Source organism: Camellia sinensis, chromosome 1 (assembly GCF_055761805.1).
Source record: "Camellia sinensis isolate YWXY chromosome 1, ASM5576180v1, whole genome shotgun sequence".
Taxonomy (NCBI): domain Eukaryota; kingdom Viridiplantae; phylum Streptophyta; class Magnoliopsida; order Ericales; family Theaceae; genus Camellia; species Camellia sinensis.
Window position 1 is genome coordinate 251,323,116 of NC_138961.1, and position 70,315 is coordinate 251,393,430.

At 39.1% G+C, this 70,315-nt stretch overlaps 5 protein-coding genes and 1 long non-coding RNA gene across 17 annotated transcripts in view; 4 read left to right on the plus strand and 2 right to left on the minus strand.

The window, feature by feature from the left end:
- The first annotated feature begins 10,452 nt into the window (after positions 1-10,452).
- On the plus strand, positions 10,453-29,282 carry LOC114256493 (S-adenosyl-L-methionine-dependent methyltransferases superfamily protein). Of its 8 annotated transcripts, XR_014348881.1 has the most exons (17): positions 10,463-10,683; positions 10,837-11,103; positions 11,195-11,309; positions 11,389-11,500; positions 11,594-11,638; positions 11,770-11,837; positions 11,952-12,006; positions 12,104-12,183; positions 12,289-12,372; positions 13,551-13,664; positions 13,974-14,092; positions 14,174-14,291; positions 14,689-14,819; positions 14,965-15,118; positions 15,253-15,332; positions 25,126-26,441; positions 28,769-29,113. XR_014348881.1 is itself a non-coding variant. In XM_082902270.1 (16 exons), exons 2-16 carry the CDS (start codon positions 10,955-10,957, stop codon positions 28,854-28,856), a joined length of 1,512 nt encoding a protein of 503 aa, XP_082758396.1. In that variant the 5' UTR covers positions 10,466-10,683; positions 10,837-10,954; the 3' UTR covers positions 28,857-29,282. The 8 variants fall into 8 exon arrangements, 5 of the variants coding, with proteins under 5 accessions (XP_082758393.1, XP_028051990.2, XP_028051966.2 ...); XR_014348892.1 differs by lacking the exon at positions 25,126-26,441 and adding an exon at positions 29,138-29,282 and having other exon boundaries at positions 10,453-11,103; positions 28,769-29,023; XR_014348880.1 differs by having other exon boundaries at positions 10,453-11,103.
- CLC-B (chloride channel B) lies at positions 29,022-32,976 on the minus strand. Of its 4 annotated transcripts, XM_028196121.2 has the most exons (7): positions 32,709-32,902; positions 32,421-32,621; positions 32,262-32,327; positions 32,084-32,169; positions 30,925-31,543; positions 29,546-30,695; positions 29,022-29,281 (listed from the first exon to the last, which is right to left on the minus strand). In XM_028196121.2, exons 1-7 carry the CDS (start codon positions 32,900-32,902, stop codon positions 29,174-29,176), a joined length of 2,424 nt encoding a protein of 807 aa, XP_028051922.2. In that variant the 3' UTR covers positions 29,022-29,173. The 4 variants fall into 4 exon arrangements, with proteins under 4 accessions (XP_028051922.2, XP_028051933.2, XP_028051938.2 ...); XM_028196132.2 differs by lacking the exon at positions 32,262-32,327 and having other exon boundaries at positions 30,925-31,457; positions 32,084-32,261; positions 32,709-32,976; XM_028196137.2 differs by lacking the exon at positions 32,262-32,327.
- Positions 31,363-33,364, plus strand: LOC114256527 (uncharacterized). The gene is made up of 3 exons (XR_003627228.2): positions 31,363-31,500; positions 32,164-32,316; positions 32,439-33,364. It is a non-coding gene; the product is annotated as an uncharacterized LOC114256527 (long non-coding RNA).
- Positions 33,365-36,793: 3,429 nt separating this feature from the next.
- LOC114256444 (uncharacterized protein At4g15970) lies at positions 36,794-38,847 on the plus strand. The gene is made up of 3 exons (XM_028196092.2): positions 36,794-36,944; positions 37,023-37,388; positions 38,010-38,847. Exons 1-3 carry the CDS (start codon positions 36,807-36,809, stop codon positions 38,490-38,492), a joined length of 987 nt encoding a protein of 328 aa, XP_028051893.1. The 5' UTR covers positions 36,794-36,806; the 3' UTR covers positions 38,493-38,847.
- Positions 38,848-39,591: 744 nt separating this feature from the next.
- Positions 39,592-42,442, minus strand: GHS1 (Ribosomal protein S21 family protein). The gene is made up of 2 exons (XM_028196102.2): positions 41,172-42,442; positions 39,592-39,860 (listed from the first exon to the last, which is right to left on the minus strand). Exons 1-2 carry the CDS (start codon positions 41,591-41,593, stop codon positions 39,746-39,748), a joined length of 537 nt encoding a protein of 178 aa, XP_028051903.1. The 5' UTR covers positions 41,594-42,442; the 3' UTR covers positions 39,592-39,745.
- A 26,263-nt stretch (positions 42,443-68,705) lies between these two features.
- The window catches only part of LOC114256425 (F-box/kelch-repeat protein At3g27150), a 3,160-nt gene continuing 1,550 nt past the window's right edge, over positions 68,706-70,315 (plus strand). Inside the window, exon 1 of one of the 2 annotated variants that reach the window (XM_028196078.2) lies at positions 68,706-69,514. The gene's annotated coding sequence lies outside the window, so the exon portion shown is untranslated. Of the gene's footprint in view, positions 69,709-70,315 lie in introns of both variants that reach the window. The other variant, XM_028196084.2, reaches the window with a different exon arrangement.

Below are 70,315 nucleotides of genomic sequence, written 5' to 3' on the forward strand. Positions count from 1 at the left end.
TCCGGCAAATCGTTTTGAGAAACTGATTTTTGAAAAAGTAGTGCCAATCATGGACTGCTTTGCCAGATACAGAGTCGCCACCTAAATATTTTATTTTGGGAAATTTAGGAAACCCTGACTCGGTGCCAAAAGGCCACGTGTCCGTCATCACCAAAGTTGCCTCGGCTCGGGAACTTGGGTACGATTGGGGAAGGTCACTTCGTGAGCACCCCCGCTCGCCCGGTCATAGACCGGCCTCTACTAATCATGATATCAATTTTTGAGAACATTGTGAATTCTTATTCCGGTTATTAGCCTAGGTTACTATGTGATGCTCACAGCATACAAATATAGACTGAGTCGCCTGAATTGGAACAAAACATTTCATGCTTGTTTTTGAAAATGGTTTGCTACCCGCAGGTAGGCTTTAAAACATTTGATGATTTATTCCAATTCAGATAACCCAACCTTCACCCACAGGCATTCAGGCAGATATATCAGATAAGCACATAGCCTCATGGTAAGCATGCTATCATGACATTCACTCACACGCATGCAAGGATGCTAAAGCATAAAACTTACCGAGTACTCCAAGCCAAAAATAGAAACTACATTAGAAATCATGCATGAATCCTAAGTATACAAAAATGCCTAATGCAACACATGCAAAATGTAACTATAGCAGGCTCGGCTATTCTAAGATGGCATATGGAATGTTACAACTAACATGTATTCAATTTGGAATTGAAAGTACAATGCAATTAGTATGATGCGCCGAGCCCGGTGCATGCAAAACTGATGAATGAATGCAAACATGCTGTCATACTGTATGCTAATTGAAATATGCCCTAATCTAACCATCAAAAGCGGATAAATAAAAGGGAGAAAGACGTGGGGTTGGAAGACATACATCACACTCACGCACACTTATTACAGTTGTGCCCTCACTCGGAGGGTCCGAATAAATAATACAGTCCCAATATTACAGTCCCAAATAAAAGAATATTACAGTCCAAACTATTACAAAATTCTAATTGATTAAAGAATTAACTAAGAAAGCAAATAAAACTGGCGTGCAGGCCAGGGACTGCCTTGCTTCTGATGGATGATGCATGTCCGGATTGTCTTGCGCAGAAATCCACCGGAATGCCCCAATTAGCCTCTGTTTACACCTGTTCTTGAAATGCATGCCAAGCCCCAAAAAGTAGCTGATTTCTGATTTTGCTGCAACAGAGAGCAGGAAAGGGGCATAGCAATGTATTTGCACAGATATATGCATGTCTCGATCCTCGTGCCACCAATCACGCATACCGAGGCATGATGGCCGAGGAGTCGAAATGCACAACTCAATATAGGATGAATGCACATGAAACTACAGCTAAAACCTAACTCCATCATGGATAATCCGGAGTGTCGGTGACTGGGGAATTGAGACACATTCCGTCACTCGGAGTACGAAATGCACCTCGTTTCCCGTGCCCGAGCTAACTCTTATTCCGGACATGATGCAATATGCATGATATGCGTGAAATGCAACTAAGATACAATCCTAACATATACAATGCTATGGAAATAAAATGCCTCGAAATGTATGCACACAGGCACGCAAACCCAGATGTCTCGAAATGCGTGCACACGGGCACGCAAACCGAGATGATACATGAATGCAATGAAAATGAGATGCCTTGAAATGCGTGCACACGGGCACGCAAACCGAGGCAATGGTAAATGCAATGAAAATGAGATGCCTCGAAATGCGTGCACACGGGCACGCAAACCGAGGCAACGGTAAATGCAATGAAAATGAGATGCCTCGAAATGCGTGCACACGGGCACGCAAACCGAGGCAACGGTAAATGCAATGAAAATGAGATGCCTCGAAATGCGTGCACACGGGCACGCAAACCGAGGCAACGGTAAATGCAATAAAAATGAGATGCCTCGAAATGCGTGCACACGGGCACGCAAACCGAGGCAATGGTAAATGTAATGAAAATGATTAAAATGGCATGGAAAACATAACATGGACTTATACTAACATGAGGGAACCTCAGCCACACTCACATAAGAAGCCGGTTGATGAAAATAAAGTGCCTCGAAATGCGTGCACACGGGCATGCAAACCGAGGCAATGGCATACGTAATGCAAATGACATGGAAACATGATATGGGCTTATACTAACATGAGTGAGCCTCAGCCACACTCACATAGGATGCCGTCGGATAAAAATGAAGTGCCTCGAAATGCGCGCACACGGGCACGCAAACCGAGGCGATGGCAAAATGTGATGAAATGATATGAAAACATGATATGGGCTTATACCAACATGAGTGAGCCTCAGCCACACCCACATAGGATGCCGGTAGATAAAAATGAAGTGCCTCGAAATACGTGCACACGGGCACGCAAACCGAGGCGATGGCGGAATGCAATGAAATGACATGGAAATGACAAATGGGCTTATACCAACATGAGTGAGCCTCAGCCACACTCACATAGGATGCCGGCAGATAAAAATGAAGTGCCTCGAAATGCGTGCACACGGGCACGCAAACCGAGGCGATGGCGGAATGCAATGAAATGACATGGAAATGAATGGCGATCATTCTAACAGAATTTCAGCAACAAAATATGGGGGAAAACAGTCCCGAAATGAGGCGAAATGACATGAAATGCATGGAATTGTCCCGAAATGCAACATTAGGCACCCGAAATGGCCTATTGCTATGCCAAACATGCACAATATGGACATGCAATGCAAAGACAGAAGCTAGACAGTCCCAAAAAAGGCACTTTCACAGTTATAAACATGGCCAAACAGCAAGCATAGGTATGATAAAAATAGCATGCAAGAATAGGGGCCAAAAGAGGGGTAATGAAGCAAGTGATACAAGAAAAACCCAAACTGAAAATTTTCCTTCTACAACACTGAAGAGGGACTAAAAATATGAATATTTACAGTTTATGGCAGCCTTAAAATCAGTATACAAACATGCTAAAAGTGTGATGCAAAATTAGGCTCAAAAGTGGCTACAACATGAAGTATACAAGATAATCACCAAACAGCCAAAGACCCTTAATAAAACATGTAGAATGGACCAAAATAAGGACTTTTCCAGAACTGTAAAATGGCCAAAAACAAAAGCATGGTAGGCTAACTAAACATGCAAGAATGGGGAATAAAAGAAGGATATAACATGAAGTGACCTATGGAGGTCTCAAACCATGAAAGGACCTAAATGAAAAATGAAATATGGACCAAAATAAGCACTTTTTCAGAACTGTAAAATGGCCAAAAACAAAAGTATGATAGGCTGCCATTGCATGCTAGAATGGGGAAGAAAAGAGGAGTATAAAGGTAGGTATAACATGGAAGTCCCAAATGGTGTTGAGCCCTTCTTCAATGTTGAAGAGGGGCTCAAAATAAGCCTAATATCAGTTTACAACATGCTCGAAAACAGATTGCTCATGGGCCAAAAATAGCATGCAAAATTATGACATATAAGAGGATCAATGAAGCAAGTGTATCATGGAGGGCTCAAACAGGATTGAGCCCTTAATGAAAAGTGAAGATGAGCTCAAAAGAGGGCCATTTTCAGTTAGGGCCGGAACTTGAAACAAAAAGCAAGTGGGGCTTACAAATAAATCAAGAAAAAGGGTCAAAATGAAGAAAAGGTTACTCACCCTTGAAGACTCAAACTTTTGTTGCTTCTTGGATGAATTTGCAGCTTCTTTGGCCTTTGAGAAACCTTCCTTGTTGCTTGAAATGAGGTGGTGGTGGTAGAGCTTGGTGGTGTAGAAGAAATGGTGCTTAGGGACTTAGGGTTTTTCAAGGAAATGAGAAGGATAGAAATGGAGTTATGTATGGAAGCTTGAAGAAGAGTTTTTCTAACCCCCAAATGTGATGCCACCAGCTGGTTATATGGACAAAAAGAGGGTGTAAAGGTGGGGCAAAAAGGAGGTAAGTTTTCCCCCACAAAATATCTCCCGGATTGGGATATTTTCTGGGGGAAACAGCTGCACAGCTGTAAAGCACACAGAGAGAGGAACATGGCCGGCCAAGTACTTTTTCTGCAGGTAGCCGGCCAGCCACCCCCCCTAGCCGGCCAGCTAGGGGTCAAAAGGGTCAAGTACAATTAGTGGCCGGCCATAACATATTGGTGGCCTCCCAGGTCTCCTCTTCACAACCCCGTGGTTCGAATTTGGAAATTCTAAAACAGGAGAGAGAACAAGCCAATTTTAGGAGGGGTTCAAAAGGGTCAAATGGAATTAATGGCCGGCCATAAACTTTTAGGGTCCTCCCATGTGTGTACATCACAAATATATGGTTCAAAGTTCAAGAAAATGGCCCCAAGGTGTTCAACATTAGCCCGGAAGGAGGGGTTCAAAAGGGTCAAATTGAATTAATGGCCGGCCATGAACTTTTAGGGTCCTCTCATGTGTGTACATCACAACCATGTGGTTCAAAGTTCAAGAAAAAGGGTCCAAGGGGTTCAACATTAGCCCGGAAGTGCGAAAAACGGGCGCCGGAGGGCGTCGGAGGATGTATAACTGGTTGCTGCAACAATTGTTGGCCTCCCACCCTTCAGTGACCTCTCCGGTGATAAAACAGAGGTACCTGCCAAAAATGAACGAAAACCGTTGCAAAACGAATGCTCGGGGACCAAAACGCGCAGTTCGGGGTCCCGAAAATGGGCTGTTAAGCACCGAAAGTGGCGTTCGGCCACGAAGTGGGCTTCTCAGCCCCAGTGTCCCTCAAAAGGGAGCAAATAGGAAGTATGCCAAAAATTAGAGCAATAGGAGATGGTTAAGCGGTCCCGAACCGAGGCACACGGCCTGACGGCCCCGAAAAATTGGAAACCGGGCTCCGAAATGGGCAAAATGGCCTACGGCCACCAAATGTAGCCCACGGCTACTGAGAGATGGTCTACTGGACCTCTCCCTCCCCTCAGGAAAAGAAACAGAGAAAACCGAGCCTGGTTCGCAAACCGAGACAAGGCACAGAAGAGGGTTCGGAAGTCTGGAGGCAGGGCTCATGGCCGCGACTCTGAGACTTATGAACAAGCACGATATGTAGCATCACCAAGCGCTCAACTGGTGACGTCTAAGTCTTAAGGTCGGTCAAAAATGGGGTGTCTACATGTAGATTTTCAGATTGTGGATGTACATTCACTAAGATTCATGATCATTATGCACCAAACATTTTAGATTCAGAGCGTGCGTGTGTGTGTGTGTGTGAGAGAGAGAGAGAGAGAGAGAAGGAGAGCGAAGATTTTTTTTTTGATCTCAGGGAGAGTGAAGATAGACTTCACTTTTAGGTTAGATGATTCTAGATCATGAATCTCAACCGTTGGATCCGGGTACATGGATGGTGGTGATTTGGAAATGCAAAAGAGCCGTTGTGCTCGTGCTCTTTTGCCTGAAACCAAAAAAATAAAAATAAAAATAATACAAACAATTATTTTTGAGTATTTTGCAATGTATAATATTGACTATTTTTTAGTATAATTTTATATTAGTATGTTTTTCGGTGAGGTGAATTACATTTTTTTTTTTTTTCAATTTAAATATTTGTCTAGTCAGGAATAATGTAAATATATAATTTTTTTTAAAAACAATTAAAAAATGTCATAAAAAACAAAAAATAAACCCAAAAAATACTAAAAAACCTATATCCAAACAACACTTACAAAGTTAGAGAAAAAATTGATTGAAATTTGTCAAAATAACAAATGATCATTAGAGTACCATTGTTATAATTTGACAAAATAGCACTAGTTATTACCAAATTATAGCAATAGCATAGCAACAACCATTAGAGATGCTCTAATTAAAAGGGCACACTACGCGGATATTTTGATTGAAGTCCGGATCTTCGGTCGTACTTCCTTGCAGCCGTCCCTGCTGCCCTCCAAAACGACGTCATTTTGGATTTTTTTTTTTTTTTTCCTTTCTTATTCTGTTTTCCCCTTTTCATTTTTGAACCCTAGCCTCTGAGACAAACGAACAGAGAGGCCACGGAGGCAAGGCGATGAAGAGGCAACGGAGGCAAGGCGAGGAGAGGCGGTGGTGAGGCGACTGGAGTTGAATTGCTTGGTTTTGTTTTGAAGTCAGAAAACTCTTTTTTTCCCTCTTAGATTTTTGCTTCTCAAATGTCTCCATGGTTTTGTATTTTACTGGTGTTTGCAGTTAAGTTGCCTGAGTTGATGGCATATGTAAACATTGAAGATGAGACGTTGATCCGCTTGCAGCAGAAATTACTTGACTTTCTCAAGTATATACTCTATCGTTCACATTATACTGAATGCTCTTAAGAAAATTTAATGTTCTGAGTTCTGGATATTAATAATAATAATAATAATTTTGTTGCTCTGTTTTTTTCTATTGTTGATGATGCTGTTGTTTGTTGCCATGAATTATCTTGTTTCTTTAATCTAAAAGAATGCATTAAACATTATATATTAGGCAAAGTGACTTTGCTGCATCCAGAAGAAACTTCAGTATGAGAGCATTGTATACAAATTTGTCATTTACAATGCAATTCATAGGTTTTAAAGTGAACTTGATCTGAAAAGAGAGCTATGGAATTGAAGTTGGATAGCTAAAGTATGATTTTCAGTCTCATTCTATGTTCATAGGAAGATGATTAGTAAAACTATTCATTTAAGCTATGTTTGGATCTTGGATTTGTCAAGGAGAAGAAAATAAATGGGAAATGGAATTGCTTGAACATTTATTTTTTATGAGTAATTAAACCAAAAAAAAAAAGTATGATTTTTATTAGTAAGTCTAATATATACTCATTTTCCTCACCCAACCAGAAAATAGGGAGAATTTAGCTTCTTTGACTTGATTTTCTTTTCCATCTAAAAATCCAAGATCCAAACACAACATTAGTATTGCTCAAATTGATCATAAGTAGGCATTCTGCCTTGCACAGTTGTGTTTCTTTGTTTACAGCTTTTTAATCAAACCCCTTTATCTATTTCATGTTTACAGAATGAACCAATACCACAAGTTCCTGCCTTTTCCTAGTAATAGCCACTTGTAAATATTCATTGTTTTTGGGTTGACTGCTTGAAGATGTGAACTACTGTGCTTAATGAACTGAAAATTGAAGATGTTATTGGGTTAAATGGGCTTGAATTGTTTTCCTTATCTGTTACATCATGAAATGATTTTAATTTGTAAGAGAAAGAAACACTCATTCCTATTTTAACTTGATTTTTTTTTTCTTGTTTTAAGATGACAAACACAAACAGATGATTTCATTCCAAGGCCATTTAACAAAATTGTTTGTGTTTGTCATCTCAAAAAAAGAAAAGAAGAAGTCATTTCTATTTTCTTTAGTCTACAAATTGGTGAGTTTGACAGTAATGCATTTAAAGGAAAACTTATATTCATAATGTACATATGGAAGTGGGTAGTTTCATTTAAATATTTCATAATGCTTAACAAAGCTCTTTGCGATTATGCAGGTTTCTGCAGGGAATTAGGGCACGTTTTTCCTTTCTACTTATGACACCTCTAAAGTTTCCGAAGGGAGTGGCAAGGGGAAAGATAATTGAGCAGCAACTTCTGTTCCACTAACAATGCGATCATACTTGCTATTGTCTCAAGGCAAAAGCATTTTGTAGAATTGTTTGACGGTGCTGCTGGCTTGTCTAATTCCGTTTTGATGATCTAACAAGATAAATACTTCATTTGTTGTTGTAACATTATTGCTTTATAATTTGTTTTAGTTGACATTGATTCAACGCTTTGTAGAATGAAGAGAGCTACTTGGTGTATTAGCTAAGTGTTCTATACTTGTTTGTAAACATTTGGTGAGTTATTTGTTATGCGTCCAATACATCATGAAGAAAAATTATCCAAACAGAAGGTTAACAAAATGCTTCAACTTGCAATGTTTTGATTGTTGAAATTGAATCACAGAATCAACGTGAGATTGATTGGAGGTAGAATGCATGGATTGGAAGTATAATTTACCTTTTATTTAATTAAGTTGAGTTGAGTGATGATTTGTGATCCTGATGCAAGAAATGTGACGATTTGGGAGTGAGGCCTGCACCATCTGTAATTCTTATTCTTTATAATAGAATAAAATTAGAGATTTATTTTCTATATTATGTTCACAATGAGAGCGAGGACTGTTTCATAGAAAATGAAGTATTTGTATAGGACTGTTTATAATTTGGAAGAGTTCTTGCTAAGACGATAGACAAGCTACATTCTTTGTGTCTAATAATAGGTTATTTGTGTATTAAATATCAATAATCATATAATCAAATCATATGAAAACTTCAACTTATCGAACAGTTGATCCATTTCTATAATAAGGCCTCGTTTGGGAACCCTCCATTTTAGTCAAAAAGTTACTAAATTAGCCAAAAAGCCAATAACCCATACCAAAAAGTCAAAGATTCTCTTTTCTCTCTACTTTTTGCACATCTTTTCGTAAAAAGCCAAAAAGTCATTCCAAACATACTAGTTTTTTTTAGCTCATATTTTAGCTAAATAGCCAAAAAGTTACTAAATTAGCCTGTTCCCAAACGAGGCCTAAATCAATTAACTGTAACTTTAATAATTGATAAAATATTTTTTACTGCACAAACTCTCTTCAATACATGACCCAAAAAAGCATCATACTATTTCAACTCAATCTGAGTTGAGACATGGAACAACATAACCAAACCTTTCTTCATCAAGCAAAACTCAAAAAAAAAAAAAAAAACCATACTCAACTTACTTTTGCATTATTATTTCAGGTCTCATAACATAAAAAAAATCAAATAACCCCATAAGAACTAAGAGAGGGGAAAAAAAAGAGAGTAGAATTTATTCACATTTTCCTTTCTCCAAAGAGTGCCGGAAACTTTATTTTGTTGGCATTTACCAAAGCAAAAGTGAATAGAAAGTGTAAACCTACCGAGGTTTCGTGACCACAAAGTTTAACCTCCAAGCAAACATGAAAAATTTAGTGTCCAGATTAAATTACTCATTACCATGGACTTAGCTATTGAAACACAATCCTCAATTACCACACTGTTATATATTGAGCATCAAACTAAAATTTAAAAAAATTACACAAGATTAAGGACAGAAAATAAAAGCTAGTTTGCAAAATCACATGAATGCTCATTGATAGGGGGAAAAAAAAATTATGAGAGCAAAACATATTTTTTTTTAATGGAAAACAGATTTATAACATGCTGCAAAGCAACCAACATTTTACACGTACCATGATTCCATCTAGGGTTTTCGAAAGTTTTGATCATTTGATAACGCTTTATATCCTTTTCTGCTTTTCTATTACAAATCAAAACAAATTTTTGCTTCAAATTGACCAAACCAGAACATATTTTTGGAGACCATTTCATCATTCACTTGCTAAAATGCAAAGCTTTGAAGACCATTTTCAGGAGAGAAAAAAATCATAAAGACAAATTGAACTGGTAATAGAAAATTTGACCATCTATCTATACACAGTCGTGGTTGAATTATGGAGTCCAATGATAGTTTAGACTCCCCCTCATCCCTCCAAAAATAATCAATAGAAAAACTTTGGAATGAAAAAACATACTGAAAGCTCAAAAAAAATTATGAATTGGATTTAACAGTGACAATTGGCTAACTCAAAGGAGGATTAGGCCAGTTCAACATAATTGACAAACAAATCAAATGCAAAAATTATAAATCAGTTTATCATCAAACAAATCTAACCCAAGAATCAAACCATGGTAAGAAATCAAACAATAAATCAGTAAATTAGTTTATCATCAACAAATCTAATCCAATAATCATATATATATATATATATATATGATTATCATCAACACAAACCCATTTAACATAAATCAATTTATCATCAAACAAATCTAAAAATCAAGAATCAAACCATGGCAAGAAATCAAACAATAAATGAGATTATCATCAACAAATCTAACCCAATAATCATATATATATACAAAACAACAACAAATCTAACAAAAAATCAAACCCATTTTGTATATATTTTCTTCCATTTATCATCAAACCCATTTAAAAAATCAACAACAAATCTAGCCTAAGAATCACACACACACATACATATCTATCTATCTATCTATACTATTATAAAGTGAACACATAATATGGTGTCCTGAAGCTTGCTTTACTCTCCTCATGCCATGTGACAGTCTTCTTTTTTATTTTTTTAAAAAAAAGTTAAACAAAGAGATGGACAAGGCTCTCCTCATGCCATGTGACAGTCTTCTTTTTTATTTTTTTAAAAAAAAATTAAACAAAGAGATGGACAAGGCTTGAACCCATAACCATGGGTTTAAGTATGAAAACTCATACCACTTAAACTAAGTACACATTATAATATTAATTTCATTATTATTTTCTTTTATTCCTCTTTATTTAATTTGCACACACACCGTGTGTGCCCAACCGCTAGTATATATATATATATATATATAAATAACAGTAACAAATGACAATGATGACGAAATGGGCCTGGTCATCGCCGCAATCTCGCCTCGTCGCTGTCGCATCGCCGCCGGACTCAGCGTCGCATCGCCGCAATCATCCTCTGTCCTTCGCCGCCGCGTCCCTCCGCCATCCTTTGTCCTTCGTCGTCGCGTCTCTCTGCCATCTCTCTCAGTTCGTTTGTCTCTCCATCGTGTTCCTTCGTCGAGTTCGCCTCTCCGTCTCTATCAGTTCGTCTTGCATCTCTCTTCTCTTTTGTTAGGGCTAAACACAGATGATAGTGATAGAGAAAGAGAAGAAAGTGAAAAGGGGGAGGGGGTCTCAAATTTTGAAGAAAACAAAAAAAACTAATCAAAATGATCTCGTTTTGGCTAACGCTGCAGGAAGGGCCGCAGGAAATGACGGCCGAGGATCCTGACTCTTTTGATTGATCCGACCCGTTTACAAAGAAAGATAGTAATCTACTACGAGATTATCCATTCCCGCCACTGCCATACAGGAATGGCTCTTTCGTTCCTCTCAGTCTCAGGTCGGCCATCGGCCTCTCTCATCAGCTGCCTCGCCGCCCCTCCAGCTCCGCCGCCACCAAACCCTAACCCAACTGCCTTACCCTCCTTAACCTGCGCCCTTCAGTGCCCTCACTTCCAATCGTACGCACCACCACTTCCCTCTCTCTTTCTCTACACTTGTCGACTCTCTCGGCATCTCATTACAACGACGACTATCGCTTTGTTTTTGCAGGTGTTCTGGTTGCACTCAAGAGTACGATCTCCACCGTCCGATCATCCTCGACGAGGCCACCGACTTCTTCAACAAACATGGCGTATCTGACTTCACCTTCGATACTTGTAGACTCGTATGCCCTCCTCCTTGTTTACTTTCTCAATTGGGTTTTTTCGTAATTAGGGTTTTGATAACATTTTCGCCCTTTACAGTGGGGATGGAGGTGCCGCGCAAAACTCGCAGTTCGGGGCTCATACACCGACCCTCTCATTGGGCTCTATCAAGAGGGTACTCATAATGTAGTTGATATTCCTGATTGTAAAGGTCCGATACTCGAGTTTTTATGTGATTGTGTACTGAAATTTGTTGGGTTTGTCTTTGAATTATATTCTAAGGTTCGTGTTCTTGGTTGTACAGCTCACCATCCAAACATTAATGCTGCTGTTGAACTCCTAAAGCAAGGCTTGTTCTTTGTCCTAAATCTTTCATTTTAATCTAGAATCGATTTTAAAAATGCCACGGGCACATCATAATGGATGTATTTCTGTCTAAAATTTCTATTGATCGTTTTCGATTTAATTTTATTTTTTTAGGTATTGCCGAGTTAAAAGTAGAACCATATGATGAAGACCAGGGGACAGGTGAATTGCGTTATGTTCAGGTGAATAATTGCGTTAATGGCAATACAATTTTCCTGGAATTTTATTATAGATAAAGTTGAGTGGTTGTGATTTGCAATTGTTGCTTTTGTAATGGAAGATGATTTTGTATGCAGATGGCTGTGACCACATACAACACATCCCTTCCTTATGCTGAAAGATATAGAAATGGTCACTACCTGAGTACCTAAATTTAGAATGTGAAACTTTGTATTTGAACTGGTCTGTCCAGGCCTTTTAGATTGTGAAGTCTATTGTTTAATTTCAGGAAAAGTACAGGTTGCCTTGGTTTGGAATTCTAGAGATGAGAACTCCCCTTCCTCGAAAAAGTTAAATGCTTTGGCCAATGTGTGCCCATTCTCTCTCTCTCTCTCTCTCTCTCATTTTTATATTTTCTTTGGACATGATAGTTTATTTTAATTCATTGACTGATGTTCAAACTGTTGTTGGTAGTTCTTATGGAGATATGGTGGGGCAAACAGGAAAGTCCATTTAATTCATTCTGTTTGGGCAAACTTCCAGACTTCAAGTAACAATGTGAGTGTAAAGTGTGTGGGTTTTTGTGTCTGTGCACATGTGTTTACTTGTTGGCGTGGGCATCCATACACTAAGTATGTTTAGTATGAACTGCTTCGTTTGTTTGTTAAAGTGGATATAATTAGCTTGTAATTTTTTAGAATGTTGGTGTCATTGCTAAGATGGTGTTATTTTGATGATCGTTTGGAGGTGGTTGAGAAAGCAACTGAAACCTCTTTTATGAAATGCTCTTACCAAGAACACAATAATTCTACTTTCATAGAAACAAAAGAAAAACTCAGTTCAAAGCTTTCTTTCTCTGTTTGGGTAAAAAGCCTCCTTTCCAACCAAGTAACATAACCACTACCATCTTTAGGAACACTCAAGGCACCCAAAAAAGGGACAGATACACAGCTCAAATATTTCAGTCCATCCAACAGTATATAAGAAGATGATCCAGAGACAGACCCACCCTCTTTGCTCTTGCAACACCAATTAGGAATAGTTTTTCTGCTTTTGATCAGATTATCTACTACAAGAATTTTCACCTGGGATATCTCCCTGCAAAAAAGACCAACTGAGAAAGGCCCTTCAAATTTTCAAATCCCTTTCCAAGGAAAGTGAAGCGTGTCACCTTCCAACTTGTAATAAGACTTCACTTTTAATTTCCTCAATTTGGAGTACCAACCAATGTCATCTTCCCTCGAGCCTTGTACTAAGCTCCTTATACAACAGTTTCAAAAGAATTTGTATCCCCTGAACCTTCCTATCATGTAATGATCTTTGTAACCAACATTGCATGCCATCACCTCTCCCTCTTAGAAGGTTTTTCTTATATGCATAAATAAATATACATATCACGAAGGGAATTTTGAAAAAAGGTTGGGCTATATAGATTGATATTTTTTTCCTCATTAGTGGCCAGCTGGAGCAAAGTGAAATATTATGAGATGTGCATTGTGAGAGCAATTTGTAATGCAAAAATGAAAGTTCATTTTTCTTTTGTATGTTTATAATAGAACATATTACAATGGTGTAATATCCAGGTTCGCTACTAAAATCCTTAACTGACCTGACAAAGTGGCATTCACATTTCACGTAGTTTGCACGGTCATCTTTCCTCTTTTCTTTGTTAAATTATCACTTTATCTGTGTGATCTAGATGTTCAGGACTTTAAAATGTTGTATGAATAATGCAGATAATATTTGGGAATAGGTGGAGGCATCTTTTAGGGGAAAGAGACTTTTGGGAGCGTGTTGGAGGAATCGATGTTTCTTTGGCTCCATCCAGCTTTGGCCAAGCAAATAAAAGGGTAATTAAAGCTTCTAACCCAGAAAACTATTCTTTCTTATTTGATGGAAAATGCATGTATTTTGTTTACTTGATGAATCACTATGAGAAAATAAACTGGGGGATCAAAATGGCATTAAATCCAATCTTCTCCCTTATTTGAAAAGCACTTCACTAATGTTGTACAATTTTGCAATTGGAGTTGCTCTTATCTAAGGCATAAACATATATTTTCGCATTATGAAGGCACAGCTTCAAATTTACTGCCCCGGAGTAATATACTAATAATTAACACGTTCTTTTTTCCTTTTTTCCTTTTTTTTTTTTTTAGGCTTTTGATTCTTTACTGCAAAAGTTACAGAAGTATGTCCACTTTGGTGCATCAGTTGCTGATCTCTATGCAGGAGCTGGTGTCATTGGATTATCTTTAGCTGCCACAAGAAAATGCAGGCAGGAACTGTGATGTGTGAAGTGCTTTGGAGTTCAAGTTCTCATTCTTATACTAAAAGAATATTTTTTTCTTGTTTGCAGAGCAGTTAAATGCATTGAGATTAACAAAGAGTCAAAGCTCTCATTTGAGAAGACAGCTGAGCACTTACCGAACTCTGTAGACAGCAGTATCAGCTGGCACAATGCTGACACTTCAATTGTTAGTGTTTGTCACTTTACATATGTGGTCATATATGTGTCAATTTTCTAGTTTGAGCTCATAGAGATCTCAATGTTTCTTGTGTAATCGGTACGGTCTCAGAAAAAGAAAAAATATGCGCACCATTAGTTAATTTTCTAGTTTTGTTCTTGAAATTTTAAACTACGAGCAAAATTTACTAATTGTGTTTCTTGTTAAGTGTTTACAGTTGAATACTAAAAGCAAATTTCTTGGATTTATTCTTCAAATTTATTTCCTTTTCAGATACTTTAATAATACTGCGTAGCAACTTCTTGAAATTACTATTGCCAAAGTGGATATTGAACAGCTTTAGTTTTGGAAACAGCTGTGCAATAGTTCAGAAACTTGTTTTATGATTCGTTTGTAACTTGCTCAGGACCCTCTTTCTTGGCTGGTGGGATCAGATGTTGTTGTGGTTGATCCTCCTAGGAAAGGGCTGGACCCTTCCCTGCTTAATGCATTGCGAACTATACCATCAGTGGAGAGAAAATTCAAGCCATCTGAAAGGTAGGAATTTCTATGGTTCTTCCAAATTGAAATATAGGAAATAGTGATGATCGCTGCGATAAATCAGAAGCGTGCAGTGTATAATGAATTAGAGCACTCCATGTTATACGCACTGATTATTGTTACTTTTTTGGTGTCATTTCAGCCCTTTGTTAAAGGCCAAAGATGAAAAGAGACCATGGGTTCTACGTGCCAAAAAAGTTTCGGTCCAGATACAGAGCAAAACTACTCAGGAGGAAAGTCAATCACTGCCTCAAACTCTTATTTATATAAGCTGTGGATGGGAAAGTTTCAAAGAGGTACTTTTGGCCTTTATGATTTAATGTGCTTCTCACTAAGAACTGCTCTATAATTAGATCAAGTCCTGCTTTAATTCTCGAACTTGAATTATTGACTTTTTATTAAGCTTCTAATGCAGCAAATTATTTGACAGGATTGCATGTCATTGCTGTCTAGTAAGGCATGGCATTTGGACAAAGCCCATGGTTTTAATTTCTTCCCTGGCACCCAGAGGTATTTGCATTTTTGCGTGATATACCACCTTACATGTGCTTATCAATTTGAGTGTTCCTTGCAAATTTTAGTTTGAATCTTATTTCATGGTCATATGAATAGAAGGCCCTGGAGGTTTGTTAGGTGAACATATGATGTCGAACAGATTAGGAAACTAGGGCTTAAGACTTCCTACAACAGGAATTGTGATGGATTTTGGTTATGGAAAGCTTTTAAGGTTATAGCTGTAAAAGGTAGAAGAAGAGAGAAAATTCTAGGAATCCCACTTAGAAAAAAAAGTTAAAAACACTTTTTCTAGCTGCATTCTAATATATAAAATACAATGAAGACTCTTGTTAACCCTAAACATGTTCATATAAAGCCCAAAGAGTGCCCCATTTGATGTGTTCATAGCAAGGTTGATAAAATCGGGATCTGACGTTGGATCGTAGAATTGGATCGAGGATCGTAAGATCCTACCGAAAAAGACAAATTACATAATAATTTAATTTAAATAAATATTTCTTAAAAAGTATACGCAAAATGAGCCTATATTCTATTAAAAAGAAGTGAAGATATTGTGAAAAATATAGTACTCCATGTAAAATGTACATATAATATTATACAATAGAAAACTCGATCGTAATTGAAGCAAGGAGAAAAAAAATTCTCTCTGTAATATTACCAAAAATAGAGCCGATTTTTGGCAAATACTTTAGATTTACCTGGGATGTTTCCAGTGAGAGGAGGTTGGCCCACGACGCCGAATCCTCTTCCTCGGTGGTCGATCCTTCGAGTTCCAGGAGGAAGCAATGGATCAGAAGGGGCATCGGCGGTTGGGTATTGTGGAGCGTGGCTCAAGCCTTCGGCAGGAAGTTATTTTGGTCGGCTTCGAGGTGAGTTGGGTTCTCACCAAACTGCGATTGGCCTCGAGTGATGAACGAACCCAATCCTTCTTGGGTCGTTTGAACGGCAAGAGTTGAAATGTGGCTATCTGGGTTCGTGATGAGGAGGCTGGTAGGCAGTCGTTTCAGATTGTGGTCACCATTGTAGGTCGTCAACATCAGGTTTTTATCCTTGTCTCAGAGTTTGGGGATGGATGGGAGAGTGTGGCGTTGGTTATTGAGGGCTTTGCTAGAGGCGAAAGTTGGGTTGCGAAGACTCGCGCTAGGACGAGGTTATCAGTGGTGAAGAGAATAGCAACGAAAACTCTGATTGTTATGGATAAACCAGTTCAGGCAATGGCTGAAGAGGGGTGGTTTGATATACTGAATAGGGCTTTGGTGGGCTTAGTGTGTATGGAGGGGGATAAGGGTGTGGGGTTTTCTGTGATGATAGAGTGGGTTGGTCGGTGGTGGGGTGGGGCTCGTCACGCAAGGTGGAGATTTGGCTAGTAGGGGGCCAAGACTTTCTCTTTATGTTCCCCTCTCGTCGAGACGCTGAAAATGTGTTATGACGCCGATGGTTGTCGACAGCCGTGACCTTCATCTGCAATGGTGGTCACCGTCAGTTTTGTCTGATAAGGGCAACCTAACGCCGTCAGAGGCAACCCAATCCAACTGGTTTTATGCTCGTGTTCTAAGGCTTCTACCTATTCTGTTGCGGGTTGTGCTTGGGGTTTTATTTTATTTTCTCAAGCTTTTGGTTTCTTGTATATTGGTGTATGTGGCTGCTATGGAAAAACATAACAGTGATTGGCTTCTGAACTTGGTTATGGAGGCAGCCAGTCTGCTAGCTAGATTTTTGCTTCTGAACGATAACAGATATGTGGCTACTTTGATAGGCTTGTTTTGTTTGTGCTAGCAAGATATATTTTCGCAGATATGATTTAGTTGGTATATTTTGTATAGCTTTGGTAGGGCCTGGGGTATTCTCCTTGTATTCTTGTAAGTTTTCTTGTTTTATTTTATGACTTATTCAAAAAAAAAAAAAAAAAAAAAAAAAAACGGCGTTAGAGGCAACTATGTGGATGCGGGTGTTGGGGCCTTCCAATTCATCTCCGAGGGCTGGCTACGTATAGGGCCATCAGTGACCGTTGTGGTGGTTTTGTGCAGAACGATGAGCTTTCGGCAAATCTTGGCGTGGTCCGACTGCAAGTCCGGTGTCATGGCATCATACCGACTAAGGTTTAGCTACGATGGGAGGATTGGCTATACGTGATTCCTCTGTGACCGGAAGTTGGTTCTACGGTTGCCCTGATCTCGCCGGCGAGGGAAGATCGTGGGGGTTTGTGGTTGGGAAAGGAAAGTCGGCAGGGACGACGTGATGATAGGCGGAATTTTGGGAATGGAGGATCTGGTGGGTTTGATTGCAGATTTGGGGAAGAGAATGTAGGGTTTTGGTTTCAGGGGAGGTTGAAACATTCTAGGCAAAGGGTTTGGGCTGTGGGGCAGTCACATTTGGGCCCAAATAAACGGTGGGTGGATCACAGTAGGGGTTTGGGCCAGACCAAGTCTTTGGTGGAAGGATTGGGCCAAGTGAGGGGTAAGCTGGGCCCTAGTCCTTTTGACCCAGGTGTTATAGAAAAAAGGGTACCTAGCCCACGGGTGGAGACTGGGGTGTGCTCAAACCCATCTCTAGACTGGGTTTTCGGATCTTTGCGTGAGGGTGTTAGCTTGCCACTGCCAACCAGCCATGTTGGGAGTTGGCCATTGGGCGGAATGGTGTCGCAGACCTGGCCAGAGAAGCCCAGCTTGCTGAAAAGGATTCTCCGCCTTGGTTAGCCGGCGGTAGAGGTTAACGCCACACATTACTCACTTGACAGGCAGTTCGAGAATGCCCCACTTGTGGCAGTAACGGCACAGTCAGTGGGAAGAGAGGGACTTATGGAGGAAAATAAGGAAAGATGGGGGTTCTCCGGTGACGACATGTCCATAGGGGTCCGACCATTTGTAACAGATGATGCGGTTCTCGGTTTGCCAAACTCAGATCCAGTGCTTGACATTGACATAAAAGATGCATTTCTAGTTGATCTCCCACCGTCTTCAGATGAAGTGTCTGACTGGGTGTTGACCTGTATTGCCGACGTTAGTAAATTTTGGGGAGTTTTATTTGCTGGCATGAGGCGGGGGCTTTGAAGTTATTTGCCTCAATTGAAACATCATGGAAGGAAGGTGCATAGAGAGACAATCTGCTGGTCCAACGAAAAAAGGGGTTCGGGAGTTACGGAAACTTGAGTGCTCAATAAATTATGATCAACCTACGAGAGGTGAAGAACGATGGGTTAGAAGGGAGTGGGGTGGTTCCTTTTTATTGCCATGCGTTAGAAAATTTTGATTTGGAATGTGAGGGGTCTAAATTATCTGGATAAACGAACGGTCGTTAAGTCCTTTTTAAGGAGTGCTAGGGCAGATGTGGTATGTCTTCAGGAGACTAAAATGGAGGTTGTTGAGCTGGTGTTTGTGCAGGGGTTATGGGGTGAGAGGCATGTGGAGTGGGCGTTCCAACCAGCTATTGGGGTGGCTGAAGGTATTCTCATGTGTTGGGATAGTAGAGTGGTGGTGAAGGAGGAGGAAAAAGTGGGGGGGGGGGGGGGGTTTTCACTATCTTGTTTGTTCAGATGCCTTGAGGATGATTTTCAGTGGGTGTTTATTGGGGTTTATGGTCTAGTTCGGGGTTCAGAACGGGCCGCCTTCTGGGATGAGTTGCAGCATGTTGCTTTCAGATGGGGATTGCCGTGGTGTGTTGGCAAAGATTTTAATGTTGTACGGAGCCCGGTGGAAAGGACTGGGGAAGTCAAGTGGGGAGATCTATGCAGGCTTTTGCTTCTTTTATTGATGAGATGGAGCTGGTAGATTTGCCATTACAGGGAGGAGGCTTTACCTGGTCAGGTGGCCGAGCTAGTTCTCGGCTTGATAGATTCTTGGTGTTTGGGGCTTGGGAGGAGCATTTCTCTTCGACGCTACAGTGCCGTTTGCATCGTCCAACTTCTGACCATTAGCCAGTTTTGTTGGATAGTGGGGGAGTCCGGAGTGGTCCTTCGCCTTTTCGGTTTGAGAACATGTGGTTACGAGCAGATGGTTTTGCTGAGAAAGTGGGTGGTTGGTGGGAGAGTTACAATGTGGTAGGTTCGCCCAACTATTGATTAACTCAGAAATTGAAACTTCTTAAGTCTGATTTAAAGAGGTGGAATTTAGAGGTTTTTGGCCGCTTTGAGGTTCAAAAGACAAATATCTTGTCAGTTTTGCAAGGTTTGGATGCACAGGAACTGGATGGAGATCTCACTGAGGAGAATATGGCAGTTAGGGATGAGGCTCGGCGAGATTATGCGCGAGTAGCTCATATGGAGGAGATTAGTTTCCGGCAGAAATCGCGATGCTTGTGGTTGAAAGATGGGGACCATAATGCGAAGTTTTTTCATTGTATGGCTAATGGTCATCAGCGGGTGAACCAGATAGGGAGAATGCGGGTGAATGGGGTGATGCTTTCGTCAGAAGAGGAGGCTAGGAATGGTATAGTGGCATTCTATCAGCATTTGTTCCGTGATGAGGGCCAGATTTGGAGACCAGGGTTGGATGATGTAGCTTTTGATTCTATTTCTGAGGATGATGGGATCTTGTTAGAGAGACCTTTCACTGAGGAGGAGATCTTGGGAGCGTTGAGGGGATAAGGCGCCAGGCTCATATGGTTTCTCAATTGCTTTCTTTCAGCAGTGCTGGGGAGTGGTTAAAGGGGAGGTATTGGATATGTTTGCATAGTTTCATCAATCTAGGCAATTTGAGAGGAGTCTGAATGCCACTTTCATCGCTTTGATTCCCGAGAAAGGGGGGGGAGAGGATATTCGTGACATTCGGCCTATAAGTCTTTTGGTATTGGCCAAGGTGTTGGCTAACAGGCTTTGCGGGGTGTTTGAGGGGGTTGTCTCAGAATCGCAGAATGCTTTTGTCGGTGGGCGACAAATTTTGGATGCTGTTTTAGTGGCAAATGAGTGTGTGGACTCACAGCTTCGGCAAGGGAAAGGGGGCATTATTTGTAAGCTGGATATTGAGAAGGCTTGTGACAATGTAAATTGGGAGTTTTTGATGTACATGTTGGAGAGGTTGGGTTTTGGGGCACGGTGGCGGTGGTGGATACATTTTTGTATTTCCACTGTTTGGATGTTTGTTCTAGTTAATGGGACACCGGCAGGTTTCTTTCCCGCTTGGAGAGGCTTACGGCAAGGAGACCCCTTGTCCCCCCATTACTGTTTATCTTGGTTATGGAAGCGTTGAGTTGTTTGTTGTCTAGGGCGGTCCAAGGGGGCTTATTATCAGGCTTTGTGGTGGGGGAGATGCCTGCTTCTTTGTTGGTTTCTCACCTATTCTATGCCGATGATGCGTTGATTTTTTACGATGTGAATGTTACTCAGATTGGCCATTTGCATTGTGTTCTGTTATGTTTCGAGGCGGTGTGAGGGTTGCGGGTTAATTTTTCAAAATTGAAATTAATACCTGTGGGTGTGGTGGCTCGTTTACCGGTGTTGACAGCCGTCTTGGGTTGTAAAGTGGCCCGGTTGCTAGTTTCTTTTTTGGGACTTCCTTTGGGGGCTTCTTGTAAGGAGACTAAAGTGTGGGATGAGGTGATGGATCGAGTTCAGTGACAGCTGGTGGGGAGGAAGTGCCAATACTTGTCAAAATGAGAGCGGATTACTTTGATCAAGAGTGTTCTTTCCAGTATTCCGACGTACTTTATGTCTATGCATGTGATCCCTGTGGGGGTGGCTAAGAGGTTGGAGAAATTGCAATGGGATTTTTTGTGGAGTGGGGCTGAGGAGGGTTTTCATTATCATTTGGTGGCTTGGGAGCTGGTTTGTAATTTGAAAGAGTGGGGGATTGGGTGTGGAAATTGGTGGCTTTTAATCGGGCTTTATTGGGCAAGTGGTTGTGGTGCTTTGTGGGGGAACAGGAGAGGTTATGGAGGAGGGTGGTGGCGGCTAAGTATGGGGAGGCCCAAGGGGGTTGGTGTTCGAAGAGTGGTTCAATCTCATGGTCGTGGTTTGTGGAAGGGGATTTGGTTATGGAGGGAGGTGTTTTGAGAAAGGGTTCGATTCTAAGTGGGGATTGGAGATTGAGTTCTCTTTTGGCGAGATCGGTGTTGTGGTGCATGTCTTTGGTGGTCATGTTCCCTCTCATTTTTGCTATTGCTGCTGATGAGGAGTGTCACGACCCAAGCCAGCCCCTATAAGTTTAGCATTGTAACCGACCAGTAATCTTTGGATTACTGAAGACCCCTGAACTAATTAACAAAATTAAGGGGCTAGCGAAAGCATATACATAAATATAGTTGTCTAATGAGCTGTGCTGACTTATGAAATAGAATAATTACAACTTTATACGCATAACCAAAAGTCATTTTTACATTATACCCACACACAAAGTAGCATCTTAAGTACAACCAACAAAAACAAAGAAAGTCTGATATACATAAATAATCAGAACTCATAATACGTGACACTTCAGGAATCTCCACGAGAGGCACAATAGTTGGCTGACAACAGAACACGGATCCAACAAAAGCCTTCAGGCTCGACTTCCGGAATGCCCATCTATACATATATATACAAACAGTGAGTTAAAGCCAAGTGAATAACATTAAGGTAAAGCGATTAGTGAACGAATTCTGAACATATCATAATCTAAAACAGATCATAATATAATCATTCTCATATCTGAACATAATAATGGTACATCTCATAGAACACATCACATATCGTCTTTCGACTAGAGTAATCGGTTCCGAATACCGATTAAACACATATCTCCACAATGAAGTGGCTAACGAGATCTCGTAATCACATATATGTCATGGAACCGCATTAACATGCCGTCCCCATGACTTGGGACTATCTATGATGCCATAATAGATTTCAAACATAGGACATTCGTTCACGTAAACAAATATCATTTCAGAAATCATAACTTATCAAATCACATTTGAAACATAATTCATATGAACATATCTTTATAATAACATTACTCACAGTGGGTTCTTGTAAACGGTCAATTGAACGCCGGACGTTGACCTACAAACACAAAGTGCATAACACAAACATATCTTATCATTACATGTGTTCACATAGCCGTTATGGCTTAGCTCTCTTACTTTAACCTCTTATTCATTCCATACCACATAACTTGTTCATATTGCCCATATACTCGGATTCGACACATATTTTCTAATTCACTTTACATACATCTATTCTTAGCTCATGACTCTTCAATAACTCATAATTCATGTCTACATAAGCTCAGAAATGGATGGAAATGAAATGCAGAACAACTTGTCAAAATGCACTAAAAATGGCCTGGTCGCTCGAGCGCAACATTGGTCGCTCGAGCGGACCGGCCTGTTTGAAAGAGTACTAGTTGGTCTCAATCTACGCTTGAGCCACAACTCCCACGCTCGAGCGGTTCAACAAAATACAAAGGGTTCGCTCGAGCGTGACTTTGGTCGCTCGAGCAGAGCGCTCATGTCTGCAAAATGCTGAGAGCTCGCATTCTCTGCTCGAGCGCAGGTTTCCTCGCTCGAGCGGACTGCGAAATTTTAGATTTTCAAAAACAGAGTTTTGAGCTTCCAAATGCAAATTTCAAGGGTAAACTCGTGCAAGGCTTGTTCAAAAACTTGGAAAACTTAATCATAAACATGAATATATGATTATTTACGCACCCTTATCTCAAAACTCATGGATTTAGCCAAAATTGAGTTGAAACTTCCATGTATATAAGTTTTATAAACTCTTCTTCTTCATCACCATGGTTTTAAGAAAATTAAGCTCAAAGCTCCATACATGAGAGAAATCCTTTTCAACACATGAATTTAAACTTTAAAACATGATGAATTATACATGCATGTGCCAAATAATTTATGATAACAACTTAGATGCTCAAGATTAACTCATCATGGCAAACCATGGCAAAATCGTGCATGCATGTACTGTGAATTATGTAGTTTATATTATTCATTAAGGATAGTTTAGTACTTTAGGTTGTTAGGGTTTCATTCTATTAGCGCTTATATATTTGTACATCTTTTGATTAATCAATACACACAAGTTTTCTCATCTGTTATCATGGTATCAGAGCCACGTTACAGATGTTAGCATACCTTTCGCAGAAAGCATCGCAGCCCCTTTCTCTCTCTTCGCAAGGCCTTCGCCGGGGGTTCTCTGTTCTTGTCGTCGCACTTCGAAGCTCGACCCCTCGACTGGTACCTCTGGTTCGATCGATTCTGTGTGACTCTGCTTGGTAATCTGTCTCTTCCTCTGGTTCACACGATCAAAGCAAAGTCTGATCTTGTGCTAGACTTCGCTCCAGACCTGGTATTTGAAATCGACTTCGCTTTAGACTTGGGTTTAGGTTCAGTTTCTCTCTCTCTCTCTCTCTTTGCATTGCCTTGGTTCTCTCGCTGATTGCTATTTGAGGATGATTGGGTCACAATGGTTATTATAAGTTTGGCCTCACTGATTATTTAATTATAGCAATAGTAACTCTGGATACTTAATTGTGGCTCTGCTTTGACTATACTGTGTTGCCTAATTATAGTATCATGGCTGATGATAAATTGCAAGCTATTACTACTAAATTAGATGGTACCAATTATTCTTATTGGTCTCATGTAATGAAAAAATTTATAATAGGTAAAGGCATGTGGAACTATATTATTGGTATGACTATTAGACCTATGGAATCTCAAGAAACTGAGGCCGATGTTGCTAAATGGGATAAGGAAAATGCACAAATTCTTACTTGGTTTCATAATTCAGTTCAAACTACCATTGGTATGAATTTTTTCAAATATTCTACTTCTAAACAAGTTTGGGACTATTTGAAGACTATGTACCTTGAGTCTAACTTTGCAAAACAGTATGAACTTGAGATGTCTATTCGCAGTGCTAGTCAGAAAGATAAATCCATTAAGGAGTTCTACAATGAGATGACTACTTATTGGGATCAGCTTGCTTTGATGAAACCGTCCGATTTGCAGTTACTTGACAGCTATATCAAGTATCGGGAGAAACAACATCTTGTTCAATTTCTTATGGCCCTTCCTGATCATTTTGAGCCACTTCGGGGAGCTATTCTTCATCGGTCTCCCTTGCCTTCTGCGGATGGTGCTGTCCGTGAGCTTATTGTGGAAGAAACTCGGTTTAAGGTGGCTCATGGTACTCCTGCTTCCCAGTCAGTTTTTGCCACTCCTCCGCTCTTGCCCACCCCATCTTCTCATTTATTTCAAATTACTGGTAAGCCCTAGCCTCGAGTTTCCATGGATGAGTGTAGCTTCTGTCATCAGAAAGGCCATTGGAAACATGCATGTCCTAAACTTTTGCAGCCCAAGGGTCGTTCATCTGGTTCACCATTCGCTGAGCCGACATTTTTAGGATCTCGCTCATTTGCCACATTTTCTGCACCAGTTTCTGAGAATGATCCATCTTCCAATATGCAGTCTATGTTTGAGCAGTTCAAGTCTTTCATGGTGGCCAATCCAAATCTTTCGTCCCAATGCCTTCGCTATGACTACGACTCAGTTCAGTTTGTCTGGTTCATCCTCTTCAGGTAATATCCATACTTCGTGGATCTTTGATTCTGGTTGTTCACATCATATGACCCTTGTTGCATCTCTCCTCAGTAATTGTGTCTCTCCTTCTTCTTCTATCACTATTGCTACTGCTAATGGTTCTTCTATGCCTGTACACTCTGTTGGTTCTATTTCCTGTTTCTATTTGTCTCTTTCTCCTATATTTTATGTGCCTCACCTCTCACTCAATCTTATTTCTATTAGTCAATTATCTGATTCCGGTTTTGACGTTGTTTTTTCTTCTTCTCATTGTGTTGTACAGGACCGGGTATCCAAGAGGCAAATTGGGATCGGGCGTAGAGTTGGAGAACTATATATCTTGGACAACTTGCATGTTCCGCTCGAAGTGTCTTCTCCTGCATTGTCTTCTTTTTGTTTAAACAATAAGTCTTCTTTGTTTTATATTTGGCATTCTAGGTTAGGTCATCTGTCGAGTGATCGGTTGAGGATGTTAGTTAGGTCTGGACATTTAGGCAATTTTTCCATTAGTGATATTTCTGAGTGTCGTGTTGTAAACTGGTTAAAATGTCTGCTCTTCCTTTTAATAAAAGTAGTTCTATTTCATCTTCTCCTTTTCAATTGGTCCATACTGATGTTTGGGGTCCTTTCCCTATAGTTACCAAGGGTGGTTCGCAATATTATGTAGCTTTTTGTGGATGATTACAGTCGGTTTACTTGGGTTTATTTGATGACTCGAAAATTTGAGTTTTACAAAATATATTCTAATTTTCACTCCATGATTCGCAGTTAGTTTTCTACCACCATTAAAATTCTTCGTTTTGATTTGGGGGGTGAGTATTACTTGTCTGAGTTTGAGGAGTATTTAGCTACTCATGGAACTATTCATCAGTCTTCGTGTTTTGACACTCCTGCACAAAATGGTCGAGCTGAGCGCAAATATCGCCTTCTCCTTGATACAGCTCGCTCTTTGTTGCTCTCATCTTTTGTCCCTTTTGTTTTCTGGGGAGAAGCTGTGCTCACTGCTGCATATCTTCTCAATTGGATGCCTACTCCTCTTCTCTCAGGCTTATCTCCGTATGAGCGTCTTTTTGGTATTACTCATTATTCTCTTCTTCGTATTTTTGGTTCTGCATGCTTTGTGCTCCTTCCTAAACGGGCACGCTCTAAGCTTAGTTCTCGTTGTGTCCTATGTGTCTTTTTAGGGTATGGCATTAATCAGAAAGGTTATCGGTGCTATGATCCTGCCAACAAAAAGCTATATGTGTCTAGGCATGCCCTTTTTTTAGAAAAACTACCCTACTACACTATACCTTCCACCCCTGTTCCTATTACTAAGGATGAATTGGTTCATGTTGACCCATTTCCTCCTAATGTTTCTCCTGATGAGTTTGTTTCTGACCTTGAGGTCTCTATTTTGCCTCTTACTAGCACTTTTAATACCTCTCCAGTTACCTCATCTCCAGCTCCCGCTTCTCCTGCTCCTCTTATTGTTTATCAACGCCGCAAAGCACTTCCGAGCTCGCTTGTCTCTAGCTCTACTGTCCCTCCAGCTGTTTCTTTGGATCCTGCTCCTTCTGCACATTGCTTCCCAAAACGAGATCATCATCCTCCGAACTGGTATGGTTTTGGTAATACATGTTTTTCCCTTTCCTATCAGTGTTTTCTTTCTTGTTCAAAATGATGAAATTAAACAAAACTAAGCATGCATGTATGAATTACAACTCAAATCTTCATTCTAGGCTCATGGTATGCAATTAAACTCTTATTCTTCATGAATCATGGATTAGATGCTCACCAAAAGCCTTCAAATACACAAGATTCTTGCCAAATTTGAGCTATTCTAACAAAATCTTCAACTTCTACTTTGAATCTACACTTTCTCTCTCTAACATACGAGTTTCTCTCTCTAAAATGTATGAACTCAGATTTTGGCACTAAGAGGTAAAAGAATTGAGCTCAAGAATGAGCTTAAAGGGTCATATATATAGTCATGATGCCACAATACATTAATTAGAACATAAGGCTTGCTAAACGCAACTTAATTTACCAAACTGAATCAATTTTTAATAAAATTTGCCATAACTTTCTAAAAATTCTGAATAATATATAGTGTAACCAAATTTAGTTTCAAATATCGATAAGACTTCCAATCATCATATCGAAGCAGATTTCACAACAGATATTACTACGAGTAACAGATAGAAGCCAAATATCATACAAAATACATGATAAATACATAATTTATTTTAGTCCCCTCATTAGCATCTTTAATTACGGATTAGTAGCCATTTGCGGATCGGGGATGTTACAAGAAGTTAGTTGCTTCGGTTAGGGTGAAGCAAGGGGATTCAGTTGTTTGGAATATCCATTTACGATGTGATGTTCAGGATTGGGAGATCGACTACTTGGTGGATTTTCTAGGCTTCTTGTATTGGTTGCAGAATGGGAGGGGAAAGGTGGGATTCTTTGGTTTGGGATGTTCGGAGGTCCAAAGGTGTTTTCTTCGTATCCTCATTTTATTGGGTGCTTGTAGGGGGTGTTGGTGGTGTGTTTCCTTCGAAAGCCATATGGGCAACAGGTTCTCCTTCCAAGGTTGCTTTCTTTGTTTGAACTGCTTTGGGTCGTATCCTTGCTCTTGATAATTTGATTCGACAACGACATGTGTTGGTGAATAGGTGTTGTATGTGTTACAGGAATGCGGAATTGGTGGATCATTTGCTTCTTCATTGTCCGGCTATGTCTAGATTGTGGAATTACATTGTTGCTTTGTTTAGCTTAGTGTGGGTGCAACCGGGGTCTATTTTGGGGGTGTTACAGAGTTGGGGTGGGGCTAGAGTGGGGAAGAGGCGCCGGAAGGTTTGGGTGCTTGCTTCCCATTGTTTGCTTTGGTTGGCCTGGTTAGAACGTAATAGGCTAGTGTTTCAGGATGTGTGTCACTCGGTCTTTTGGTTAGAACGTAGATTGTTGATGGTGTTGCATAGTTGGGTTACGAGTACAGTTGATCCCGATGTTTTGGTCTTTGTAGATTTTGTGGAGAATTCGATTAGTTAGTTTTGTTTTAGTCCCTATTTGGGTCGCATCTTTGTATTCTTTGCATTGTCTTAATGCTTTCTAATAAAATCTATTTATTTATCCAAAAAAAAAAAAAAATAGAAAACTCGATGGTAAAAGTTTTGTATTTCATCAAAAAAGAAGGTGAAGAAGAAGAATTCTATAACAAAATATTTTACAGTCTACAATAATGCATAAGAAGTGAAGAAAAAATATTTAACAAAGTTGGATATGAAAATAGATTAAGAACTCAAAAGAGCAGCTTAACTGAATGATAAGATTTGTCGTTAGCATCCCAGGTGGAGCGGATTCAAGTCACAAAAATAATCTCTCAAAAAATTAGGATAAAGTTGCAATCATCTTACCCTCCTTAGACTCCGCTAAAGATGAGTTTGTTTTTCCAATCAGTTAATTTTCTTAAATTACCGCAATATTTGAATGTTTGTTTCTTAGTTTGTTTTTCTTAGTCTATTTGATTCAATACTACTTAATTTTTATTATTTATTTTGACCACATAAATTGGTATTTAGACAACAAATACAAAATTTACAATAAAATATGTCATACAATAGAAAACAAAGCTTGTAAATTGGATTGAATAGGATCGGATTCGGATCGGGATTTCACGATCCTATAAAATCCCATTACCAGGATCGAAAGATCCTACCTAGAAAGAATTTTTTACACGATCCGGATCGATTGTACTCAAATGAATCATAAAATCGCAAGATCCGGATCAGGATTCTGATAACCATGATTCACAGTTTTTAAATTATACTGCCTTGGTAGTTTTAAAGCAGTTCTTCTGTAATGGTCTTAGTTTGTACTACTACATTACATCCATTATTTATGCACTAAACCGTCCATTAAAATGATGTGGCTTATGGTTGCAGCATTGAGGTGTTGGCCATTTTCAAAAGAGGCCCCAGGGTAAGCCTGAAGAAAAAGAAATCAGGAAAAAAGAAGAAGAAATCCTCATGAGCATCTAGTCATGGAACCAGCATTGAAGTGTTAGCAATGGTCAGATGGAAGTGCAGAGTCATTTCATGAGAAGGGGAGGGTGGGGGGCATAAAAGGAGGAAGAAATCCTTGTTTAGTGAACAGAAAGAAATTGTAAAAAATGCCATCTTTTTTTCTCTGCTGTAATGGTGAAAAAGCAATTTGTATATTATTGACTGAATAATGATAACTTGTTCTCTTCAAAATAAATCAATACAGAAAATAATAGTAAAATAAAATAGTGAAAGAATGTGATGTTTCAGGAAACCAATATTGCGATTTTGTTTGCTTAGAGGGATTCAGTTCCCTTTTTCTCTTCCCTTGGACTTTGCCAGATGAGGAAAGGCACTCAAAATATTGTGGGCCCTGAGGTCTTGCCTGGTCAAGATCCCCACCACTGGAGACGCCTGCAAAATGGATTATGCATCAGGTCAGTAACTTTTCTTCATAGCAACTCTATGGTTCATAAAATGACTATCTTGGTTCTTTTGTGTGCAAAGTCTACCTTTTCTGTTATACAACAGTTTTTGCCAAGAAGTTTATCACGGAAATAATGTAGCTAGTCATGAAACTTTGGACTTCAAAATTAAAACATCAAATAAACCTCATTTTAACCTTTAATGTGTTATGCGTTGAGGTTAAGCGATTGAGATTATGTTTGATAAACTCACCCCAGCTGCTTGATATTCCGGTACAATGAGCAAGTGGCGGAGCCCTACTTGCCTGAAGAGCACCAGAGCTTTTGCCACTGACATGCTCTCCATCACTGTGTAAGGTGTTCTGTTGGCAAGAGGATGCAAATCAATATTCATGTCCATTTCATCCTTTGTCACAGTCACTTCCTCAATATTGCCCTGCCTTTCAGCCAGATCAACTGAGGTAAATTTTTCGCACACTTCCCATTCCTCTGTTCTCCTTTTTTCTTGCAGGAACCACTTCTTCTTGAGTGCTAAAACTAGGTGACCTCTCAGAATTATCCCATGCAGTTTAGTTGCCCCAATTGCGAATCCAACTGGCGGTGGCTCTTCATCTACAACAGGGAACCCATTGTGTGTAGTGTTTTTCAGGAGATCCACGATGCGACCTACCTTTTCAATTCCGTTTAGGGTAACTACTGGTGGCTTTGCATCAGCAAGATCACCAACGGTTATATTTCTCATCCATGGCTCAGGATGTGCATCCAAGAAAGGAAGACCTTTCAGGTCTAGAATAATCTCATAAATACTTGGGTTGAAGCAGTCTCCAACAGTTTTGGCAATTAGAAGAACAAGCATTGTTATGGGCAATAAGAGCAAATTGTTGGTGAGTTCAAGAAATATAACACAAAGGGAAACAGTCATCCTCATTGAACCAGCCATGAGGGAGGCTGCACCGAGAACAGAATAAAGCCCCTGGTCAATGTTTGTGTAGGATTCCATGGCAATACCAAGTATGCGGCCATAAGCTGAGCCCATAAGGATGATGGGGAGGAAGAGTCCAGAGGGGACAGCAATGCCAAATGTGAAGAGTCCCAGGATGCAATACAGTGCAAAAAAGATAATGAGAGAAAAGATATGAAATTCCTTGGGTGTGTTAGTGGAGAAGATGTTCCTGACAGCATCATCGTTGGTAGTGAGGAGGAGAGTAGCTAAGTCATTGTAGTAGCCAGTTGGGCAGTTAAATTGCTTGAAGTTGCCTGCTCGTCCAGTGGTGGGGCATGCATATTCCGGATTGGAGGAATCGCAGGGTGTGCAACTGGCAAGGAAAGGGAGTCCATATAGGCAGGCTGAGGTGAACAATGAGACAGTGAGACTTAGGAGGAGCTTATATATTTTTCCTTTCCTGCAACAAAATATTATATTGATGGTTAATAATCCAGGTCGTTAGCCTAAATAGTCAGAAGGGGGTCACTGTTGTGTTTTTTGGACAGCGGATGAGTTTTGATTGGTAAACAGAATATTTGTTTGAGGTTGATTTTGAAATTTGGATAATTGATGATATCAAGTTGGAGGAAACTTGATCAATTGGATCTGGGGTTGAAAAGGATATGAACACGGATGAGGTTGCTTACTCATTTATGAGATTGTAGAGTCTGAGGACCTTGTGGAGAAGATAGTTGTATAGGCTTCCCAAAACTCCGCCAATGACTCCAATAACAGTGACAGGGATGATGTCCATGACATTGTATCTCACGGTAACACCACTCACATCAAACATGATTAGCCCTCCCTGCCCAAATAGTCCACAATTTCCGGAATTGCAGAATTCCATGGAAGCCCTGAGGACCACCACCACAACTGCTGTGCTGAAGAAAGTTCTCCAGAGGAGGGCACTTCTCCACCATGTTGCCACCTCTTCAAGGGCAAACAGGACACCACCAACTGGGGCCTTGAAAGCTGCACATACACCTGATGAGGCACCGCAGGTGATTAGATCTCTGCGGTCCCGATCATTATTGAAGTAACGGAGCCAGCACCATTTGATACGGTAATTGTCAGGCCCCCCTTGGCCTAGTAAGGAAGCTATGCAACTGCCAATGTGCACCAATGGCCCTTCTTTACCTAAATCTAAGCCTGCAGAAACAGCTCCAATACTTCCTATGATCTGTAACAATGAAGAAATTTCAAGAGTTCTGGCTGATAGACAGGTATGAAGTAAAACCCTTGTCATATTCAAATGTTGATTTGATTCTGCAGAAACTTCATTAGTTTGGTTAGTTTATACAACCACTAAATTCTTTCCTGAAAGATTTCCTAATATGGACTCGTGTCAGATATCTATCTGTATAGTATATTTAAAATTGTGAGATGTTTTTCATTTTTTCTCCTCCAAAGTTAGAAAATAACTGTTCTAGAAGCTAGTTGCAAATATACTTCAGGGTACGCCATTGCATGTTTCTTGTTAAACCAGTAATAGTTATAGAAAATTACATTAAACGGTCATTTTCCAATTGAAATTGCACAAAAAAATAATAAGATTGTGTTTACTTACAAGCAAGAACAAATATAAGAAAGTCATAAAGTGTACATCTCATTAGATCTAAGATCGTTGACCCCTTTCCAGATCTAAAAAAGCTCACTAAGAAATTATGCTACAACTTTGGTACATGAGTAAGTTTTATCTTCAGAATTGGACTGGACAGTTCAGCCCAAAAGCTAGTTTATAATTTGATCCCAAGTAAGAAACAAGTATTCATAGTGCCCTCCAAGTGATTGTAGAATGTCACTCACCTTGACAATCAATGTTGTAGCACCGAACATGTTGGGAGTGTCTACCCCATTGAGATAAGCTTTGATTTCTGGGATACCAGGTCCAGCTGCAGTGGGTGCGAAACACACACAGAGAACAGCAGCAACCATGGTCAGAATAAAATTAACACCAGTAAAAAATATAAATCCCATCAGGTACCTGCATACACCAAGATGATTGCCAAAGCATTTCTCAATTCCCAGCTCTAGCAAAGGTAAACCTTTTCTTTTTTGGGGGTGAAGGATATTTGAGAATTATCTGTTAGCTGAAAATATTTAAAAATGAGTTTATTAATTTAGTGCAAGGATATAACAATACCTTTCTTCTTCTATGTAGCGAACCACGGAGAGAAGCTTGTACCCTGCAATATTCTCAACTGCAAGATTGATGAACGTGGCAATTATGCCAGTTAGAAGCCCAACAAGGAAAGCCAGCGTCCATTTTAAGAAAATATACTGCAATACTTGGACTTTTGATCTGCTTCTCCAGTCATGCTTGAAGAGATCATTCTCATTGATCCTGTATAAAAAGAATTTGCTGCATAAAGAAGAATGTGAAGAAGAAAAAGGAACATTAGAATCCAAAAACAGAGTAAGATGTTTTTACTCATAGTCCAAGCTCTCAATATGAGAGACCTTGGCTCCAACCATGGCTAGTGGAGTGGAGGAAAGCGCTTGCTTTCTCTTTATGAGTGGCTGGTGCAGGGAATTGCTTTCTGGGTCATTTTCCACTTCATTTTCTTGAGCTTCCATGTTGTAGGTGGTGGTTTCTTTTGCTGATTGATTCAAATCTTCCTCCATTAAGACACTTGAAGTAGCAAGAGTAAGAGACGCTTGAACTCAGAATTATAGAGAGCTGAATTCATGCGGTCTATATTTCCGTGCTTGTCTTCTTTTGGTTAATATATAGTATATATTACACATAAATGCTTGTTTTTGTTTGGTACGAAAGTGCCATTGGCTATCTGGAGAGTGGTAATCCTCAAACAAAAATGAAAGGAGAAAAAATAATTTGGGGGTTCATTTAAATGAGGTCACATTATGTTTGGATGTTTGGCAATAAATGATCTTATCTCTTTATGTGAAAGGGTAATTATTGTAACATGAATTTCCTCTCAAATATCATTTTTTTTTTTTTTTGATCAGACTCTCAAATATCATTTGTAATCTCACTTTTTGTACTTCTTTTAATGTTATTATGTTCAAATTTTATACATTTGTAAAGAGATTTGTGTAGAGTAAAAGAGAAAGGGATTTGTAAAATATTTTAAATTTTGTGATGTCAAATTGCAATTCCACCTGTCACGTCAATTGTCTGAAGGCCGCGTGTATAATTGTGGCTGCAAGAGATCATTCAGATCAACGGTGCCAATTCAATGGCCCTTCAGTTATTTGATGAGCCGTTTTATCTAAATATTTTTTTTAATTTTATTATTATTGTGGATATAATCAGAACGCATCAATGTCAGCAGTAGGGTTCCACATGTTTTTCGTGTTCAATCATATGAAAGGATTGGCATGATTAGCATTTTTTAATCAACAATTGAATGTTATATGAATGAAATTGCTACACATGCACATAATTAATTACTTTTTATTAATTTTGGAAGAGTTTAGAAAATCTTGTTCTACGTAATTGACACAGTGCTAGCAAAAATTTAGTTTGGATCAAATCAATAGGGAAAAGTCACAGGAAAAAATTAATTTTCACAAACAATAACTTAATCAAGCATTGTAGTTTTGGTATCTTATGCTTGGACAAATTTAGTAACTTCTTTGGAGGTTATAATGTTAAGAAACAAGTATAAAATAATATTTAAACTTGTCCCTTAATTATAAGAATCAAATTACAAGTTTAAATAATATCACAATCGATAGGGCCAAACTAGGTTACAAATGCTGAATTATAGATAAACTACTCCTGAGTACAAGAACTATTCCTAGATAAGTTACACTTACTAGATTTTACATGAGTTGTGAATTTGGTTGAAGGTCCTCTCCTCTTTGAATTTTCAACCATTATATAGCTTCACTAGTCATGCCATGTTGCCACGTGTCCATTTGTTGGCTTCTTTTATCTTTTCATGATCTGTAATTGTCTTGAACTTTCTTATTTCCTGAAACTGTCATGTGCCACATCCTTGATTTTCTTTCTTGGGCCATGAACTTCGTGTCCTTGACTCTTAGACCTCTTTTGCATTGGGTATAAAATTTTCCAATAATTCAAAAACTCTTTGATTATAATTTTTATAAAAGTTATTTTGTGATAAATCTTCTTTTAAGAATTTTTATTTCATCTAACTCATATTCTTTTTGAGTATTCCATTAAGTCCTGTTTAATGTAATATGACTAAATCATCCTTTCGAATTTTTTGCACATGTTTATATTATGAAACTAATACATAACAATAGTCTCCCATTGTATGGAGAAAATCTCTCTCTCTCTCTCTCACATTCTAAAAAATAAATATTTCCCTTATTCTAAGAAGAAAATATCTCCTACATTCCATAGAGAAAATCTCAAATTATGAATTTTGAATCCTTTTATAATTTAAAAATTTTAAAAATAACATAACAAAAAATCTAAATGAAAATTAAAATACAATATGAATGTTCACAGTATACAACAAACATACAACTAATTTTTGAAAAAAAAAAAACACATACTAAAATACAATGTGAATGTTAACAATAAACAATAAATATATAACTAACATTCAAAAAAATAAAATTCATACCAAAATACAATATGAAGGTTCACAATTTATAATTAACATACAACTATCCTTAAAAAAAAATAACTCATACCAATGTAAATATTTACACTACAACGTGAAAACATAAAATAAAAAATAAAAATCGACTATTTCAATTGTTCAATGATAACAAAAATGATTGCTCAACTAACAAGCATACTAACAAAAACAACAAACACACAATTAACTTTCGAAAAAGAAAAACTTATACCAAAATACAATGTAAATTTTCACAATTTACAATTAATATATAACTAGTGTTTTTTAAAAAAATAAACTCATACCAATGTGAACATTCACACTACAACATAAAAATATAAAATAAAATTGAAAAAAGTAAAAATCAACTATTTTGACTGTTCAATGGTAACAAAATGATTGTTCAACCAACAAGCATAGTAAAAAAAATAACAAAATACAACTAACTTTCGAAAAAAATTTCAAAAAAAAACTTATACCAAAATATAATATGAATGTTCACAATCTACAATTAATATACAACTAACATTAGAAAAACTAAATTCATATCAATGTGAACATTCACACTGCAACATGAAACAAAATTGAAAGAACAAAAATGATTATTTCAATTGTTTAATCATAACAAAAAATGATTGTTCAAATAACAAGTATATTAACAAATAACCAATAATATGTGAACATTCACATCTTGCAAAATATATAATTATGTCCATATCTATATTCCAACACTTATTTCTCAAACTTTCAAACAATGTGAAATATGAGCATTTACATTGATTGACAAAAAAATAGAAACAATGGCAGTAATAGAATTAGAAATCAAAAAAAAAAAAAAAAAAAAAAAAAAAAAAAAAAAAACTCAATAATATCACTCACATCCTCATCTTCACCATCATCTTTATCATTATCACTATCATTAACAATCTATGCAATTTCACAATTCCACCAATCCAATCCAAATCAAACCAAACCCACCTTTGAAGAATATGCTTATAACAAAATTGACTGGACATAAATAAGGCTTTGACTTACAATAATGAAGAAATATATAATTTCGAATACGGAGCAACAATGGACGAACACAGAACTTCAAACACAAAGTGACAATGGAAGAACACAAAGTTTCACCGTAACAATGGAAGAAAATAATATTATTTCATCACCATGTGTAAACTAGAGTTTCTAAACCCTACCAAATAGAGAGTTTCAAACCCTAGCACAATAAAGCAATACCGCAAATGTGAATGAAACTGATCAAAAAGAAAAACGTGAATAATGGTAACTACCAAAATAGAGATAGCAACAAAATAAAATGTGTATATCATTTTTCTATGTAATACATATCAACAATAAATATGAGAGTATAATAATCCAACAAACAATATAAATTAGGAAAAAAGGACCTCATGAAATAAAAATAAAAATATAAATATATGGGACTAACTAAGTTATAATTTTTCTTGGTAGAATTATTGAATTAGAACACCTTCAAATGAAATTTATCATTAAAAAAAACTTTTTATAAATTACATATAATACACACTATTTTGAGAATATGCACCACATTTACCCACCCCCCCCCCAAAATAAAATAAAATAAATACAACTGCAAACCGCATGGAGGTGTAATTAGTTTTTTAAAACATGATAAAATCATTTTATTTCAAGTTACAACTATCATATCAATTCTAATTTTTTTCATAAACTTAATTGCTAGACCCGCATTCTAGATGGCTCTACTTTCCAGAATTTAATTTCAGATCTGCAAAAGAATCCAAAATCTGACCAAATCCGAAAATATATTGCCAGTAAATGCTAACAGCTATGCACTGTGTTTTTTTGGTAAGAAGATAAAGAACTTACCATTTTGCATCTTCAATTCATAAATAACTATATATATATATATACTTGTGTATGTATTTTTGCAAATTTAACTTGAGAAATTTACCTATATTCCTCTACGCATAATGAATAAGATGAAGCCCCTGCAAGTGCTGCGTCTTCTGTTATTCTTTTCTATTCTGTTCTCTGCTTCATTGATCTTTTACTGTTTCTCAAACCTAGCTCGAGTAAATGGCAGATCGCAGCTTCGCAGAGATCCATCTGTAAGCAATCAATCTTCATTGCTTTTTACTGTTCTGTACTTTTTTTTAAATTCTAAACTTTAATTTTTTGGGGGTTAGAATTCAGAAGGGAGAAAGTTGCAGAAAGTGTTGAAGAGAGCAATCATGCCTGATAGAACGGTTATAATCGCCATTGTTAACCAAAAATGGGCGCATCCAAGCTCTGTCTTTGATCTCTTTCTAGAGGGCTTCCGAGTTGGCCTGGGGACCAAAACCTTGTTGAATCACCTGATAATTTTCACCATGGATGGCTCGGCATTTCAATATTGCAGGTCCGTGCATCGCCATTGCTTGAACCTCGCTACCTACAGAATCAACTATGCAACTTGGAAGCCATTTGAAAATCTGCATCACCTCAAACTCGGTTGGAGAAAGATTGAACTTTTGGGAGAAGTCCTTGAGTTGGGTTACAATGTCCTTTTCACGGTATGGGTTTTCGCTGACAGTGTAAATATTCAAACATACTGAATTTTAAGGGTAGTTCTATTTGCAACACTACACATTCTCTTAGTATACATCATTTACTCGGTTCACACCACATTCAATTTGATTTCCCCCCCCCCCCCCCCTCTATTTTCAGCCCTCTTCCCTCCCCAACTGGCTCCCCTCCACCACCCCCCCTCCTCTCCGTCGCTAGTCGCCCCCTCACCTCCTCCTTCTTCTTCTTCTAAGGTTTCAAGTTGTGGCAGCTCCTCTGCCACCCCCTCCCCTCCTCCTCCTTCTAGATCTAGGGTTTAGGGGAGGGGCAACAGGGGGCATCAGGACTGGGCAATTTTCTTCTTCTTCTAGATCTAGTGTTTTGGGAAGGGGTGATGGGGCTAGCAGACGGGTTGGGAGCTAAAGCGGGAGAAGGTTTGCTGTGGTGGCTGTGGATGATGGTGATGTGTACTGAGAGATTTGATCTTACGGTTTTGTCCAAAAGGGTAATTCCGTTGAAGGACACAATCGTACCTCAAAAGAAAATCAGAAAATGGTATATCTTGTGATAATATGTGGTGTGCAAATAGAACTACCTGAAATTTAATCCATGTCAAATTTTGGCTGCAGGATGCAGATGTGATGTGGTTCAGGAATCCATTCCCACACTTTCACAGTGGCGCTGAAATCATTACTGCCTCTGATCCCTGTGCAGATAATCAGCAAAGCAAAACCAACAGGGCTGATGGAGGATTCTTCTACCTGAAATCTAATGCAATAACTGTAGAGTTCTTTAAATACTGGAAGACAAAAAGGGTTTTGCATCCTAACTCCAGTGATCAACTCATCTTCGAAACTATCAAAGATGATATGATTGGCAAAATGCTGGGATTGCGAATCATATATTTGGACACAGATTATTTTGGTAGCTTTTGTCAGTCAAACAAGGATATGAGCAAGCTATGCACCATGCATGCCAAATGCTATGACAGTATTGACAGAAAAGTTCATCACCTCAAGGACATTCTTGATGTCTGGAGAAACTCCACCTTACCCTCATCAGGGGAAAAAAAACAAGGCTTGAAAATAGCTAATTCTGCAGCTTCTTCATAGAAAGTTTCAAGAAATACAAGTGTCGACTCAAACTTGGTTAGGAGACCAACAATTTTCCCAAAGGTTTTGCTCTTAGTAGTAGGAAACTTCTACCTGGGTGATGAATCTTTGTTTTTTTTTCTTTGTTTTTTTTTTTTTTTTTTTTTTTGGATCAAGGTTATGTGTCTTACTGAGAACCATGTTTCTGCATTCCCAAGTAAGAATTGTAAGAAACTAGCACCTGCCGAGAAAGAAACTCGTTCCCAACTGAGTTAGAAACAAAAGAAAAACAACTTAAGCTTATACTTACTATAGTACTTTCTTTGTACATAATATTTATTTATACCTAACAAAGACAATTTGTAATTGACATCAATCTCAAATATTTATTTATATTTCACAACTAAGTAAATAGCGGACCCCATTTGATGGGACTTAAGGCTTGGTTTGGTTTGGTTTGGTTATATTTATATAAAATATATACATGCTCCCACAAGTGTTCGCAATCTTGGAAACTCCTATATAACCTCACTCCCCTGCCCCCCTCTTCGTGCAACTGAGGTTTACTTCAAAGCATAAATTAATTGGTGTTGTGTAAAACAATGTGAAGGAAGATGGGTAGAATCATACATTTCCTGACTGAAGAAAATCAGGGCAAGAAGTGTTTCCTGGCAAAAGAAATGGCTTTGATTGGTAAGCAAGGGTCAAACTCTCAGAGACTAGGAAAAATTCATAAACACAAGGTGTATGTCTAGCATGTTTCCTGAAAGGTAGTGCTCAAGACATACAATCCTGTCATTTTTTTGAAATATTTATTGACAACAAAAGGCAAAATTATAATACCCTTTCATGTTGTAGACTTTTGAAACCATAGGGTTTTCAATAACACCTCTCCCAGTTTCTTCTTTTATATATGTTCTATTACCTTCCAACCCACTTTTAGGAATTAGTATTAGGTCAAGAAGAAACATAATCCTTCGTCACTCATCCATCTTATTGTGACCATTTTAATCCAACATACAAGACAGACTAGCTCTCCATCTAAAACTTCCACAACTGTTCCTTGTAAAATTAAATAATTTTCAATTTTCCATCTAGTTGATAAATCCAAAACATGTGATAGTCAATGAAAAATGATACTTTTATCATTAAATTAGCCAAAAACAAAGTGCACAAAAGGTTGGTAAACACATTATCCTGGAAACCTACATGGACTGAAATGCCTCTCACGAGCAAAAGAGCAGATTCCTAAGGAAAAGTAGAACAAAACGATGTCAATAGGGAAGGTTTCCTTCAGGAAGCTCCCAATTGTCTTCATCACTCTCTCCTTCCTTCTTGCTCTTGGAGGCTTCCTCCTTGTCCTGAAATGAACCTCTAGCCTGGGGGCGTCTGAGAATAAAGCATACACTGATCAGTAAAAAAAATCCAAGAAAACATAACCTCACCCCCCCCCCCCCCCCCCCAAAAAAAAAAAAAAAAACTGTATTGGGGATTAGCTATTTAAGAAACTGAAGAAGAAAATTTTGTAGCCAAGGACTGAGGAGCTATATGATTACCCAAAACAAACAAACACACACATAATACGATATGATATGAGTGCAAGAAGGCATCATATCCCAACTGGGGAAGTAAAAGGATAAAACATGCACATTCCACCAACCTAAGGAATTATGCAAAACCTATAAAATCTGTCTTTAATTCATTATAAATGATACAAAACTGAGAGACCTGAATTACAAATATTTCTGCAGAGAAACTAAGGACGTGTTTTCATATTCCACCATTTCATGGAAATCTAACCTCTCCATTAGGGTCCATGCATCACATCAAAGATAACACACATATTGACATTCCAACCCACATCCCAAATGTTTGAATTACAAATATTTCTCCGTAGAAACTAAGGAAATGTTTGCATATTCCACCATTCCATGGAAATCTCATCTTCCCATTAGGCTCCATACATCAAAGGCTATATACATATTCACATTCCAATCCACATCTCAAGTGTTTGAATCACAAATACTTCTACGCCTAGAAACTAAGAACATGTTTGCATATTCCACCATTCCATGAAAATCTATTCTCCCCATTAGGCTCCATAAATCAAATCAAATATTAAACATATTCACAGTCCAACCCAAATCTCAAAGTTTGAATTACAAATATTTCTGCCCAGCAACTAAGAAAATGTTTGCATATTCCACCATTCCATGGAAACCTCATCCCCCCCATTAGGCTCCAAATCAAATATTATACACATCCATTCCAACCCACACCCGAAACGTTTGAATTACAAATATTTCTGCCTTCAAACTAAGAACATGTTAGCAAATTCCACCATTCCATGGAATAGGAAATCTAATCTCCCCGTTAGGCTCCATGCATTCAAAATCTTAGGGACCCCTTAACCATAAAATTGCATCACTTTCACCCTTTTAGAAAGAGGTATATTTGATATGATTGTTGATAACTGAAGAGTAATGAACAATTTTGATGTTGAAATTGAAATTGAGAGGTAAGGTGATATTAACTCTAGATTATAGATATTCAAATCTTTGAACCAAATTAAGTTGTTGTACCAGTAAAATTAGTTTCTCACCAAAAATTAAAAACCCAAAAACCTAATAAGCTTTTCAATCAAATTTCAAAAGGAACACATAAAAAATACATAAGATTGAAGCGAGAGAGAATTGAAACCTTCGACGATTGCGCTTGGCGGCCTCACGGGACTTGCGCTTCTTCTCGTCCTGCTTGTTCTCAAAGAACTTCCTTCGTTTGCATTCTTGGATGACGCCAGCCCTCATCACCTCTCTCCGGAACCGACCCAGAAGCTTCTCTTCGGTTTCATTATCGTCAACAATGACCTGAACGTTGTAGGCCGATCTGAAAAAGAGCGTGTTGGCATAGGCTACAGATGGGTACAAAACGTTCAGGACATCACTGGAAGAAGACGATGATAAGGGATTGTAGCCCTCATTGGACGCGACTAGTGGAACAAACCCAGCTCTGTTTTCTGACGAAGAAGAGGAGAGAGAGGGGAGGAGAAGAGGGGTTTTGGGTGGTGGTGGTTTTGGTGGTGTGAAAAAGGAGATGAAATTGGAGATGGATGTGGAAGCCATGGATGTTGCTATGGGTGGATTGGCTTAGGGTCTGTTTGGCTTTTTCGTCTCTCTTCTGTTTTGGATGAAGTGGACTCGGGACTGACTCAGCTGCTTACGGGTCGGATCTTGGATATAACTGATATTGGGTTGTTCTGATTTCCAGTTCATTTTCCAGACCCAAGAAAAAAATTATGGGCCTTTTCTCCTCCCCAGTTGATGATAAGTCCTTTTGAGGGCCCAGGGCCCAATTCTGGTGTTGTGAGGGAAAATTATTCAAAAAAATGTTATAGACACCCATTTAAAAAACTCATGAAAGAACAAAAAAAAAAAAAAAAAAATAGCATGGTAATCTAGATTTAAATACAATCAATTGTTGTGAATTTTAATATATTATGATTGAGAAAAGTCCATAATTTAGCAACACACAAAAAAGAAATATATTTCACAATTGTTGTATGACTGAGTATTAATTATTAGAGGATTCACAGTAGAAAAATTAAATTTGTATGTTAATTAATAAAAAGTGATACAAGTAAGTTCATTTTTTATTTATTTAATTAAATGTTTGTTAATTTATTGAGTTAAATAGTAGAGGTGTTAAATAGTGTGTTAAAATATGTGTTAGATAAAAGTGAGATTTATTTAAATGTATGAAAATATGTATATTGCAAGGAATAAAATAATAAATTTTGTACAATAAGTGTGTTGGTGTCAACGGTCTCTCTCCCACTCTATTAGTGGGCTAGACATAATAAACACCAGCTAAGCACCAATTATGTATAATGATAGATTAGAATAATTTTATTGAACCCACATAGTTAGCTTAGCGATTAAAAGAGAGAATGCAACATTAAAAAGAGTGAATGCAATGACACATTATAAACTTAAACGTTTTGAGTTCGACTCTCAAATCAACCAATATGTACTTACAATTATTTATAGATAATTTAGCATTCAAAGTTTGATTGCACATTAAAAACTGGGAACAAAACATGAACTTTTGGCCACTATCAGTCTCCAAGTGACCTTTGCTGAAAGGAGCTAACAGATGATGTGATGTGGATGTGGAGGCTTTGTAGAAATGGGTAATATAATATTTTATAGGTGTGAAAGTACTGCACCATTTTAGCAAGGTTTTTTTTTTTTTTTTTTTTTTTGTCTAATAAAAAAATGATATCATCTCTATATTTGTGGATTCACATTTTAGGATAATCGGTTATCGATCTGATTTAATTCAATTCAAAAGAAATGATTTATTACTGAGATATCAACGGAATTCAACTACATGTCACAGACAAATCTAGATTTCTAATGGAGTACAAGTGAAGTCTCAGAAAAGAACTAGTTACAAAGTAGCGGAATTCGCCTCTCAAACTTGGGTCACACCTGTGAAGAGAGATGCTTTTTCCACTAGACCACTACTCCAGTGATTTTTAGCAAGACTCTACTTGCATAGTTTTCTAACCTATTAATTTGAACCCTTGAATTATAATATCACAAAGTATAAAAATACACAAACACATCACTGTGTGCATGTAGATATGTATTTAAGAATTTATAATTTTGATTTTTCTAATGTTGTGTTTGGTTTCATGACAATGAAATGAAATGATAATTTTATAATCTTTATATATTTTTTTTTATAGTGGTGAACAATGTGAACAAACATGAAGGACCCTTCTTGGTGTCTTAGTTCAATTATATTGTCACTTTTAACCTTTAAACAAATCTAATCAATTCAAGTTATATTGAAATTTATTCCCTACACTAACTTTAATCAAATCAAAGACCCATCATACAGTAAAGAGGCAACTTAGAACAAAAAAACAAATTGAGAATCCAATCTCGCTTCACAATTTGAATTCTAACCAAACAAGTTGAGGTGCCAAATAATGGGTTTTGTGCCTTTATTTGAAAAAAAAAAAAAAGGCATAAACTAAATGGAGCTGTTACATAGAGAACAAGATGGTTCATTGCATCTAAATGAGACTTTCCTTGTGTGTGCTTAAAGGTGCACTGCACGAAGGAGTTGGACTATCCATTCATATGTAAAAGCATCAAAAGCAAGGTCATTTACTTTTTCTTATTTTATCAAGTTAATCGAGACTACCCATGACAAAAAGAGCACCCAAAGAAAATGACAAATTTAATTAGGTAAATGAGACCCTTTAAGATTAGTTTAATAAACCCTCTTCATCTCCAATGAGAATGTAGTCTAGAAACTGTAAAGCAATTAATCAAACAAGTATTAGTGGGCTAATTGTATACCATGGGGGGTTAGGATTATGGGTTGTTTGAGAAAGTTAGTTAAAGTTGATTTTTTGATTTATTTTAATTTTTTTTTAAACATGTAAAAAAAAAAAATTAATGTGACCAAAATAGATTAAAAGTCAAAAAAGTAACTTTTTACTATTTTCTTAAAAGAGGCTTATATATATATATATATATGTATATATATATATAAACCAGTATGTTCTTTTCCATATCTGTGGGCTTAAATGCATATATCAATATATTCTTTTTCGTATTTGTGGATTTAAAGTTGTTTGAGTTGTCCTGCAATCAATGCATGCGCAATTTTTTTTTTAATAAGATAAGGGTGTACTAATTCCAGATAACCATCCAATACAAATGCTAAGCGTACACGATTTTGATAGTGAAATTTGGGATATAAATAATTAAAAATAATGGTAGAACCAAAAGGATAAAAGACAAATCCACCACACTAATCACAGTAGAGAATCTTTGAATAAAGAATTAGTAATAATAGAGATCTTCACAAAATACAATTTTTATAATTTTTAAAATGATTTGAATTATTTGTGTCACTGTCAAAGATAAAAAAAAAATTTAAACACATTAATAATTAATACATTAATAAATATACTGAAATCCTCCTTTATGGGAGTTCAAACATTTTCTATAAAGGATATTTGAACACTATACCAAAAAAAAAAGAAAAAGAAAAAAAAAAAGGGCTTAATCCAATGAACTTCCACTTTCTTGATTGGTATTGTCCAATTAGGACAGATGTGATGACCCGTGGAACTTTTATAATGCATAAAATTATTCTTCTTCACTGTAAGAATCTGCATTTTTAACGATCACTTTTCACGATTAATATAAAAGTTGGTAGTTAAAATTTATCTTTTGGCGACCAAATATTTATTAGTCGTGAATAATCATTATTTTTGGTGACCAATATGAGTTGGTCGCAGAAGGTCATATTTTGGAGACCAAAAAATGAGTTGGTCGCAGAAAGTGATATATTTTTGGCGACCAACTATAAATTTGGTCGCGGAATGTCACATTTTTGCGACCAAAAAATAAGTTGGTCGCGGAAGATCAAAAATAAGTTAGTTGTGGAATTGGCGACCAAAATTTTAGTTGCCAAAAACTTATTTTCCCCAACAAAAAAATACTTTAGTTGCTGTATATTGAGTTTTGGCTACTAAAACAATTTAGTCGTCAAATGAAAAATAAAAAATATTTTTTTTTCTTTGGCAACCAAAAATTTGGTCACCAAAAACTTATTTTCAGCAACCAAAAAAAATCAGTCGCCAAATTAATACTTTTAGCGACTAATATTTTAGTCGCCGTTGATTGAGATTTGGCGACTAAAAAGGTAAGTCGGCGAAGGTACCTTTTCCGTGACTAATCTAGTCTTTTCGTCGCCAAATATTAATGAATTTTTGTTTACTTTTGATCTTTGCCGACCAAAAATGTGGTCGGCAAATACTTATTTTTAGTGACCAAAAAACAGTTAGTCGGCAATAAAGTTAAACAATTTCAAAACACACAGATTTTTTTTTTGGTGGGAATACTCCCACATTACCGCCCAATTTATTAGTTATGATTTATTTTATTTTTTTCATATTTTTCTATCAATATGTATATACACCCAGACAAGTTCAGTCTCTTGCTCTCTCTCTCTCTCTCATAGACTCACCATCGTTGATTCGCCGTTCAGTCACCGTCGGTCTTCCACCGTCATTCACCCTCGATCTTCCACTGTCGCGCATCATTACATCGCCACTGCCGCTCGCATGGCTTCGCTTCAACATTGAGGTTTTTCTCTTCCTCTCTCTATTTCTCTTCTTCTCTTTATCTTTGTCCCTCTCGCTTCATTTCTCCATTTCTCTCCACCTTATTTTCAGTGAAACTGGGCTGAAGCCCATCTGGACGCTTAGCAAGATTCAGCTTAGCCAATCCTAAACCTCTCAACTCACACACATTCACCTCGTTCACCATATATATTTATCATCTTCTCCAAAATAGCTCTCACAGGTCTAGGGTTTCTTGCAGCTGTGCAACAATGGTAACCTCTCTCTCTCTCTCTCTCTCTCTCTCTCTCTCTACATACAAATATATGTGTAGGGGCTTATAGAAGTGGATTAATGGAAACAGGGGAAGGGAACATGGAGTTTTGGTAAGAGAATGAACAAGACCCACATCCTTTGTGTGAGGTGTGGTCGCCGTAGCTTTCATTTCTAGAAGAACCGATGCTCTGCTTGTGCTTTCCCTGTTGCCCGTAAGAGGACATGTAAGCCCTTTCTATTTCTTTCTCTCTCTCTCTCTCTCTCTATATATATATATATATATGCTGGCTGGTTGTATTGATCTGATTTGGTCATATTTTTAGATCACCGGAGTGTGAAGGCGATCCAAAGGAAGACGACTGGGACAAGTCAGATGAGGTACCTCCGCAACGTACCTCGCAGATTCAAGAGTAGTTTCAGAGAAGGTGATACCTCCCACCACCTTACAGTTTTCAGCCTTACAATTGTTGATTCTATATCTCAGTTGATTGAAATGCAATTGTTTGTCCCAAATTCATTTGTACCATCCTTAGTTTCGTTCTCTACTCCATAAGCATGAAAGCTCTCTTACGAAACCAAGGTAAATTGGGTTCTTGCTTTTCTTTCTCTTCAATTTTCAACTCACAATTTGACTGTAATTCATATTTTCAGTGATTTCTCATAACCAAATTCGAGTGAATTCAGTTTCTAATCCCTATTTATTTGGTGTCACAGGTACAATCTTTCACCATTGTCACAAATTCTCTCTCACATTCTCACATGGCGACAAGTTCTCATCTTCCTCCAACAACAGACCCTTTGATCAGAATTCGAGACCCATCTCTTCTATGGAGGTGGGTAATTAAGAAAGTTTACGAAAATCGGAATGGGTTAAACAAGGAATCGATAGTGTGTGTCAGATTTTGTAGGGTTATTCATGGGGACCTTCTCTGGAAAATGCACTACATGTTTGATGAAATGCCTCAAACAGAGTTAGTCATTGGAGTCTTAAAGAGGCTCAAGGATTTTGATCTAACAATGAGCTATTTTCGATTTGTTGAGACGAAAACCAACAAAGCACATTGTCCAGAAGCTTATAATTTGCTTCTCATGGTAATGGATAGGAGCAAAAAATTTGATTGTCTTGATCAGATTTTGGAGGAAATGAGTCTTTCTGGGTTTGGCCCATCTAACAGTACTTGTTTTGATTTAGCTGTCAGCTGTGTCAAGTCTCATAAGCTGTGAGAAGCGTTTGGTCTCATAGAATCCATGAGAAAATTCAAATTTCGCCCTGTGTTTTCGGCTTATACAACTCTGATTGTGCTTTGTCTGCAGTTCCTGAACCTGACCTCATGCTTTCTCTGTTTCATTAGATGCAAGAGCTAGGCTATGAAGTGAATGTGCAATTGTTCACAACGCTCATTCGCGTGTTTGCCAAAGAGGGTCGGGTTGATGCTGCTATTTCGTTGTTAGATGAGATGAAAAGTGCCTGCTTTGATGCAGATATTGTCCTCTATAATGTTTGTATTGATTGCTTTGGGAAAGCGGGTAAGGTGGATATGGCTTGGAAATTCTTTCATGAGATGAAAGCGAATGGCTTTATGCCCGATGATGTGACCTATACAAGCATGATAGGGGTTCTTTGGAAAGCTAATAGGTTGAATGAAGCTGTGGAGCTATTTGAGCAGATTGACCTATACAAGCATGATCATGGCTTATGGCTCGGCTGGAAAGTTCGATGAAGCTTACAATTTACTCGAGTGACAAAAACTAAAGGGAATCATTCCTAGTGTGATTACGTATAATAGTATTCTTGCATGTCTTGCGAAGAATGGTAGGGTAGATGAGGCTTTAACGATATTTGAGGAGATGAAGAACGATGCAACCCCTAATCTTTCAACCTATAATATTCTCATAGGCATGCTTTGTAAAGCGGGAAAAGTGGAAGAAGCTTTGGTGATTCAGGAAGCCATGAAAGAAGCTGGCTTGTTTCCAAATGTTTTGACCATGAATATAATGATTGATAGGTTGTGTAAGCCATCACAGATTGTACGTACTATTTCTCATGTATACATGTTAAATTCTCAAGATTTCTTCTTAGTTAAATTCTTTGGCTATGTGTTATGCTATATTTTAATTAAATTACTTGGGTGTGTTATTGTTCCATAATTGTGGCTGGGTTGAATGAATTTTGTTCGATATTGGATTGAATGTTTATAAACAAAAATTGAATGTTCTCCAAAAAAAAAATAATAATAAAGAAATTTGGCGACTAAAAAATTGGTCGGCAAATTCTACACTTTTACGACTAAAATCATTGGTCGGCAATTCCTTACCTTTTGGTGACTAAATTGTTAGACGGCGATTCCTTGACTTTTGGCGACTGATTTGTTTGGTCGTGGAATGTGACAATTGGTAACTAAGATATTTGATCGGGAAAATATCACTTTTCGCGACCAAAGTTTTTTACCGACAAAATGGATTAGTCGCAATAATAATATATTTAGCGACCAAAAATTTAGTCGGCAAATCCAACTTTTCCCGACCAACAAAAATTTTGGTCGCGAATTACTTTTGCCGACCCTCAATTGGCGACCAAAAAAATTGGTCGCGAATAAATTTTACCAACTAAAAATGGGCTTTTAGCGACTAATTTTTTGGTCGGCAAATGTGTTATTTCTTGTAGTGCTTGGACTTATTAATAGTCCATTTTATTAACCAGAAAGTATAAGGACACAATGAAAATCTACACAAAAGTTACAGAATAAACATAAGGGTAAGGTGGGTGAAGATTTTATCCAAAAAATAATGTGCATGTGGGTTCTATGCCAAGTGGTAGGTTCACACTCCTTTATAGGTTTTTTTTTTTTTTTTTTTTTTTTTTTTTTTTTTTTTTTTATAACAAAGTTGTTTCACTTTCACCCCATTTAAACCAACTCCCACTTTGTGTGCAAACTAGTTTTTTTTTATTTTTTAGGCTAGATAGTTACTCTTTTTTTCTAGAACAAACAAAATTATTGATCATGCTAATTTTTATGAACCTACTTCAAGACCACACATAAATAGATAGTGATAAATAGAAATCAATAAGCAAATAAGTGTGTAGGACTGATTTTTTTTTTTTTTTTTTTTGGAATAATTGCAAAAAAAAAATTCAGGATTTGGCATATTTTTCACATTAAACCCTAACATTTTAATTTTAACAATTTAAACCCTAAATTTTTAACCATGTCCCAATGTTGACCCTCTGTCTATTTTCATTTATTTCTGTTAACTTTTTATACTTATTTGATACATGTGTCACTTTTGGATTCGTCCATAATTATTATAATTATTTTATTTCTAAATCACCCTCTCTTTTTTTTTTCTTTTAGCTCTCTTTTATCTTTCTAGAGAGAGAGTATGCGAATGTATGAGTGATTGAGAGAGAAAGAAATCCATCTTAACAATTCCATCCATCAATTTTTCTTCCCCACGCAACTAACATGCTAATTGACCCACTTTTTGCTTCTTTTTCTTGTTCTTGTTTTATTCATCAATTACAAACCCCACAGATCTTGAACTCATAAAGAAAGAGCACCAAAATCAAACCCAAAAAGAAATTTGTACGAAAACCCACCACTCTCAAACATCATCACTGCAGCCATCACTTCCTCACTCAATTCAAACCCCCTCATCCCAACCCAACTTGTTGGAATTCGATTCGGCTGATTTGGGAGCTAAATTTGCTTGCAACGAGCTTGCCAGAATGCTCAAGCATCCTGGCTTGCAATAAGTGTTGACTAGTTGACTCGCGAAAACATGGTGAGTTAACTCCAGAAGTATCGCCTCTACTTGAAACATATGCAAGAGATCTCTGTAGGTGGCGGTGGCGTCAATAGAGGGTTAATTGTTGAGTGCGAGCTTGTCGATACTGGCACATTTTCTCCGTCTGAGTCGTGCAAATTCAGATCATTTGATTTGCAAAGGAAGAATGACCTCTACTTTTGGTCTCTCTCTCTCTCTCTTCTTTGATTGATGACAGAGGGAAGAGAAGACATGGTGGGAAGAGAAGAGAGGGTGAGAAGAGAGAAAGTGTTGGAATAATTTTGGAATAAAATAATTGTAAGAATTATGGACGAATCAAAAAGCGACACATGTATCAAATAAGTGTAAAAAGTTAACAGAAACAAATGAAAACAGACAGAAGGTAAACATTGGACACAATTAAAAATTCAAGGTTTAAATTGTTAAAACTAAAATGTTGGGGTTTAATGTAAAAATATGCCAAACCCTAAGGTTTTTTTTTTGTAATTATCCCTTTATATATATATATATAAATTATATGAGTACTTTATACCCCAGCACTGTGCAAGTATACTTAGTTCCTTCATCACTCTTATTCTTAAAGTTGAGAGTCCAGTTAGCATTTCGAAGTATAGGCCAATTAGTCTCATTGGCTCTTTGTATAAAATCATTGCTAAAGTTCTCACTAACAGATTGAGGCAAGTGATTCCTAGGGTAATTGGGGAGGCTCAATCCGCTTTCCTTGGGGGGAGGAACATTTTGGATGGGGTCTTGATCTCTTATGAAGTAGTTGACTAATGGAAGAGAAGTGGTCAGTCAGGTCTGATTTTAAAACTAGACTTTGAAAAAGCCTATGACTCTGTGAGTTGGGATTGCCTACTATCTATGATTAGTAGGTTTGGATTTGGAACAAGATGGAGAAAATGGATTCAAGAGTGTGTATGTACTTCTAAAATCTCCGTACTAGTTAATGGGTCTCCTACGACGGAGTTTAGTCCTGAAAAAGGTCTCAGGCAGGGAGATCCCTCGTTACCTTTCCTCTTTAATTTGGTAGCAGAGGGCTTAAACATGTTAATTCAAAAGGCAGGTGAAACAGGGCTCATCACAAGAGCGATAATTGGCCAGAATGGGTCAAGTACAACTGTCTCACACCTACAGTTCGCCGATGATACTATAATCTTTTGCAAGGCTGATGTGGGAGAGGTTTTAGCAATAAAACGAATCTTGAGATGTTTCCAGTTAGTGTCAGGGCTGAAAATAAATTTCCATAAAAGCTATGTATGTGGAGTTGGTGTGTCTGAGCAGATGGTAAAGGACTGTGCTAGGCTGCTCAATTGTCAAAATCAAAGCCTTCCATTCCTTTAGCTTATCTTGGTTTGCCTCTTGGAGCTAGTCCTAGATTGAAGAAAACTTGGAAACCAGTCATTGATAAAGTTAGGGCCAAGTTAGCATCCTGGAAAAGGAAACTACTTTCTTTTGGTGGTCGTCTAACTCTCATGTGACAACCCTCACCTCTGATTAGTGCTAATCTGTGATTTAGCATGATAAGTAACTGATTAAGCTGAAAGTCTGAACTGATTGCATGAGTGTGTTGCATTAGTTGCATTTCTATCTGTTTATCATTAAATGATCTGTTCACATTTTAATTTCGAACTGCAAATTGAAGGCCTTATCGGCGGCAGAATCAGAAATTGGTTAGTGTTTTATGCTAGTTAGAATTTATGTGATTTTATGGTAGGTTTAATTAAAAGTTGATTTGGAATGGTTAAATTAGCATTGTTAATGTTAAATTAATTGAACCTAGTTATTTACCTCAATGCCATTGAGTGGGCCACCTTAGGGTCATTGTTTGAGGACTTAATCTATACATTTGATGCACCATTATTCAGCCATTTTCTTAGACCAAACCGTATGAGAGAGGGAGAGTAGGAGAACAAGGTTGAATTCAACAAGTTTTGCTTGAACTTAGAAGATTTGAAGGTTAATTGCAAAATTGAATTAGCACACTTGAGATTCAAGGCCTAAGGTAGGAAAATCATCTTCTTAATTGTGAACTTAGGCTATTTCTTACATAGTTCATGGAAATTTGGTGTTTAGAGTCAAGAATTGATTTAAAGAGTTGATTTAAGTAGCTTATTCATGCGTGCATGTATACATTTTTGTAATTGAGGTTGTTTTCGTGAGAATTTCTACATGCATGTCCACATCTTGGTTGTAGTCCATGAATTCACCATGTGTTTGGGGTTCAAACTTGCATTTGGTTACATTTTGGAGCATTGGAATTCATTAGAACACTTGTATGTAATATTCTTGCAATATTCTTCAAGTTTCCTTGAATTTGTGTTCAAATTGGCTTACCTTTGGGCTTGATTTTACAAATTGATCTTCAAAGACATGTTGTACTATGAGTTTTCAAGTGTTTTCCAGAAAATTGGCCCAAAAGGTTGAGTTTTGATGTGTTGAATGCTTGGTTTGAGCTTTGAAGGCAAATCTGGAAAACCCAAAATTTGGCTTCCTCGCTCGAGCGAAGGATTCCACACTCGAGCGAGCACCTGTGTGTTCAGAGGTCCACTCGAGCGACGAAATGTTGGCTCGAGAGAGAATTGCAAGCTCTCAGGTTTTCTGTGTGTGCAGAATGCACGCTCGAGCGAAGGAACCTATACTCGAGCGAGGACTGTGTCTCACGCTCGAGCGAGCATCGAGTGAGCGTCGAGCGGAGATTTTCAACATCCAGCACTTTTTGCATTTTTACAGACCGCTCGAGAGAGGAAGTCCACGCTCGAGCGACCCCACTGTTCTGGCAAGCTCGCTCGAGCGAAGGAAGTCACGCTCGAGCGAGACCCCTATTTCAGCAAAAATTTGAAACGTGTTTTAAAGTGCATTTTTGCATCCCCATTCCATCCTAGGCATTCCTAGGCCAAGTTTAAGGCATCTTAATGAAGACAATGTTATAGAACCACACCATGTATAATTAGGGGCTAAGTTATTAATCTCGAGTGTGTGTTCGTTCTGCAACTGTAGGGTTGGCATCCGAGAACGCTCGTTAGCTTGTCTCTAGCCTAGTGCTCTGTGAGTAACAATGTTGTAAAGATATGTTCAATTATGATTATTTTCTGAATGATCAACTGTTCTACTTACTGAAACGTTATGGTTTAATAAATGAATGTTTGTCCAATTTGTAAACTGTATCTGTGGCATCCATAGCAATTTACTGTTACTGTACTGTTACTGCTACTGTCACAGAGATCTCTGTCGGTTCTCATGTTTGGAACCACTACTGTTACTGTTATGATGGCCATCAACTGACTGTTCGGTCTGTTAAGACATACTGTACTGTTTTGCTATGGGATGCACCACATATGTCTGATATGGTTTCTAAGTGACTGATATGACTGTTTAATTACTGAAAGGACATTCATTCTTAACCCCTTTACAAAACTGTTATTCACTGGGCTTTAGCTCACTGTTTATATATATATATATATGTAGGTGTCCAGGCACCGGACTAGAGCTAGGAGCGTCGAGTTAGCTCTTGTTTTATCAAGCCAACCTATGTGCCTCGCCTCAAGATTCCAAGTTCGTCCAAGCCACGGCTGTTTTGGGGTGTTCAGATTCACCATTTTGTTTCTGTTTTGTAATAGTTGAACAAGACTTGACTGTACAGTTATAGTTAGGGATTTGATCCCTGACATGGATGTTTGTGTATATGTTGTATATATATATATATATATGTTTTGGTTGTCAATGTAGCACGTTTATAAAAAATCCTTTTGCATTCAGACTGTCACAACTCATTGGACATCTTTTATTTACTGTTTTGGCTTCTGCCAGCCCCTTTACTCTATATTTCTGTTGTTACTGTTAAGCAGGCCTTTGGTAATCACGGATTACTGGCCGGTTGCGATACTAAACCCATAGGGGCGGGTTTGGGTCGTGACATCAGGTCAGTTTTGCCTAGTCTACCTGTGTACTATTTATCCATTTTTAAGATGCCTCAATCTGTGATCAAGACAATTAACTGTTTGAGGGCTGCTTTCTTATGGGGAGGGTTTGATTTGAGGAGGAAGATTTATCTAGTTAAAAATGAAAGATCAAGGTGGGTTGGGAATTAGAAGGTTAAAGGATGTGAATGAATGTCTTTTAGCTAAATGGTGGTAAAGGTTTGGTGTTGAAGATAAATCCTTATGGAAGAGGGTTCTGTGTAGTAGGTATCAGTATAATGGTAGGAGATGGTTGCTTTTTCTTTGTTCTGCTAAATATTTCTCTAAGGTATGGGGGGGATATTAAGTGTTGGCCAATCCAATCCTCGATTGTAGAGTATTTTTTTTGACAAAGTTAAGCTGGTAGTGGGAAATGGGGGCAGGACTCAATTTTGGAAGGATCATTGGTGTAGGCATCATTGCCTTATAGAGGAGTTCCCTAGGCTGTTCAGTCTATCAACAGAAAAATACATATCTTTAGGTGCATTGCTAGAGACGAAAAGATTATCAGGGGTTTGGGAACTCAACTTTCGAAGAGTGTTGTTTGCTTGGGAGGCCGAGGTGTTGGAAAGGTTAGTCACTTTAATTAATCTGGACAGTGAAGATTGTTTGAAGTGGTTGGCAAGTTCATCAGAGCAATTTTCTATATCCTCCCTTCTAAATGTGTGTGTGGCTAGTCCTCCTTTAGTGAGCATTGGACTGTTATGGTACAATCTAGCTCCTCTAAAAGTTCAATTCCTTGGTTAGCTGGCGTGGAAAGGAAGATTGAAAATAGTTGCTTTTCTGCAAAAGATTGGCGTGCTAAATCAAAGTGCTTCCATTAATTGTGTTCTTTGTAGGAATGATGCTTAATTAGTTAATCATGTTCTTCTTTGGTGTCCTTTTGTATGGAAAGTATGGTCAACAGTATTGAATTGGTGGAGGCTACAGTGGGTTATGCCTGGTAGTGTTAAAGGGTTGCTACATTGGTGGATGGGATTTAAATAGAGAAAATTTGAAGCTAGAATTTGGAAGGTTGTTCCATTGTTAATCATGTGGTCTACTTGGAAACTCATAAATGAAGTGATCTTTACTGGGAAATAGTTCTACCTTGCTGATTTCTGCGAATTGATTATGGCAAGAGTGGCTTTTTGGGTCAAAGCTCATTCATTCAGTCCAGGACATCATTCGAAAATTGCAACAAATTAGGTATGTGCCTTGTGGGGAAGTGGTTCGGAAATACTCTTCAGATCCTAGGGAACGCTCGCGATCCTCAGATTGTCACCTAAAAAGAAATGAACACTCCGGTCGGGGGTGTCGGAATTAGCACTCCGACGGACAAGTTAGTCTCTATTCTCTCTGGATTACTTGTATTTTAAGTTAAGCATATTGATTCTCGCGTATCTCTTTCTGGCTGATGTTCTTCTATTTATATCTTTTCTTTCTTGGGCCTTAGGATTAGGCCCACTTTCAATTTGCCATTCGGTTTCTTTTGTAGCAAACCGCTTTCCACTCGGCCCCTTGTTCAACCGGCTATTTGGCTGAATGGGGTAGGATTTGAACGTGCGAGACGGGGCCGAGTGCTATATATATTTCGACTCTCCAAGTTCAACTATTCGGCCTCTTTATGACTTCCAATATTCGGCCCCCACAATTGCCCCCCAAGCACTCCACTAACAACAGTTGACTGGAGTGTTTGGTTTCGAACTCGAAAAGTCAGAGCCGAAATTAGGCGGCTGACCTCATTCCAACGTAGATACCTGAGCACACGCTTCTCGGTTATTATTTCAACTTCCCGCCCCCTCGTACACTTCTATTTATTGTGATTTAAAATTTCGACATCTTTTCAAATACATACACATTTTTAGATGCTCGTCGCTGGACCGCCTTCTGAATTACCTCTGCAACTTTATTTTCTTCACTATCCTCTTTGTCTCTTGTAAGTTCTCTTACTCTCTGCTTTGAATCATTTTTCCTTGTTTGTTTTTGGTTTAGCATATTCCTATAGACTGAAGGAAATGGCAAAACATTTGAAAGATCTCTTTTCCTCAGATCGAATTTCTGGGTTCCGATGCCATTTTTCCATTCCTGATGACGTCTGTCTGTCAGTGACAGACGGCACCCTTTTTATGGAGAGGGCTGATGAAACCACGATCGTCTTCCCTCTCCTATCAATTGCAGAGGGTGGAGTCCGTTTCCCCCTTCACCCATTCCTTAGGGCTGTGCTTTGCCATTGGGGTCTAATCCCTTCCCAACCCAATGTCAACTTTTTTAGAATCGTAATGGGGATTATAGAGTTAAACTGTCGCCTTAGGATTAACCTCGGCATTCCTGCTATTCGGCATTGTCATGCCTTGGCCAAGTCTTCTGGTCGGCACGGACGTTATTTCCTTAGGGCTAAGGACACCGACCATCAATTAGTGACTATGTTTTCTAGTTCTGGGAAGCGAGTCGATGATGTTATGGTCGTTGTCCAAGGTAACTGGGAATTCGGCAAAGGCAAGGATCGCCTCGATCCTATTCCTAAACGGAGAGGCGAACCAGGTGGCCGTATAGCTTATTGTGTTTATTTTTTTGTTTTATTTATAAAGCTTCATTTTTGAGATCTCATGGTTTTGCTTTTACAGGAAACAATTTGAAGAAAGTCCTGACTTCAACCGACGACGCCGTTCTTTCAGAAATCAAAGTCGCGCTCAAATATTTCGACCATCCAAGTCTTCAGAAACAGGGGAGGGCAGCCCACGTTCTGCTTCGCTACGAGCCGACATATACGACCTTGTCGGTAGTAAAAAAATCCCAATTCCGAAGCGTGAAGAGTTTCTTACCGCTCTTATTTTGACCGACTTCAAAAACTTGCGACAAGTTGGTTTCGAGGGGTCCGATTCAGAGCGGGCGGAAGTAGCTAAGGTCGCCGAGTCAGATCAGTTCGAAGCAGAAGTAGACGAGGCTTTGAAGTTGGCCTTTGAGGAAGTCGGCCTCAATTCAGTCGACCCTCCATCCACTTCGGGCCGAGGGGACCTTCCATTTGACGACGTTTTTAATGGTTTAGAAGACCTTCCCGGCGCATACCCCGAAGACATGGTTGGGTTAAGCCTCACACAACTTGCTAAAAAAAAAAACGCGGAAATGATGGCCACGCGGCGAAGAGCTGAGGCCATTCGATCTGAAGTGTCACCTGCCGCCGAATCTCAGCCCTCCCTCCCTCCCTATTGCCGAATCTCAGCCCTCCTTGCCTGTTATTGAGGAGGAAACGGCAAAAAACCGAAGTGCCGAGTCTGAGGTGGTTGTACAGGCCGATCAAGAGGCTGAGCAAATGGTAGAGAAGCGTCCTGCCGAGGTCGAGGCCGGCTCAGAAGAAAATCGTGCCGACAAACAGCCTCGTTTAGAGGAATCGGATGTGATTATGCCTTTTGTCATTCAACCGAAGATAAAAAAACACATCAATCTTCTTTTATGCTTCGGCAATTAAAGACCCAGCCATCACACTCAGCATGGCTACGTTAGTCTCATTGCCGGCTGACAAGGCGACTTTCCGGGCAGAGCCGAATCTGCTAGCAATAGCGCTAGCCGCTCAATCGGCTCTCCTAGTATTTACCTTAACCTTGTCTTTCTCTTTTATGCAAATATTGTTTTGGTTTTAATTTCCTGTTTCACAGACGGTCGGGAGAATAGCCGAGATAGGTCGTCGCCAGCATGACGCCATCGAACGACTTGGCCATTTACAAACGGAAGTAGAGGCCAAAGGAGCAGGGCTGATTTCAAGGCAACGAGGGCGAAAATGGAAAGCGCCAAGGCCGAGGCCGAGATGGAGAGGGCGAGAAATACGGATCAGCTGAGATTGGCCGCCAAGAAGAGGGCAGACGCGAGCGAAGACGCGCTTAAGTTAGCCCAAGAGGCGATCGCCAAACTGGAGGCTGAGTTAGAAGAATTACAGAAGGCGAAGGAAGTAGCCAACTTGGAGGCTTCCAAGGCGTTCGAGGCTGGGCAAAGTGCTGCTCTCGCCAACTATGTGGAAGAAGTCCCCAAGTTTCAAAATCAGGGATTCAAACACGGCTGGCTCAAAGCCCTTGCTGCTACTGATATGACATTGGCTATGCCGATCCATACGAGCAAGTGGATATTGAGCCGCTGGAGTCTGACTCCAAGGATTAATTTGCGTGACACTGTTTTTGTTTTAGGATTTTGAATGTATTCTTACAGCTTTTCGTTTAGTAGTTTTCATGTATTGCTGCAGTCATAGTTTTTTGCTAGGCATATTCATGCGAACTTGTAGCTTTTTGTTTAGTAGTTTTCATATGTAAAATGGCTACAATTTGTGCCCAATTTACTAATGAAAATTCCCTTTATACTTTGCTATTATTTGTGCTAAATTTTATTATTGATGAATGGTATTGTTTTTTTCTATTTTGGATAAAACATTCATGTATACTTGCCGATTAGATAACTAGGCAATTTTAATTTATCCTCGTTGAATAGCCGATCAGATTACTAAATCTGTCATTGCCCCATCCAATGCATGAACTCCAAAAAGCCGAATACTAATAGTTCATGGAGTGGCTGTGGCACACAATGATCGGCATCGGGCTTAGGTGCTTGGCCGATCAAATTAATAAATTTGCCCTTACCCCAGCCAATGCATGAACTCTAAAAGCTGAATGCTAATAGTTCATGGAGTGGCTGTGGCACACAATGATCGGCATCGGGCTTAGGTGCTTGGCCGATCAGATTAATAAATCTACCCTTGCCCCGGCCAATGCATGAACTCCAAAAAATCGAATGCTAATAGTTCATGGAGTGGCTGCGGCACACATTGATCGGCATCAGGCTTAGATGCTTGGCCGATCAGGTTAATAAATCTGCCCTTACCCCAGCCAATGTATGAACTCCAAAAAGCCGAATAGTAATAGTTTATGGACTGGTTGCGGTGTACGTCGATCGGCATCAGTCTTTTGGAGTTTAGCATTAATGAAATCACCTCGAAGGCGCTGTAAGCATTAGAAATATATGGGATGGACTCTTCGCACCAGTGACTCCATTTATTGTGTTCAGACTCAATTTAAAACAATTTGTTGTGAAAGGTTAGATAAGTGCGAATGTCAAATAGACTGTTCTTCAATAGCAGAAGAGAAGCGCGAACATTGGCTAAGCTTGACATTGTAATGAATCGCAACAACAAACCTACCCGTGCGGGAGGTAGGACGTCCAAAGAACGGGAAAAACGTCAGCCTCTAAGTCGTCGAAGTAGATCACCCCGAAAGGAAAAACAGCAACGGGGAAGCTCCCCATGACCGCGACCGAGAAATGAGGCCGACGCGACACCGTAACCGTTGAGTTTTGCGATTTTTGTGGGGAATAAACCGATGACGGAGGCAGACTCCATTGTCAACAACCAAGGTGTAGCGGTCGAGTTTGCTCGATAGATTTTTCCACCGGAAGTCCAGCAGTTGATGGTTGGTCGACAGGATTTCAAAATATTTCGAGAGGGCATCCACGGGGCGGTGAAAGGGCTGTATACCGCTTATGAAGTCGGTATGCACCTGCGCGCCGCGCGACGAGAAATAGAGAAAAAGGACGAACGAATTCGGAACTTGAAAGCTTGAGCGGAGAAGATTGAGCGTGAGCTTAGGGAACTTAGGAAGGCTCAAACCACCGAGTCGTGTGCGGCAGGTCAATCTAACCCGGTCGTGGAGGAGAGAGTGACCCAACGGCTGTTAAGTCACGTAATAGCCGATCGGGATACGGCAAGCATGTTTGCCGTGGAAAATGCAAGGACCATGGGTTATAAAAAAGGCTTCCACGATGGCCGAAGAGTCGGGATAGACAAGACCAAAGAGAAACTCACAGAGGAGGTGTGCTGATACGAGAATCGGGGCTTTAGGCACGGGTGGATTAAGGCTCTCCAAGCCTCAGAGGAACTCCAAGGAGCAAGAGTTGAATCGGCGTCGCCATTATATCATCGTCACAACTTTCCTTTTGATGCTTTTGAAATTGAAAAGAGCGATGACGAGGGCAATGCTGAATAGAACTAAACATGTATTGTAAACGTTCCAACACAGATTGGGCGTCAACTATGTATCTATTGGATAATTTAAAAAAATATTTTATTTTAAATGTTTGTGTTTTATTTTACATGCCTGATTGGGCATCTCGTTTCGAATGTTTGCATATTTTAATTTTGTTTATGTAGTTACGCCGGCCCAACTTATTCAAGCATTTCATTTTCAATAGTTGTATGCTTTTAAAGTGTAAACGGTTTTTGTCGGCTCAGCTTAACAAAACATTCCACTTTGAATATTTATATGCCTTAACCTTTGTCGGGAAGGGCGCTCCGAATCCGGAGTCTTAATCGGCCCAAACGTGTTATGCACGACTAGGGCTCCGGATTCGGAGGCTTTATTTGGCCAATCGTGATATCCACAAAGGGCGCTCCGAATCCGGAGACTTAATTTGGCCAATCGTGATATCCACGAAGGGCGCTCCAAATCCAGAGGCTTAATCGGCCCAAGGGTGTCATTCACTGATGGGGCTCTGAATTCGGAGACTTAATTTGGCCAATCATGATATCCACGAAGGGCGCTCCAAATCCGGAGTCGTATTCGGCCCAAAGGTGTCATGCACCGATATGGCTCCGAATCTGGAGACTTAATTTGGCTAATCGTGATATCTACGAAGGGCGCTCCGAATTCGGAGGCTTAATCGGGCCAAGGGTGTCATTCACCGATGGGGCTCCGAATCCGGAGACTTAATTTGGCCAATCGTGATATCCACGAAGGGCGCTCCGAATCCGGAGGCTTTAATCGGCCCAAAGGTGTCATGCGTCGATAGGGCTCCGAATTCGGAAACTTGCGAACTGAATTGCGCGATGAGGAAATGAGAGACTTTGAATTGCAAGAGTGAAATATGTACATGGTGAACCATTCAAAACTAGTATCATTCTCCACAAGTTAGGTTTAATGATAAAATTTACGCAAGTGCGTTGAATTCCAAGGCCGTGGCAGGCTCCTTCCAGACATGTCTTTGAACCGATATGCCCCTACTCCAGCGATCGAATCGACCTGATATGGGTCGTCCCAGTTTGGACCCAATTTTCCATCAGCCGATTTTCTGGCAGCTGGGAGTACTTTCTTCAGGACCAATTCTCCTGGTGTGTAGCGGTGTAGCTGAACACGTTGATTATACGACTTAGCAAGCTGCTGTCGGTACCGAACCATGGACGTAAGGGCACGGTCTCTTCGTTCTTCAATCAGAGTCAAATCCAAGGCCAGCATCATGTTGTTTTGGCCCATGTCAAAAAATTTTGACTTTAAGGTTGGAAGGCCGATCTCCAGGGGTATAATTGCCTGGGTTCCAAAGCATAAAGCAAACAGCGTTTCCCCAGTGGATCGCCTCGGCATAGTTCGATGAGCCCACAACACACTCGACAATTATTCTACCCATTTGCCTTTAGCTTTCTCCAGCCTCTTCTTGATACCGTCCAAGATGGATATGTTAGAGGCTTCAGCTTGACCATTTCTTTGTGGGTAAGCCGGCGTAGAAAAGTAAGGCCAGATACCATACTTGCTGCACAAATCTCGGTAGACGCCACAATCAAATTAGGTGTCGTTGTCTGAGATAAGTGCTCTTAGAATGCCAAATCATGTTATGATATTTCTCCATACAAAGCACTTAACATTAGTATCTTGAATGTGCGTTATGTATTGTTTGTTCCCTGGGGCTCTCGGCAATGGTCCAACGATATCAAGTCCCCATTGGGCGAACGACCAAGGACTGGTTATAGAGCTTAGCTCTTCAGCAGACAGGTGGGTCAAGGGAGAGAACTTTTGACACTGTTCACATTTTTTCACATAATATTCAGCATCGGCGCTCATTATCGGCCAGTAATACCCCTGTGTCACGGCTCGATGGGCCAAAGAGCACCCGCCAGAATGAGCGCCACAACTGCCTTTATGTATTTCATTCAGAAGCTCTTCGACTTTGTCCGGATACACGTATTCCAAATATGGACCAGAAAGGGATTTTTTATAAAGCTTTCCTTGCGAATCCAAATAGTATCGCAGGGCTTTGTTTCGCAGCTTGTGCGCTTCTTTCTTGTCCTCTAGGAGCTGTTCGAAAGACAGGAATGTAGCAATAGGATCCATCTAACTTGGTCCAGATTCTATGACATTGACCTGGATTTCCTCCGAAGGGCCAATGCTTAGCTCCGGGATGAAACCTATTTCGATGGTCCGTTTAATCTCTAAGTTAATAGCGAAGGCTAGGCAAGCCAGGGCATCTGCATGTGTGTTCTGATCACGTGTTATCTGATTCAATTCATGATGGTCAAATTTTGCCAGCAAGGAGTTAGTCATTTTCATGTAAGCCGCCATACGGTCCTTTCTTGCCGCGTACTCTCCCTTTAGCTGATTGATCACCTATTTTGAATCACAAAATACAAGCAAATGCCCAGCACCCAGAAGATGTGCATTTCGCAAACCGGTTAGAAAGGCTTTGTATTCGGCTTCGGCTTCGTGATTTGAAGCTTCGAAGCCGAGCTTGACGGCCTACTCAATTATTACGTCGTCGGGAGCCATGATTACTACTCCGGCTCCACTGCCCCGCTGATTGGATGATCCATCACAGTACAACTGTCAAATGTCCCCAACATAAATTCTCCAGTTCGACTTCAGTCGAATTTCATCAGACTTGAAGTCAGCAAGACCCCCAGTGAATTCGGCAACAAAGTCGGCAAGCACCTGTCCCTTGATTAAGGTTCTAGGTAGAAACTAAATATCGTACTGGCCGAGTTCAAGAGCCTACTTTGAAACACGTCCTGATGCTTCTGCACTACGTAGTACTGATTGGAGGAGATAATCTGTTAGCACCCCGAGCTATGCCCCTGGAAGTAATGCATCAGTTTTCTTGCCGCCATGACTAGGGCTAGGATGAGTTTTTCCAGCGAAAGGTAACGTGTTTCGGCGTCAACCATTGCCTTGTTCACATAATACACTGGCCGCTGCTCCCCCAACTCTTCCTTTATCAGTACGGCGCTGACGACCCAATCGAAAACTGTCAGATACAAAATGAGCGGGTCGCCAGCCGATGGTGTTGTCAAGAGTGGAACTAATCGGAGGTAGGTTTTGAGGCCGTTGAAAGCGGCTTTGCACTCAGCGGACCATTCAAAAGCCTTGCTCTGCCGTAGTGTATGGAAGAATTGTCGGCAGCGATCTGTAGACCAACTGATGAACCTGTTGGGTACGGCGGCCATCCCCATCAACTTTTGAACCACTTTTACTGAACGAAGGGAGTCGAGCTCCAAGATTGCTGTGATTTGCCTCGGGTTGGCTTCGATTCCATAGTGGTTGACAATGTAACCTAAGAATTTGCCAGAGCCAATTCCAAACGCACATTTGGAAGTGTTCAACTTCATTTTGTATTTGCGTAGAATACCGAATATCTCTTCCAAATCGGCTAGATGGGTTTGCTTTTCTTTGGACTTGACCACCATGTTATCAATGTACACTTCCATAGTGTGGCCGAGTTGCTTCTTGAACATGGAAGCGACCAGTCTTTGGTAAGTTACCCCCGCATTCTTCAGCCCAAAAGGCATAACCTTAGAGCAGTAAGTTCCTCTTGGGGTGAGGAATGCAGTTTTGTCTTGGTCTTCTGGATGCATGGAGATTTGATGGTAGCCTCTGTAAGCATCGAGGAAGCTCATACGCTGATGGCGTGCCGTCGCATCTACAAGCTGGTCAATTCTGGGAAGGGGAAAATAATCATTGGGGCAGGCTTTGTTTAGGTCCGTGAAATCAATGCACACTCGCCAAGTCCCATTTTTCTTCTTCACAACCACAGTATTAGAGAGCCATGTAGGGTAGGTCACTTCCCTGATTGCCTCGGTGTCAAGCAACCTGTCGACCTCTTCAACAACGGCGGCTGTATGCTCTACGGCTGACCGCCGGCTTTTCTGAATGATCAGCTTGCATTTATGGTCAACATTCAAACGGTGCTGCAAAACAGACGGATCTATACCCGGCATCTTGTATGAAGTCCACGCAAAGACATCAAAGTTGCTGAATAAGAAAGAAATTAGATGCTGTCTGTCGGCTTGATTCAGGGAAATGCCGACCAAGAAGAACCTGTCTGGGTTTTCGTCGATTTCAACTCGATCTAGGGCTTCCGTGGCCTTTTCACTTGGGAGCCGTCCAACATCGTCGAGGCTCTCCCGATCTGGCACTTCGATAGAATTCACTTGCAACTCCTTTGGCGTCTTTCTGACAAGGAGATAGCATGCTTGTGCCGACTTCTGGGAGCCACGGATTTGCTCAATGCCGCATTCTGTCGGGAAGCATAACAACTGATGATAGGTGCTTGGCACGGCATGCATAGTATGCAACCAAGTTCGTCCCATGATAAGATTATACGGCGATGGCAGTTTGACGACTAAGAACTCCACATCCACTGTTCGGGAGCCCGCTCGAACGGGTAATGTGTTTTTTCCCAACGGGTATTCTGGATTGGCGTTGAAGCCAAATAGTGAATAAAGAGCCGGAGAGAGATCTGATTTGGAGAAGCCGAGTTTGGTGAATGTCTTGTAATACATAACTTCTGATGTGCTTCATGGGTTAATGAGTACGCCTTCAATGGTGAATCAGTTTACGGGTAACTCGATTACCAAGGGATCAATGTGGGGAAGTGTCACTCCGGCCAAATCTGAATCATCAGAAGCAATGCTCGCAGCTTCATGGGGCCGTTTAGCCGGAGTGAGTTGATTTTGAGGGTCGGGATTCAACCGAATCGTATGCACCGCGGATGACATTGGCAGACTGTATATCATGTGGATCACGCCGAGTGGAGGTGAATCTTGTCTTAAAGTTATTGCTTTGGTTGAGTTACTTTTTCGGACGTACTGTTATAGCCGACCATCTTATATCAATTCCTCCAAGTGATCCTTCAATGCATAACAACTCTCAGTATCATGGCTATGATCCTTGTGATACTCGTACCGCCTATCCTGTCTTCGCGTATCAGGAGGTCCCACCATTTTCGACGGCAATTTGAGAACAAAAGATGTTGGATTTTGGACAAGACCGCACTGATCAGCTCTGACAATTTCGTATATTTCTTGTCGGCGTGCCTTGTGCGCCTACTATCGACTTGCAATTGTTCATTTGCTTGGTAGGAGCATTAGTCGCTTGATTGGCGAGAATCCCGTCTCTTATCTCGTTTAGCCCGATGCCGTGGTTCAGGGCTCTGAGGTGGTACATAATTTAATGGTTGAGTAATTTCAGAAGGAGCCATATTGTTGGTCACATTTTCGGCTTTAACCCGCAAGGCGTCATCTTCCACTTTACAGTATTCCTCAACTTTCTTCATCAAAGACCAGATTGTTTTGGGGGGCCGTCTGGTCAAAGAGCTGCGGGGGCACTGTCGGGATACAGCCCCATCTTGAAGGCGGTAATGGCCATGGAGTCATTGCAAGCACCATCTACCAGATTAAAGCACTCCCAATACCGCGCCGAATACGCACGAAGGGTTTCCCCAGTTGAATCTGCATTGCCCAAAGGGAATCGGCTTGCTTTGGCTGGTCCTCATTAGTGATAAACCTTGCCTTGAAAGATTTTTGGAGTTGGTGGAAGCTTTTGATTGAAGCCGGCTCCAGTTTATAATACCACCTGACAGCCAGTGGTCCCAGATTGCTTGGAAATATTCTGCACATGAGAGCCTCGTCGTCTGCATACAGCGTCATGGCTTGCTTGTAATGATGGATGTGATTGGTGGGGTCTGATTTACCGTCGTACAAGGTGAATGACGGTGCTTTGAATTTCTTAGGTAGCACTGCCCTTGCAATCCGTCGTACAAAGGGACCGTGCTGGTCTTCTTCGTCTGAATTGTTTCGTCTTCGCTTATGCCTTATACGTGGACTTTCTTCAGAGGAGCTGGTAGTTTCAGATCGCCCCTTCTTCTTGGGCTCCCGGGTTAATGAGTCGGAGTCACTATCAGTGTCTTGTTGTCGGGCTCGAGGTCGTCGACCACCTGCTCTCAGAGGTCGTTCCGGATCTTGGCGCACAGCTTGTTTGGATTTCACCATTTCCAAGGCCAAATCCTAACGGAGACGTTCGTTCTCAGCGATTATGTTCTCTAACCTCTGTTTGTTTTGCTTTGCTTGTTCCATGATCACTTGCACTGTCTCATGCGCTAAAGTCGAGGGTGAGGCGAAGTTCAAGGCGTGTCTTGCGGCGATAGTCTCTGGTCCAAGCATGTTTATTAGAGTGAGGTCGTTTCTCTGTGTGGTTTCGTCAGTGACTATCAGAGAGTCTTCCGTTACGCCTGCCATGGATGTATTTAAGTATTTCCACAGACGGCGCCAATTTTGGGGAAGTGGTTTGGAAATACTTTTCAAATTCTAGGGGACGCTCGCGATCCTTAGATTGTCACCTGAAAAGAAATGAACACTCTGGTCGGGGGTGCCAGAATTAGCACTCCGACGGACAAGTTAGTCTCTACTCTCTCTAGATTACTTGTATTTTAAGTTAAGCATATTGATTCTCACATACCTCTTTCTGGCTGATGTTCTTCTATATATATCTTTTCTTTCTTGGGCCTCGGGATTGGGCCCACTTTCAATTCTCCATTCGGCTTCTTTTGTAGTAAACCGCTTTTCACTCGGCCCCTTGCTCAACCGGCTATTTGGCTGAATAGGTAGGATTTGAACGTGCAAGACGGGGCCAAGTGCTATATATATTTCGACTCTCCAAGTTCAACTATTCGGCCTCTTTACGACTCTCAATATTCGGCCCCCACATGTCTTTATCTTGATGTTGCTGAGTTGTGCTGGATGGAGGGCTTCGGTTGTGTTTTGGATGCTTGTCTTCTTTTTGTAAGGTCTGGTTCGGTGTTGATCCTAGTCTTTGCTTGTTTGGGTGTTGGATGCTAGTTTTCTGTTTGGGTGTTGATCCTCTTTGCTTGTTTTGTTTTTGTGTGTTGGGTGGTATCTCACCAACTTTCTATGTTGGGGGTCTCTTCCCCTGCTTTGTTGATGTGTTTCATACTGTTGTATGTTGATTTTTATTAATAAAGTTGTTTCTTTTTTTGTTGATCCAAAAAAAAAAAAAAAATAGAATTAAAATTGAAAGTATCACTTAAGAAAACTGCATACACAAATTATCTAAAGTATTTATTTTAAAAAAGTGATTCAATGTATGAGATTCCTACTCAAACAAATTACATATCGAAAACATTTATCTTATTAGGTTAAATATTAATATAAAGTAAAAAACAATTTTATCTTTGAGTATGGTATAAATTTCTGTCAAGAAGTTATTCGGTGGTCTTAGATGTGGTGCCCAAATTCATTTTCATTGGTTAAATTAAAACAGTAATTTTCACTAATTTTTTGTTTAATATTTGTAAACAACAATGCTAGGTAACTTAAAATTTTGTAACTCAAATGGCTCAAATCCCTCACAACGACGTCATTTTGAGTGTAAATGAATGTAAAACGACGTCGTTTTGACAGATTTGAGCCATTTGAGTCACAAAATTTTGAGTTACCAAACATTTTCCCATTTGTAAATAACAAGACATGTGCTGGTTTTTTGATTGAGTGAAACAATGATTTTGGACAACGAAATGATTTTCCATTTGGTGACTGGTAAGCTATCCAATTGCTTGAGAAAGGAAAGCTCCTCCTTAGGCAAGTGAGTTTATTTTTTAGTTTTGGGTCTGACTTTGGTTCAGTTTGTCATCGGATTGGATCGTGCTGTTAAGTTCGTGGGGGTCCATCACGGGTCTCATTTTGAAAATCTGAATTGTTAATGTGTAGAACTCGTCGAGTACTATATGCCTGTGAAAAATCGCGTTGATCGGATATCGATAGCTATGTGATCAAATTAGTTTTGTATAAAAAAAAATAGAGGGTAAATAAATTAACGGTTGATAAAAAACTATTTTGATCACATAGCTATCGATATCCGATCAACGTGATTTTTCACAAACATATAGTACTCGACGAGTTCTATACATTGAACGGTTCAGATTTTCAAAACGGAACCTGTGGTATGCCCTCACAGGCCTAACAGCACGACCCAGTCCGATGGTGGACTGGACCAAAGCCAGACCGTTTAGTTTTTCAATTTTTTTTGACTATTTTAGGCCAAGTTTGGGAAGACTAAATAAGTGCACTTTTGACTTTTTATGAAATATGAGTTGGATTTGGGTTGAGTTTGAAGTGATGTGTTAGAGAGGTGATGTGACTTAAATAAGATAATGTGACTTAAATAGGATAGTGATTTTTTGACTTTTTAGATTTTTTGGAGGATGCCAAACTTGGCCTTAGTTTAGGCTAAAAAGTTTGGTTTGGGAAGGATTTTTTGACTATTTAATTTTTTTTGACTTTTTTTGTGAGAGAATAGTGTAATGATTATAGATTTGATGTGATGTTTTATTTGTTGTGTTTAAAATAACTTATTTTATTTTTTTAAGCTAAAATAATAAAAAAATCCACAAACTAACTTGTCAAACGGAGGCGACTCTGTTTGAAATTTGGAAAATTTCATTTGAAAAATTAAACTACTTCAAAAGTATAAAAAGCTATAAACAACTTTTTATCCAAGATAAGTGCGATGTTACGGGAGAAAAAAATTGTGTGAAATGATTTTTTTTTAAAAATGTGAAAGTATTAGGAGAACAATCTGTTTAGGGAGAAAGTTTAATTTGATTACATTCACATGTTTGGCATGCATCTGAATTTTAAAAATACTCTTAGCCTCCGTTTGGAAAGTGGGTTGACTTTTTGATTTTTTGACTTTTTTGATTATTTTAGTCTGGACTAAAAAGTTTGGTTTGGGAAGGGCTTTTTGGCTTTTTGGACTTTTTTTTTGAGAGAAAAGTGTAATGATTATGGGTTGGATGTGATGTTTTGTTTGTTGTGGCTAAAATAGTCTATTTTATCTTTTGTGACTATTTTAGCCCAGTATTCCATTAACATAGCAATTGATCCTCAAAATGTTCAAAATCAATGATGGTAGAAACACTCGTTATGATAGGAAAATTAGGGATTGAAGATTATTTTATACAACATGTTCTAAAAACAAGATTAGTTTATGCAAAGGGAGTACGGGAATTTCACAACTTTCTTAAAATGTTTCTACTACTTGTTTGGACACCACTCCGAGTGAAAACTTTCCCAGGAAGGTGTAAAAGCATTTGAGCCGCTTTCATCCACTTGGACCATATTATTCACCTTCTTACTAAAAATATGACTTTCACAACAAATGCAATTATTCCATCCTCCATTAAAGCTCTTACCTTTGAACCGAAAATGGAAACAAAATGTGATGTGTGAAATGTGAAATTGGGTGGTTTCATTTTTCAGCTCATTTAAATATTTTACTCAAAAAAATCAATTTCCTGTGTCCTCTCACATGCAATTTTAAAACCCATTATACAGAAAGAAACACACCACCACCACCAGTCTCTCTCTCTCTCTCTCTCTGTCTATATATATATATATATATGTCATATGTATATTCTCTCTCTAAGTTGCCTTTCCAGGAAATCGACGATGCTGATGCTGATGCTGTTGTGTTTTTCAAGCTTTACAATCTCGGAGTATTTTAATATATTTTGGAGCACTAATTTAAACATAAATCCCCAGCAAATGGGGGTTTTGCAAAGAACCCCCTTTGAAATACAATCTCTCTGCGCTTTAATGGCGCGCCTTCTACTTCTCTCTCTCTCTCTCTCTCGCTCTCTACTTCTATTGTGTCTCTCTCTCTCATCCTTCGTGCCAAAAATTCTACTTACTTGCTGCTCACTGTTTATAAAACCCTAACGCTTCAAAACCCTAGAGACTTGCGTCAACCCTTTTTTTAATTTGCAGTTTCGTATGACTTCCATAACTGTCCTTGACTTCTCTGGTACCTCTCTCTCTCTCTCTCTCTCCTTGCCTTGTGTATTTATTTGGCTTCTTTATGTAGGACTAATGTGCTTGTTTACTTTCATCATCTGCTGAATCTTGATCAAGCCATAACATTAATAAATAAATAAATAAAAAGTTTTTTGGGTCTCGGGTTTCAATTTCTCGATTGGGTTTGTTGATTTTCTGTTGAAGGTTTGTTAATCCACTTATATATTGAATATTGATTGCCTTTCGACATCAAAATTTGTTTTTTTTTTTTTTTTTTTTTTTTTTTTTTTTTTTTTTTTTTTTTTATCTTAGTTGCTCATTGGGTTTCTAAAAATCTGATTATCCTATTTCATTAGAATTATCTTAAATTTCTCATTTTCCTAAGGGTTTGCGTGCATGAACTGATGTATTGAATGTTGAGGAGCTCAAGATTATTTTTTTTGGGGGAAATCTCTCAGTTTGTGAAATAAGACAATTGTTTTTTTTTAATCTTTTACATGGGTAATCCAATTCTTTCTGGCTTATTGGCTTATCAAGACTCATTTATGAAGCATGACCAGTCTTGACTCCTGACACACAATAATCCTTCTTTTTGTTGTCAATTTTTCATCTTATCCACTTGAAAGATCGTTTTTTGGCTTCAATGGATTTTTTTATTTGGTTCCAGAATTGGTGATTAGTGTTTGCGTTCCATTTAATCTTGACTAATCCACAGCAAAAAAAAAAAGAAGTCTTGTATTTTTCGCATATTTGGTGATTATATAATGCGGTTTATTGGATTGTTATTGATTATTTTGTGTTAATTTGGTGA

What these genes read in the sequence shown, in the direction of transcription:
- LOC114256493 (XM_028196165.2), top strand. Translation starts at nt 10,955, where the DNA reads ATGGCTCTTTCGTTCCTCTCAGTCTCAGGTCGGCCATCGGCCTCTCTC. An exon ending in AGTTAAATGCTTTGGCCAAT is followed by an intron (nt 12,184 to 12,288) that starts GTGTGCCCATTC and finishes TGTTGTTGGTAG; the next exon opens with TTCTTATGGAGATATGGTGG. An exon ending in GCTGCCACAAGAAAATGCAG is followed by an intron (nt 14,093 to 14,173) that starts GCAGGAACTGTG and finishes TCTTGTTTGCAG; the next exon opens with AGCAGTTAAATGCATTGAGA.
- CLC-B (XM_028196114.2), bottom strand. Translation starts at nt 32,902, where the DNA reads ATGGAGGAAGATTTGAATCAATCAGCAAAAGAAACCACCACCTACAAC. An exon ending in CTCTACAATCTCATAAATGA is followed by an intron (nt 30,696 to 30,924) that starts GTAAGCAACCTC and finishes ATTTTGTTGCAG; the next exon opens with GAAAGGAAAAATATATAAGC. An exon ending in CGGAATATCAAGCAGCTGGG is followed by an intron (nt 29,282 to 29,545) that starts GTGAGTTTATCA and finishes TCCATTTTGCAG; the next exon opens with GCGTCTCCAGTGGTGGGGAT.
- LOC114256444 (XM_028196092.2), top strand. Translation starts at nt 36,807, where the DNA reads ATGAATAAGATGAAGCCCCTGCAAGTGCTGCGTCTTCTGTTATTCTTT. An exon ending in AGCTTCGCAGAGATCCATCT is followed by an intron (nt 36,945 to 37,022) that starts GTAAGCAATCAA and finishes TTTGGGGGTTAG; the next exon opens with AATTCAGAAGGGAGAAAGTT. An exon ending in GTTACAATGTCCTTTTCACG is followed by an intron (nt 37,389 to 38,009) that starts GTATGGGTTTTC and finishes TTTTGGCTGCAG; the next exon opens with GATGCAGATGTGATGTGGTT.
- GHS1 (XM_028196102.2), bottom strand. Translation starts at nt 41,593, where the DNA reads ATGGCTTCCACATCCATCTCCAATTTCATCTCCTTTTTCACACCACCA. An exon ending in GCCAAGCGCAATCGTCGAAG is followed by an intron (nt 39,861 to 41,171) that starts GTTTCAATTCTC and finishes CTTTATTCTCAG; the next exon opens with ACGCCCCCAGGCTAGAGGTT.